General features: G+C 40.8%; 1 protein-coding gene across 1 annotated transcript; it reads right to left on the bottom strand.

The window, feature by feature from the left end:
- Positions 1 to 23,919: 23,919 nt before the first annotated feature.
- Positions 23,920 to 31,435, bottom strand: LOC120041419 (zinc finger protein 239-like). Its single transcript, XM_038986369.1, has 2 exons — positions 31,222 to 31,435; positions 23,920 to 25,544 (listed from the first exon to the last, which is right to left on the bottom strand). Exons 1-2 carry the CDS (start codon positions 31,433 to 31,435, stop codon positions 24,733 to 24,735), a joined length of 1,026 nt encoding a protein of 341 aa, XP_038842297.1. The 3' UTR covers positions 23,920 to 24,732.
- Positions 31,436 to 72,089: the final 40,654 nt, after the last annotated feature.

Genomic DNA, 72,089 nt, shown 5'->3' with positions numbered 1-72,089 from the left:
ATTTACCACCTTCACAAGTGCAGTCTCAGTGCTATGATGGGGTCTAAAACCAGACTGAAGCATTTCGTATACATTGTTTGTCTTCAGAAAGGCAGTGAGTTGCTGCGCAACAGCTTTTTCAAAATTTTTTGAGAGGAATGGAAGATTTGATATAGGCCGATAGTTTTTTATATTTTCCGGGTCAAGGTTTGGCTTTTTCAAGAGAGGCTTTATCACTGCCACTTTTAGTGAGTTTGGTACACATCCGGTGGATAGAGAGCTGTTTATTATGTTCAACATAGGAGGGCCAAGCACAGGAAGCAGCTCTTTCAGCAGTTTAGTAGGAATAGGATCCAGTATGCAGCTTGAAGGTTTAGAGGCCATGATCATTTTCATCATTGTGTCAAGAGATATAGTACTAAAACACTTAAGTGTCTCTCCCGATCCCAGGCCCTGGCAGAGCTGTGCAGATCCAGGACAGCTAAGCCCTGGAGGAATACGCAGATTCAAAGAGGAGTCCGTAATTTGCTTTCTAATGGTCATGATCTTTTCCTCAAAGAAGTTCATGAATTTATTACTGCTGAAGTGAAAGCCATCCTCTCTTGGGGAATGCTGCTTTTTAGTTAGCTTTGCAACAGTATCAAAAATAAATTTTGGATTGTTCTTATTTTCCTCGAATAAGTTGGAAAAGTAGGATGATCGAGCAGCAGTGAGGGCTCTTCGGTACTGCACGGTACTGTCTTTCCAAGCTAGTCGGAAGACTTCCAGTTTGGTGTGGCGCCATTTCCGTTCCAATTTCCTGGAAGCTTGCTTCAAAGCTCGGGTATTTTCTGTATACCAGGGAGCTAGTTTCTTATGACAAATGTTTTTCGTTTTTAGGGTTGCAACTGCATCTAGGGTATTGCGCAAGGTTAAATTGAGTTCCTCAGTTAAGTGGTTAACTGATTTTTGTCCTCTGACGTCCTTGGGTAGGCAGAAGGAGTCTGGAAGGGCATCAAGGAATTTTTGTGTTGTCTGAGAATTTATAGCACGACTTTTGATGCTCCTTGGTTGGGGTCTGAGCAGATTATTTGTTGCGATTGCAAACGTAATAAAATGGTGGTCCGATAGTCCAGGATTATGTGGAAAAACATTAAGATCTACAACATTTATTCCATGGGACAAAACTAGGTCCAGAGTATGACTGTGGCAGTGAGTAGGTCCAGAGACATGTTGGACAAAACCCACTGAGTCGATGATGGCTCCGAAATACTTTTGGAGTGGGTCTGTGGACTTCTCCATATGAATATTAAAATCACCAAAAATTAGAATATGATCTGCTATGACTACAAGGTCTGATAGGAATTCAGGGAACTCAGAGAGGAACGCTGTATATGGCCCAGGAGGCCTGTAAACAGTAGCTATAAAAAGTGATTGAGTAGGCTGCATAGATTTCATGACTAAAAGCTCAAAAGACGAAAACGCCATTTTTTTTTTTTTTTTTTTTTTTCTTTAAAAAAAAAAAAAATTTTAAATTGAAATTTGCTATCGTAAATGTTAGCAACACCTCCGCCTTTGCGGATAACATGTGTATGTTATAGTATGTTATAGTAAACCCTGTTATAGTAAACCCTGTTATGATAAACCCTGTTATGGTAAACCCTGTTATAGTAAACCCTGTTATAATAAACCCTGTTATAGTAAACCCTGTTATAGTAAACCCTGTTATGGTAAACCCTGTTATAATAAACCCTGTTATGGTAAACCCTGTTATGGTAAACCCTGTTATAGTAAACCCTGTTATGGTAAACCCTGTTATGGTAAACCCTGTTATAGTAAACCCTGTTATGGTAAACCCTGTTATAGTAAACCCTGTTATGGTAAACCCTGTTATGGTAAACCCTGTTGTGATAAACCCTGTTATGGTAAACCCTGTTATAGTAAACCCTGTTATAGTAAACCCTGTTATGGTAAACCCTGTTATAGTAAACCCTGTTATGGTAAACCCTGTTATAATAAACCCTGTTATAGTAAACCCTGTTATGGTAAACCCTGTTGTGATAAACCCTGTTATAGTAAACCCTGTTGTCATAAACCCTGTTATAGTAAACCCTGTTATGGTAAACCCTGTTATGATAAACCCTGTTATAGTAAACCCTGTTGTGATAAACCCTGTTATGGTAAACCCTGTTATAATAAACCCTGTTATAGTAAACCCTGTTATGGTAAACCCTGTTGTGATAAACCCTGTTATAGTAAACCCTGTTATAATAAACCCTGTTATTGTAAACCCTGTTGTGAAAAACCCTGTTATGGTAAACCCTGTTATAATAAACCCTGTTATAGTAAACCCTGTTATGGTAAACCCTGTTGTGATAAATCCTGTTATAGTAAACCCTGTTATAATAAACCCTGTTATAGTAAACCCTGTTGTCATAAACCCTGTTATAGTAAACCCTGTTATAGTAAACCCTGTTATGGTAAACCCTGTTGTGATAAACCCTGTTATAATAAACCCTGTTATAGTAAACCCTGTTATAGTAAACCCTGTTATAGTAAACCCTGTTATAGTAAACCCTGTTATAGTAAACCCTGTTGACATAAACCCTGTTATAGTAAACCCTGTTATAGTAAACCCTGTTATAGTAAACCCTGTTATAATAAACCCTGTTGTCATAAACCCTGTTATAGTAAACCCTGTTATAGTAAACCCTGTTATAATAAACCCTGTTATAGTAAACCCTGTTATAGTAAACCCTGTTACGGTAAACCCTGTTGTGATAAACCCTGTTATAGTAAACCCTGTTATAGTAAACCCTGTTATAGTAAACCCTGTTATGGTAAACCCTGTTGTGATAAACCCTGTTATAGTAAACCCTGTTGTGATAAACCCTGTCGTGATAAACTCTGTTATAGTAAACCCTGTTATAGTAAACCCTGTTATAGTAAACCCTGTTATAGTAAACCCTGTTATAATAAACCCTGTTATAATAAACCCTGTTGTGATAAACTCTGTTATAGTAAACCCTGTTACAGTAAACCCTGTTGTGATAAACCCTGTTATAGTAAACTCTGTTATAGTAAACCCTGTTATAGTAAACCCTGTTATAAAAAACCCTGTTATAGTAAACCCTGTTATAGTAAACCCTGTTGTGATAAACCCTGTTATAGTAAACCCTGTTATAGTAAACCCTGTTGTGATAAACCCTGTTATAGTAAACCCTGTTATAGTGAACCCTGTTATAGTAAACCCTGTTATAATAAACCCTGTTATAGTAAACCCTGTTATAGTAAACCCTGTTACGGTAAACCCTGTTGTGATAAACCCTGTTATAGTAAACCCTGTTATAGTAAACCCTGTTATAGTAAACCCTGTTATAGTAAACCCTGTTACGGATCAACCCTGTTATAGTAAACCCTGTTATAGTAAACCCTGTTACGGATCAACCCTGTTATGGTAAACCCTGTTATAGTAAACCCTGTTACGGATCAACCCTGTTATAGTAAACCCTGTTATAGTAAACCCTGTTATAGTAAACCCTGTTATAGTAAACCCTGTTATAGTAAACCCTGTTGTGATAAACCCTGTTATAGTAAACCCTGTTATGATAAACCCTGTTGTGATAAACCCTGTTATGGTAAACCCTGTTATAATAAACCCTGGTATGGTAAACCCTGTTATGGTAAACCCTGTTATAGTAAACCCTGTTATGGTAAACCCTGTTATAGTAAACCCTGTTATAGTAAATCCTGTTATAATAAACCCTGTTATAGTAAACCCTGTTATAGTAAACCCTGTTGTCATAAACCCTGTTGTCATAAACCCTGTTATAGTAAACCCTGTTATAGTAAACCCTGTTATAGTAAACCCTGTTATAATAAACCCTGTTATAGTAAACCCTGTTATAGTAAACCCTGTTATAATAAACCCTGTTATAGTAAACCCTGTTGTCATAAACCCTGTTATAGTAAACCCTGTTATAGTAAACCCTGTTATAGTAAACCCTGTTATAATAAACCCTGTTATAGTAAACCCTGTTATAGTAAACCCTGTTATAATAAACCCTGTTATAGTAAACCCTGTTATAGTAAACCCTGTTATAATAAACCCTGTAATAGTAAACCCTGTTATAGTAAACCCTGTTATAGTAAACCCTGTTATAGTAAACCCTGTTATAATAAACCCTGTTATAGTAAACCCTGTTATAGTAAACCCTGTTATAATAAACCCTGTTATAGTAAACCCTGTTATGATAAACCCTGTTATAGTAAACCCTGTTATAATAAACCCTGTTGTGATAAACACTGTTATAGTAAACCCTGTTATAGTAAACCCTGTTATAGTAAACCCTGTTATAGTAAACCCTGTTATAGTAAACCCTGTTATAGTAAACCCTGTTGTCATAAACCCTGTTATAGTAAACCCTGTTATAGTAAACCCTGTTATAGTAAACCCTGTTAAAATAAACCCTGTTATAGTAAACCCTGTTATAGTAAACCCTGTTATAATAAACCCTGTTATAGTAAACCCTGTTATAGTAAACCCTGTTATAATAAACCCTGTTATAGTAAACCCTGTTATAGTAAACCCTGTTATAGTAAACCCTGTTATAGTAAACCCTGTTATAATAAACCCTGTTGTCATAAACCCTGTTATAGTAAACCCTGTTATAGTAAACCCTGTTATAGTAAACCCTGTTATAGTAAATCCTGTTATAATAAACCCTGTTGTCATAAACCCTGTTATAGTAAACCCTGTTATAGTAAACCCTGTTATTATAAAACCTGTTATAGTAAACCCTGTTATAGTAAACCCTGTTATAGTAAACCCTGTTATAGTAAACCCTGTTATAATAAACCCTGTTATAGTAAACCCTGTTATAGTAAACCCTGTTATAGTAAACCCTTTTATATAAACCCTGTTATAGTAAACCCTGTTATAGTAAACCCTGTTGTGATAAACCCTGTTATAGTAAACCCTGTTATAGTAAACCCTGTTGTGATAAACCCTGTTATAGTAAACCCTGTTATAGTGAACCCTGTTATAGTAAACCCTGTTATAATAAACCCTGTTATAGTAAACCCTGTTATAGTAAACCCTGTTACGGTAAACCCTGTTGTGATAAACCCTGTTATAGTAAACCCTGTTATAGTAAACCCTGTTATAGTAAACCCTGTTATAGTAAACCCTGTTACGGATCAACCCTGTTATAGTAAACCCTGTTATAGTAAACCCTGTTACGGATCAACCCTGTTATGGTAAACCCTGTTATAGTAAACCCTGTTACGGATCAACCCTGTTATAGTAAACCATGTTTTAGTAAACCCTGTTATAGTAAACCCTGTTATAGTAAACCCTGTTATAGTAAACCCTGTTGTGATAAACCCTGTTATAGTAAACCCTGTTATGATAAACCCTGTTGTGATAAACCCTGTTATGGTAAACCCTGTTATAATAAACCCTGTTATGGTAAACCCTGTTATGGTAAACCCTGTTATAGTAAACCCTGTTATAGTAAACCCTGTTATAGTAAACCCTGTTGTCATAAACCCTGTTGTCATAAACCCTGTTATAATAAACCCTGTTATAGTAAACCCTGTTATAGTAAACCCTGTTATAATAAACCCTGTTATAGTAAACCCTGTTGTCATAAACCCTGTTATAGTAAACCCTGTTATAGTAAACCCTGTTATAGTAAACCCTGTTATAATAAACCCTGTTATAGTAAACCCTGTTATAGTAAACCCTGTTATAGTAAACCCTGTTATAATAAACCCTGTTATAGTAAACCCTGTTATAGTAAACCCTGTTATAATAAACCCTGTAATAGTAAACCCTGTTATAGTAAACCCTGTTATAGTAAACCCTGTTACAGTAAACCCTGTTATAGTAAACCCTGTTATAATAAACCCTGTTATAGTAAACCCTGTTATAGTAAACCCTGTTATAGTAAACCCTGTTATAGTAAACCCTGTTATAATAAACCCTGTTATAGTAAACCCTGTTATAGTAAACCCTGTTATAGTAAACCCTGTTACGGATCAACCCTGTTATAGTAAACCCTGTTATAGTAAACCCTGTTACGGATCAACCCTGTTATGGTAAACCCTGTTATAGTAAACCCTGTTATAGTAAACCCTGTTATAGTAAACCCTGTTATAGTAAACCCTGTTATAGTAAACCCTGTTGTGATAAACCCTGTTATAGTAAACCCTGTTATGATAAACCCTGTTGTGATAAACCCTGTTATGGTAAACCCTGTTATAATAAACCCTGTTATGGTAAACCCTGTTATGGTAAACCCTGTTATAGTAAACCCTGTTATGGTAAACCCTGTTATAGTAAACCCTGTTATAGTAAATCCTGTTATAATAAACCCTGTTATAGTAAACCCTGTTATAGTAAACCCTGTTGTCATAAACCCTGTTGTCATAAACCCTGTTATAGTAAACCCTGTTATAGTAAACCCTGTTATAGTAAACCCTGTTATAATAAACCCTGTTATAGTAAACCCTGTTATAGTAAACCCTGTTATAATAAACACTGTTATAGTAAACCCTGTTGTCATAAACCCTGTTATAGTAAACCCTGTTATAGTAAACCCTGTTATAGTAAACCCTGTTATAATAAACCCTGTTATAGTAAACCCTGTTATAGTAAACCCTGTTATAGTAAACCCTGTTATAATAAACCCTGTTATAGTAAACCCTGTTATAGTAAACCCTGTTATAATAAACCCTGTAATAGTAAACCCTGTTATAGTAAACCCTGTTATAGTAAACCCTGTTATAGTAAACCCTGTTATAGTCAACCCTGTTATAATAAACCCTGTTATAGTAAACCCTGTTATAGTAAACCCTGTTATAGTAAACCCTGTTATAATAAACCCTGTTATAGTAAACCCTGTTATAGTAAACCCTGTTATAATAAACCCTGTTATAGTAAACCCTGTTATGATAAACCCTGTTATAGTAAACCCTGTTATAATAAACCCTGTTGTGATAAACACTGTTATAGTAAACCCTGTTATAGTAAACCCTGTTATAGTAAACCCTGTTATAGTAAACCCTGTTATAGTAAACCCTGTTATAGTAAACCCTGTTGTCATAAACCCTGTTATAGTAAACCCTGTTATAGTAAACCCTGTTATAGTAAACCCTGTTAAAATAAACCCTGTTATAATAAACCCTGTTATAGTAAACCCTGTTATAATAAACCCTGTTATAGAAAACCCTGTTATAGTAAACCCTGTTATAATAAACCCTGCTATAGTAAACCCTGTTATAATAAACCCTGTTATAGTAAACCCTGTTATAGTAAACCCTGTTATAATAAACCCTGTTATAGTAAACCCTGTTATAGTAAACCCTGTTATAATAAACCCTGTTGTCATAAACCCTGTTATAGTAAACCCTGTTATAGTAAACCCTGTTATAATAAACCCTGTTATAGTAAACCCTGTTATAGTAAACCCTGTTACGGTAAACCCTGTTGTGATAAACCCTGTTATAGTAAACCCTGTTATAGTAAACCCTGTTATAGTAAACCCTGTTATGGTAAACCCTGTTGTGATAAACCCTGTTATAGTAAACCCTGTTGTGATAAACCCTGTCGTGATAAACTCTGTTATAGTAAACCCTGTTATAGTAAACCCTGTTATAGTAAACCCTGTTATAGTAAACCCTGTTATAATAAACCCTGTTATAATAAACCCTGTTGTGATAAACTCTGTTATAGTAAACCCTGTTACAGTAAACCCTGTTGTGATAAACCCTGTTATAGTAAACTCTGTTATAGTAAACCCTGTTATAGTAAACCCTGTTATAAAAAACCCTGTTATAGTAAACCCTGTTATAGTAAACCCTGTTGTGATAAACCCTGTTATAGTAAACCCTGTTATAGTAAACCCTGTTGTGATAAACCTTTTATAGTAAACCCTGTTATAGTGAACCCTGTTATAGTAAACCCTGTTATAGTAAATCCTGTTATAATAAACCCTGTTGTCATAAACCCTGTTATAGTAAACCCTGTTATAGTAAACCCTGTTATTATAAACCCTGTTATAGTAAACCCTGTTATAGTAAACCCTGTTATAGTAAACCCTGTTATAGTAAACCCTGTTATAATAAACCCTGTTATAGTAAACCCTGTTATAGTAAACCCTGTTATAGTAAACCCTTTTATATAAACCCTGTTATAGTAAACCCTGTTATAGTAAACCCTGTTGTGATAAACCCTGTTATAGTAAACCCTGTTATAGTAAACCCTGTTGTGATAAACCCTGTTATAGTAAACCCTGTTATAGTGAACCCTGTTATAGTAAACCCTGTTATAATAAACCCTGTTATAGTAAACCCTGTTATAGTAAACCCTGTTACGGTAAACCCTGTTGTGATAAACCCTGTTATAGTAAACCCTGTTATAGTAAACCCTGTTATAGTAAACCCTGTTATAGTAAACCCTGTTACGGATCAACCCTGTTATAGTAAACCCTGTTATAGTAAACCCTGTTACGGATCAACCCTGTTATGGTAAACCCTGTTATAGTAAACCCTGTTACGGATCAACCCTGTTATAGTAAACCCTGTTATAGTAAACCCTGTTATAGTAAACCCTGTTATAGTAAACCCTGTTGTGATAAACCCTGTTATAGTAAACCCTGTTATGATAAACCCTGTTGTGATAAACCCTGTTATGGTAAACCCTGTTATAATAAACCCTGTTATGGTAAACCCTGTTATGGTAAACCCTGTTATAGTAAACCCTGTTATGGTAAACCCTGTTATAGTAAACCCTGTTATAGTAAATCCTGTTATAATAAACCCTGTTATAGTAAACCCTGTTATAGTAAACCCTGTTGTCATAAACCCTGTTGTCATAAACCCTGTTATAGTAAACCCTGTTATAGTAAACCCTGTTATAGTAAACCCTGTTATAATAAACCCTGTTATAGTAAACCCTGTTATAGTAAACCCTGTTATAATAAACCCTGTTATAGTAAACCCTGTTGTCATAAACCCTGTTATAGTAAACCCTGTTATAGTAAACCCTGTTATAGTAAACCCTGTTATAGTAAACCCTGTTATAGTAAACCCTGTTATAATAAACCCTGTTATAGTAAACCCTGTTATAGTAAACCCTGTTATAATAAACCCTGTAATAGTAAACCCTGTTATAGTAAACCCTGTTATAGTAAACCCTGTTATAGTAAACCCTGTTATAGTAAACCCTGTTATAATAAACCCTGTTATAGTAAACCCTGTTATAGTAAACCCTGTTATAGTAAACCCTGTTATAGTAAACCCTGTTATAATAAACCCTGTTATAGTAAACCCTGTTATAGTAAACCCTGTTATAATAAACCCTGTTATAGTAAACCCTGTTATGATAAACCCTGTTATAGTAAACCCTGTTATAATAAACCCTGTTGTGATAAACACTGTTATAGTAAACCCTGTTATAGTAAACCCTGTTATAGTAAACCCTGTTATAGTAAACCCTGTTATAGTAAACCCTGTTGTCATAAACCCTGTTATAGTAAACCCTGTTATAGTAAACCCTGTTATAGTAAACCCTGTTATAATAAACCCTGTAATAGTAAACCCTGTTATAGTAAACCCTGTTATAGTAAACCCTGTTATAGTAAACCCTGTTATAGTAAACCCTGTTATAATAAACCCTGTTATAGTAAACCCTGTTATAGTAAACCCTGTTATAGTAAACCTTGTTATAGTAAACCCTGTTATAATAAACCCTGTTATAGTAAACCCTGTTATAGTAAACCCTGTTATAATAAACCCTGTTATAGTAAACCCTGTTATGATAAACCCTGTTATAGTAAACCCTGTTATAATAAACCCTGTTGTGATGAACACTGTTATAGTAAACCCTGTTATAGTAAACCCTGTTATAGTAAACCCTGTTATAGTAAACCCTGTTGTCATAAACCCTGTTATAGTAAACCCTGTTATAGTAAACCCTGTTATAGTAAACCCTGTTAAAATAAACCCTGTTATAATAAACCCTGTTATAGTAAACCCTGTTATAGTAAACCCTGTTATAGTAAACCCTGTTATAATAAACCCTGTTATAGAAAACCCTGTTATAGTAAACCCTGTTATAATAAACCCTGCTATAGTAAACCCTGTTATAATAAACCCTGTTATAGTAAACCCTGTTATAGTAAACCCTGTTATAATAAACCCTGTTATAGTAAACCCTGTTATAGTAAACCCTGTTATAATAAACCCTGTTGTCATAAACCCTGTTATAGTAAACCCTGTTATAGTAAACCCTGTTATAATAAACCCTGTTATAGTAAACCCTGTTATAGTAAACCCTGTTACGGTAAACCCTGTTGTGATAAACCCTGTTATAGTAAACCCTGTTATAGTAAACCCTGTTATAGTAAACCCTGTTATGGTAAACCCTGTTGTGATAAACCCTGTTATAGTAAACCCTGTTGTGATAAACCCTGTCGTGATAAACTCTGTTATAGTAAACCCTGTTATAGTAAACCCTGTTATAGTAAACCCTGTTATAGTAAACCCTGTTATAATAAACCCTGTTATAATAAACCCTGTTGTGATAAACTCTGTTATAGTAAACCCTGTTACAGTAAACCCTGTTGTGATAAACCCTGTTATAGTAAACTCTGTTATAGTAAACCCTGTTATAGTAAACCCTGTTATAAAAAACCCTGTTATAGTAAACCCTGTTATAGTAAACCCTGTTGTGATAAACCCTGTTATAGTAAACCCTGTTATAGTAAACCCTGTTGTGATAAACCCTGTTATAGTAAACCCTGTTATAGTGAACCCTGTTATAGTAAACCCTGTTATAATAAACCCTGTTATAGTAAACCCTGTTATAGTAAACCCTGTTACGGTAAACCCTGTTGTGATAAACCCAGTTATAGTAAACCCTGTTATAGTAAACCCTGTTATAGTAAACCCTGTTATAGTAAACCCTGTTACGGATCAACCCTGTTATGGTAAACCCTGTTATAGTAAACCCTGTTACGGATCAACCCTGTTATAGTAAACCCTGTTATAGTAAACCCTGTTATAGTAAACCCTGTTATAGTAAACCCTGTTATAGTAAACCCTGTTGTGATAAACCCTGTTATAGTAAACCCTGTTATGATAAACCCTGTTGTGATAAACCCTGTTATGGTAAACCCTGTTATAATAAACCCTGTTATGGTAAACCCTGTTATGGTAAACCCTGTTATAGTAAACCCTGTTATGGTAAACCCTGTTATAGTAAACCCTGTTATAGTAAATCCTGTTATAATAAACCCTGTTATAGTAAACCCTGTTATAGTAAACCCTGTTGTCATAAACCCTGTTGTCATAAACCCTGTTATAGTAAACCCTGTTATAGTAAACCCTGTTATAGTAAACCCTGTTATAATAAACCCTGTTATAGTAAACCCTGTTATAGTAAACCCTGTTATAATAAACCCTGTTATAGTAAACCCTGTTGTCATAAACCCTGTTATAGTAAATCCTGTTATAGTAAACCCTGTTATAGTAAACCCTGTTATAATAAACCCTGTTATAGTAAACCCTGTTATAGTAAACCCTGTTATAATAAACCCTGTTATAGTAAACCCTGTTATAGTAAACCCTGTTATAATAAACCCTGTAATAGTAAACCCTGTTATAGTAAACCCTGTTATAGTAAACCCTGTTATAGTAAACCCTGTTATAATAAACCCTGTTATAGTAAACCCTGTTATAGTAAACCCTGTTATAATAAACCCTGTTATAGTAAACCCTGTTATGATAAACCCTGTTATAGTAAACCCTGTTATAATAAACCCTGTTGTGATAAACACTGTTATAGTAAACCCTGTTATAGTAAACCCTGTTATAGTAAACCCTGTTATAGTAAACCCTGTTATAGTAAACCCTGTTATAGTAAACCCTGTTGTCATAAACCCTGTTATAGTAAACCCTGTTATAGTAAACCCTGTTATAGTAAACCCTGTTAAAATAAACCCTGTTATAGTAAACCCTGTTATAGTAAACCCTGTTATAATAAACCCTGTTATAGTAAACCCTGTTATAGTAAACCCTGTTATAATAAACCCTGTTATAGTAAACCCTGTTATAGTAAACCCTGTTATAGTAAACCCTGTTATAGTAAACCCTGTTATAATAAACCCTGTTGTCATAAACCCTGTTATAGTAAACCCTGTTATAGTAAACCCTGTTATAGTAAACCCTGTTATAGTAAATCCTGTTATAATAAACCCTGTTGTCATAAACCCTGTTATAGTAAACCCTGTTATAGTAAACCCTGTTATTATAAACCCTGTTATAGTAAACCCTGTTATAGTAAACCCTGTTATAGTAAACCCTGTTATAGTAAACCCTGTTATAATAAACCCTGTTATAGTAAACCCTGTTATAGTAAACCCTGTTATAGTAAACCCTTTTATATAAACCCTGTTATAGTAAACCCTGTTATAGTAAACCCTGTTGTGATAAACCCTGTTATAGTAAACCCTGTTATAGTAAACCCTGTTGTGATAAACCCTGTTATAGTAAACCCTGTTATAGTGAACCCTGTTATAGTAAACCCTGTTATAATAAACCCTGTTATAGTAAACCCTGTTATAGTAAACCCTGTTACGGTAAACCCTGTTGTGATAAACCCTGTTATAGTAAACCCTGTTATAGTAAACCCTGTTATAGTAAACCCTGTTATAGTAAACCCTGTTACGGATCAACCCTGTTATAGTAAACCCTGTTATAGTAAACCCTGTTACGGATCAACCCTGTTATGGTAAACCCTGTTATAGTAAACCCTGTTACGGATCAACCCTGTTATAGTAAACCCTGTTATAGTAAACCCTGTTATAGTAAACCCTGTTATAGTAAACCCTGTTATAGTAAACCCTGTTGTGATAAACCCTGTTATAGTAAACCCTGTTATGATAAACCCTGTTGTGATAAACCCTGTTATGGTAAACCCTGTTATAATAAACCCTGTTATGGTAAACCCTGTTATGGTAAACCCTGTTATAGTAAACCCTGTTATGGTAAACCCTGTTATAGTAAACCCTGTTATAGTAAACCCTGTTATAGTAAACCCTGTTATAGTAAACCCTGTTGTGATAAACCCTGTTATAGTAAACCCTGTTATGATAAACCCTGTTGTGATAAACCCTGTTATGGTAAACCCTGTTATAATAAACCCTGTTATGGTAAACCCTGTTATGGTAAACCCTGTTATAGTAAACCCTGTTATGGTAAACCCTGTTATAATAAACCCTGTTATAGTAAACCCTGTTATAGTAAACCCTGTTATAATAAACCCTGTTATAGTAAACCCTGTTATAGTAAACCCTGTTATAATAAACCCTGTTATAGTAAACCCTGTTGTCATAAACCCTGTTATAGTAAACCCTGTTATAGTAAACCCTGTTATAGTAAACCCTGTTATAATAAACCCTGTTATAGTAAACCCTGTTATAGTAAACCCTGTTATAGTAAACCCTGTTATAATAAACCCTGTTATAGTAAACCCTGTTATAGTAAACCCTGTTATAATAAACCCTGTAATAGTAAACCCTGTTATAGTAAACCCTGTTATAGTAAACCCTGTTATAGTAAACCCTGTTATAGTAAACCCTGTTATAATAAACCCTGTTATAGTAAACCCTGTTATAGTAAACCCTGTTATAGTAAACCCTGTTATAGTAAACCCTGTTATAATAAACCCTGTTATAGTAAACCCTGTTATAGTAAACCCTGTTATAGTAAACCCTGTTATAGTAAACCCTGTTATAATAAACCCTGTTGTCATAAACCCTGTTATAGTAAACCCTGTTATAGTAAACCCTGTTATAGTAAACCCTGTTATAGTAAATCCTGTTATAATAAACCCTGTTGTCATAAACCCTGTTATAGTAAACCCTGTTATAGTAAACCCTGTTATTATAAACCCTGTTATAAACCCTGTTATAAACCCTGTTATAAACCCTGTTATAAACCCTGTTATAAACCCTGTTATAAACCCTGTTATAAACCCTGTTATAAACCCTGATATAAACCCTGTTATAAACCCTGTTATAAACCCTGTTATAAACCAATCAATCAATCAAGTTTATTTTACATAGCCCTTCGTACATCAGCTAATATCTCGAAGTGCTGTACAGAAACCCAGCCTAAAACCCCAAACAGCTAGTAATGCAGGTGTAGAAGCACGGTGGCTAGGAAAAACTCCCTAGAAAGGCCAAAACCTAGGAAGAAACCTAGAGAGGAACCAGGCTATGAGGGGTGGCCAGTCCTCTTCTGGCTGTGCCGGGTGGAGATTATAACAGAACTATGCCAAGATGTTCAAAAATGTTCATATATTATTTGACAAGCATGGTCAAATAATAATCAGGAATAATTTTCAGTTGGCTTTTCATAGCCGATCATTAAGAGTTGAAAAACAACAGGTCTGGGACAGGTGGCGGTTCCATAACCGCAGGCAGAACAGTTGAAACTGGAATAGCAGCAAGGCCAGGCGGACTGGGGACAGCAAGGAGTCACCACGCCCGGTAGTCCCGACGTATGGTCCTAGGGCTCAGGTCCTCCGAGAGAAAGAAAGAGAGAAGGAGAAAATTAGAGAGAGCCAAGATTTTCAAAATGTTCATAAATGACAAGCATGGTCAAATAATAATCAGGAATAAATCTCAGTTGGCTTTTCATAGCCGATCATTAAGAGTTGAAAACAGCAGGTCTGGGACAGGTAGGGGTTCCGTAAACGCAGGCAGAACAGTTGAAACTGGAATAGCAGCAAGGCCAGGTGGACTGGGGACAGCAAGGAGTCATCATGCCCGGTAGTCCTGACGTATGGTCCTAGGGCTCAGGTTCTCAGAGAGAGAGAAAGAAAGAGAGAACGAGAGAATTAGAGAGAGCATACTTAAATTCACACAGGACACTGGATAAGACAGGAGAAGTACTCCAGGTATAACCAACTGACCCTAGCCCCCCGACACATAAACTACTGCAGCATAAATACTGGAGGCTGAGACAGGAGCGGTCAGGAGACACTGTGGCCCCATCCGAAGAAACCCCCGGACAGGGCCAAATAGGAAGGATATAACCCCACCCACTTTGCCAAAGCACAGCCCCCGCACCACTAGAGGGACATCTTCAACCACCAACTTACAATCCTGAGACAAGGCCGAGTATAGCCAACAAAGATCTCCACCACAGCACAAACCAAGGGGGGGCGCCAACCCAGACAGGAAGATCACGTCAGTAACTCAACCCACTCAAGTGACGCACCCCTCCTAGGGACGGCATGAAAGAGCACCAGTAAGCCAGTGACTCAGCCCCTGTAATAGGGTTAGAGGCAGAGAATCCCAGTGGAGAGAGGGGAACCGGCCAGGCAGAGACAGCAAGGGCGGTTCGTTGCTCCAGAGCCTTTCCGTTCACCTTCACACTCCTGGGCCAGACTACACTCAATCATATGACCTACTGAAGAGATAAGTCTTCAGTAAAGACTTAAAGGTTGAGACCGAGTCTGCGTCTCTCACATGGGTAGGCAGACTGTTCCATAAAAATGGAGATCTATAGGAGAAAGCCCTGCCTCCCGCTGTTTGCTTAGAAATTCTAGGGACAATTAGGAGGCCTGCGTCTTGTGACCGTAGCGTACGTATAGGTATGTACGGCAGGACCAACTCGGAAAGATAGGTAGGAGCAAGCCCATGTAACGCTTTATAGGTTAACAGTAAAACCTTGAAATCAGCCCTTGCCTTAACAGGAAGCCAGTGTAGGGAAGCTAGCACTGGAGTAATATGATCAAATTTCTTGGTTCTAGTCAGGATTCTAGCAGCCGTATTTAGCACTAACTGAAGTTTATTTAGTGCTTTATCCGGGTAGCCGGAAAATAGAGCATTGCAGTAGTCTAACCTAGAAGTAACAAATGCATGGATTAATTTTTCTGCATCATTTTTGGACAGAAAATTTCTGATTTTTGCAATGTTACGTAGATGGAAAAAAGCTGTCCTTGAAACAGTCTTGATATGTTCGTCAAAAGAGAGATCAGGGTCAAGAGTAACGCCGAGGTCCTTCACAGTTTTATTTGAGACGACTTTACAACCATCAAGATGAATTGTCAGATTTAACAGAAGATCTCTTTGTTTCTTGGGACCTAGAACAAGCATCTCTGTTTTGTCCGAGTTTAAAAGTAGAACATTTTCAGCCATCCACTTCCTTATGTCTGAAACACAGGCTTCTAGCGAGGGCAATTTTGGGGCTTCACCATGTTTCATTGAAATGTACAGCTGTGTGTCATCCGCATAGCAGTGAAAGTTAACATTATGTTTTCGAATAACATCCCCAAGAGGTAAAATATATAGTGAAAACAATAGTGGTCCTAAAACGGAACCTTGAGGAACACCGAAATGCACAGTTGATTTGTCAGAGGACAAACCATTCACAGAGACAAACTGATATCTTTCCGACAGGTAAGATCTAAACCAGGCCAGAACTGGTCCGTGTAGACCAATTTGGGTTTCCAGTCTCTCCAAAAGAATGTGGTGATCGATGGTGTCAAAGGCAGCACTAAGGTCTAGTAGCACGAGGACAGATGCAGAGCCTCGGTCTGACGCCATTAAAAGGTCATTTACCACCTTCACAAGTGCAGTCTCAGTGCTATGATGGGGTCTAAAACCAGACTGAAGCATTTCGTATACATTGTTTGTCTTCAGAAAGGCAGTGAGTTGCTGCGCAACAGCTTTTTCAAATTTTTTTGAGAGGAATGGAAGATTTGATATAGGCCGATAGTTTTTTATATTTTCCGGGTCAAGGTTTGGCTTTTTCAAGAGAGGCTTTATCACTGCCACTTTTAGTGAGTTTGGTACACATCCGGTGGATAGAGAGCTGTTTATTATGTTCAACATAGGAGGGCCAAGCACAGGAAGCAGCTCTTTCAGCAGTTTAGTAGGAATAGGATCCAGTATGCAGCTTGAAGGTTTAGAGGCCATGATCATTTTCATCATTGTGTCAAGAGATATAGTACTAAAACACTTAAGTGTCTCTCCCGATCCCAGGCCCTGGCAGAGCTGTGCAGATCCAGGACAGCTAAGCCCTGGAGGAATACGCAGATTCAAAGAGGAGTCCGTAATTTGCTTTCTAATGGTCATGATCTTTTCCTCAAAGAAGTTCATGAATTTATTACTGCTGAAGTGAAAGCCATCCTCTCTTGGGGAATGCTGCTTTTTAGTTAGCTTTGCAACAGTATCAAAAATAAATTTTGGATTGTTCTTATTTTCCTCGAATAAGTTGGAAAAGTAGGATGATCGAGCAGCAGTGAGGGCTCTTCGGTACTGCACGGTACTGTCTTTCCAAGCTAGTCGGAAGACTTCCAGTTTGGTGTGGCGCCATTTCCGTTCCAATTTCCTGGAAGCTTGCTTCAAAGCTCGGGTATTTTCTGTATACCAGGGAGCTAGTTTCTTATGACAAATGTTTTTCGTTTTTAGGGTTGCAACTGCATCTAGGGTATTGCGCAAGGTTAAATTGAGTTCCTCAGTTAAGTGGTTAACTGATTTTTGTCCTCTGACGTCCTTGGGTAGGCAGAAGGAGTCTGGAAGGGCATCAAGGAATTTTTGTGTTGTCTGAGAATTTATAGCACGACTTTTGATGCTCCTTGGTTGGGGTCTGAGCAGATTATTTGTTGCGATTGCAAACGTAATAAAATGGTGGTCCGATAGTCCAGGATTATGTGGAAAAACATTAAGATCTACAACATTTATTCCATGGGACAAAACTAGGTCCAGAGTATGACTGTGGCAGTGAGTAGGTCCAGAGACATGTTGGACAAAACCCACTGAGTCGATGATGGCTCCGAAATACTTTTGGAGTGGGTCTGTGGACTTCTCCATATGAATATTAAAATCACCAAAAATTAGAATATGATCTGCTATGACTACAAGGTCTGATAGGAATTCAGGGAACTCAGAGAGGAACGCTGTATATGGCCCAGGAGGCCTGTAAACAGTAGCTATAAAAAGTGATTGAGTAGGCTGCATAGATTTCATGACTAAAAGCTCAAAAGACGAAAACGCCATTTTTTTATTTTATTTTATTTTTTATTTATTTTTTATTCTTAAAAAAAAAAAAATTGTAAATTGAAATTTGCTATCGTAAATGTTAGCAACACCTCCGCCTTTGCGGATAACATGTGTATGTTATAGTATGTTATAGTAAACCCTGTTATAGTAAACCCTGTTATGATAAACCCTGTTATGGTAAACCCTGTTATAGTAAACCCTGTTATAATAAACCCTGTTATAGTAAATCCTGTTATAGTAAACCCTGTTATGGTAAACCCTGTTATAATAAACCCTGTTATGGTAAACCCTGTTATGGTAAACCCTGTTATAGTAAACCCTGTTATGGTAAACCCTGTTATGGTAAACCCTGTTATGGTAAACCCTGTTATGGTAAACCCTGTTATGGTAAACCCTGTTATAGTAAACCCTGTTATAGTAAACCCTGTTATGGTAAACCCTGTTATAGTAAACCCTGTTATAATAAACCCTGTTATAGTAAACCCTGTTGTCATAAACCCTGTTATAGTAAACCCTGTTATAGTAAACCCTGTTATGGTAAACCCTGTTGTGATAAACCCTGTTATGATAAACCCTGTTATAGTAAACCCTGTTATAGTAAACCCTGTTATAGTAAACCCTGTTATAGTAAACCCTGTAATAGTAAACCCTGTTATAATAAACTGTGTTGTCATAAACCCTGTTATAGTAAACCCTGTTATAGTAAACCCTGTTATAGTAAACCCTGTTATAGTAAACCCTGTTATAGTAAACCCCGTTATAGTAAACCCTGTTATAATAAACCCTGTTATAGTAAACCCTGTTATAGTAAACCCTGTTATGGTAAACCCTGTTGTGATAAACCCTGTTATAGTAAACCCTGTTGTGATAAACCCTGTTATAGTAAACCCTGTTATAGTAAACCCTGTTATAGTAAACCCTGTTATGGTAAACCCTGTTGTGATAAACCCTGTTATAGTAAACCCTGTTATAATAAACCCTGTTATAGTAAACCCTGTTGTGATAAACCCTGTTATGGTAAACCCTGTTATAATAAACCCTGTTATAGTAAACCCTGTTATGGTAAACCCTGTTGTGATAAACCCTGTTATAGTAAACCCTGTTATAATAAACCCTGTTATAGTAAACCCTGTTGTCATAAACCCTGTTATAGTAAACCCTGTTATAGTAAACCCTGTTATGGTAAACCCTGTTGTGATAAACCCTGTTATAATAAACCCTGTTATAGTAAACCCTGTTATAGTAAACCCTGTTATAGTAAACCCTGTTATAGTAAACCCTGTTATAATAAACTGTGTTGTCATAAACCCTGTTATAGTAAACCCTGTTATAGTAAACCCTGTTATAGTAAACCCTGTTATAATAAACCCTGTTATAGTAAACCCTGTTATAGTAAACCCTGTTATAATAAACCCTGTTATAGTAAACCCTGTTATAGTAAACCCTGTTATAATAAACCCTGTTGTCATAAACCCTGTTATAGTAAACCCTGTTATAGTAAACCCTGTTATAGTAAACCCTGTTATAATAAACCCTGTTATAGTAAAACCTGTTATAGTAAACCCTGTTATAGTAAACCCTGTTATAGTAAACCCTGTTATAATAAACCCTGTTATAGTAAACCCTGTTATAGTAAACCCTGTTATAGTAAACCCTGTTATAGTAAACCCTGTTATAATAAACCCTGTTATAGTAAACCCTGTTATAGTAAACCCTGTTATAATAAACCCTGTTATAGTAAACCCTGTTATGATAAACCCTGTTATAGTAAACCCTGTTATAATAAACCCTGTTGTGATAAACCCTGTTGTAGTAAACCCTGTTATAGTAAACCCTGTTATAGTAAACCCTGTTATAGTAAACCCTGTTATAGTAAACCCTGTTGTCATAAACCCTGTTATAGTAAACCCTGTTATAGTAAACCCTGTTATAGTAAACCATGTTATAATAAACCCTGTTATAGTAAACCCTGTTATAGTAAACCCTGTTATAATAAACCCTATTATAGTAAACCCTGTTATAGTAAACCCTGTTATAATAAACCCTGTTGTCATAAACCCTGTTATAGTAAACCCTGTTATAGTAAACCCTGTTATAATAAACCCTGTTATAGTAAACCCTGTTATAGTAAACCCTGTTATAGTAAACCCTGTTATAATAAACCCTGTTATAGTAAACCCTGTTATAGTAAACCCTGTTATAGTAAACCCTGTTATAGTAAACCCTGTTATAGAAAACCCTGTTATAGTAAACCCTGTTATAGTAAACCCTGTTAAAGTAAACCCTGTTATAGTAAACCCTGTTATAGTAAACCCTGTTGTGATAAACCCTGTTGTGATAAACCATGTTATAGTAAACCCTGTTATAGTAAACCCTGTTATAGTAAACCCTGTTATAGTAAACCCTGTTATAATAAACCCTGTTATAGTAAACCCTGTTATAGTAAACCCTGTTATAGTAAACCCTGTTATAGTAAACCCTGTTGTGATAAACCCTGTTATGGTAAACCCTGTTATAGTAAACCCTGTTATAGTAAACCCTGTTATAGTAAACCCTGTTGTGATAAACCCTGTTATAGTAAACCCTGTTATAGTAAACCCTGTTATAGTAAACCCTGTTATAGTAAACCCTGTTATAATAAACCCTGTTATAGTAAACCCTGTTATAATAAACCCTGTTATAATAAACCCTGTTATAGTAAACCCTGTTATAGTAAACCCTGTTATGGTAAACCCTGTTATAATAAACCCTGTTATAGTAAACCCTGTTATAATAAACCCTGTTATAATAAACCCTGTTATAATAAACCCTGTTACAGTAAACCCTGTTATAGTAAACCCTGTTATAATAAACCCTGTTATAATAAACCCTGTTACAGTAAACCCTGTTATAGTAAACCCTGTTATAGTAAACCCTGTTATAAAAGGTAATGTGTTAAAACATTCTGTTTTTTGTTCTTTTTTTCACCTCCTGAGTTTTTCTCTAGATGAGAGCAAACTATTACTTTACAGGGTCAATCTGCAGTTCAAACAATAACAAGGCGTACCCCGCCCCTGTTTTGGTAAAAAAGCTGTGGAGTTAATTAAACAGGCTGTTTATGGGGTACGACAGTTGAACTAAGCTCATTAGGCATAACGAGTCAAAGGGTAATATATCATTAATTTAAAAGTTTGACATTTGTATGTAGTAAATGTCCCCTTTAAAGTCACACTGTTAGATGTGAACATACTATTGCCTTAACGTCACTCTGTAAGATACAAATACAAATCAAAGCAGTGAGCCACCAATGCAAAATAGCAGATAGCACTTGATTATCTGTAGTGCTTGAGGAATGACACACACACACACACACACACACACACACACACACACACACACACACACACACACACACACACACACACACACACACACACACACACACACACACACACACACACACACACACACACACCATACAAAGCCAGAGTTGGAAAATAATAATTTCTTTACAAAGAGTATGGATCACAGCCTTTTAAGTGTCTATGCTTGCGCCGCAATTGCTTTTTGAGTGGAGCGACCGGTTAGAGACGCTGGAGGGAGGACGGTCACGTGTGTTTGAGAAGCGGGTCCCAAGTTTCCAGCCAGGTATGAGCCGGGGTACTCACTAAAGCTACAAGCTTCACGTGCCAAGATCTAAGCGCATGTGCTTGGTTGGAGTTGGATTTTTTGGCGCGACAGATCAACAAACTTTTGGTAAATATGATACTGTAACACACCGGTTAACACATTTCTAGACTCACTAGAGGGCGACAGCAGAGATTTCCATGTTGGGATTCCCAATCCCAGCCGGTTGTGATACAGCCTGGAATCGAATCATGGTCTGTAGTGACGCCTCTAGCACTGAGATGCAGTGCCTTAGACCGCTGTGATACAGCCTGGAATGGAACCAGGGTCTGTAGTGACGCCTCTAGCACTGAGATGCAGTGCCTTAGACCGCTGTGATACAGCCTGGAATCGAACCAGGGTCTGTAGTGACGCCTCTAGCACTGAGATGCAGTGCCGTAGACCGCTGTGATACAGCCTGGAATCGAACCAGGGTGTCTGTAGTGACGCCTCTAGCACTGAGATGCAGTGCCTTAGACCGCTGTGATACAGCCTGGAATCGAACCAGGGTCTGTAGTGACGCCTCTAGCACTGAGATGCTGTGATACAGCCTGGAATGGAACCAGGGTCTGTAGTGACGCCTCTAGCACTGAGATACTGTGCCTTAGACCGCTGTGATACAGCCTGGAATCGAACCAGGGTCTGTAGTGTCTTAGACCACTGTGATACAGCCTGGAATCGAACCAGGGTCTGTAGTGTCTTAGACCGCTGTGATACAGCCTGGAATGGAACCAGGGACTGTAGTGAAGCCTCTAGCACTGAGACGCAGTGCCTTATTCCACTGCGCCACTAGGAAGCCCATCATTCACCACTGGAAGCTAATTTGAAAGAAAACCAACTGCATATTTAAATAATAGTTCAATGTAATGAATGGTTTGTTTAGTTCTTACCTTGTTTTGTGCCAGTAGGCTGTGAGTTATTCTGACAGCAAGCAAGCTAGTCTTTTAGCTTCCCAAATCTCCCCCATGTGAAATAATAAGTTGTATACATAATTAGCCCCGGTAAAATATTCTTCTACTCCCCAGTGTAACCTAAAAACATGATGTCAAGTTGATATGCTGTGTTCAATGTATTCGCACCACATATCAACTTAAAGATGCACTATGCAGAAATCACTCCACCATTTTACTGGCCTCCTAAATTCTAGTAGTTCACCTCATTTTAGTTTAGGTGACAAAACAAGCAGTCACTGTGTAGAGAATCATTGTACCATCTAAACCACTGTGAAATATATTTTACACAACCAAATATTGTTCAGCTGTTTTGAAGCTGGTGGACTACAGACATCCTGGTTCGATTCCCAAAAGATACAAACATTAAACTTAAGAACAGGGAAGCATAGAAATTGCGCACATGGAACACATCTGCAGCTTCTTGGACTTTCTTTCAAGGAGACTGACAGATCTATAACTCATATTTCTGTGTGAACGTGTGTCAGGTTTGCCCCAAAAAAGTTACATATTGTAGCTTTAAAATAGAATGTCATTATATCACGAGAAAAGGCAAGGAATTAACAATGTGGCAAAGTGACACGTCTCAATTTTCAGGTAGTACAAAAAGGTACGTAGAATACCGGAACATATTACAAGGAGTGGCCTCTTTTGTGACGAAAAACGACATTGCAACACTGCGCTACGGTCCGAATCTTTAGTTTCCGTGGCGCTTGCGGCAAACCTGAAGTCAGCAACGTGACGTCCTTCATAGTGGTGCCTCGTGACTCGGATGTACAGTTGTGCTCAGCTCAACGCTGTGGTCGCCGTTGTAAGTTTTGAGGGCTGAAGGAAGCACAGCGAAGACGTGTGAAACTTACTCCTCAGTCATAAGCGCCCTGCTCAATTACTAGCTTTTGAGTGGCGCGAACAGTAGAGTATATATAATTTCATATATATATATATAATTTTTGAGAGAGAGGACGGTCACGTGTGTTTGTAAAGGTGTGTTTGCAGAGGTCCTGTGGTGGCATATTTCTGCTTTACCAAATGAGGAGAGTTACAAACTTCACACACCAGTCAGAGTTTTACTTAAATTACATCTTTAATAATAATGGCCTTTTTTGACTTTCAATGATGCGCTATCTCTAATGAACCATTGAAAAGTACCAACAGAAAAGAAAAGTACAAAGATCTTTTATAGCCAAGACACACCCCTCTCAACCTACATGACGAACCACAGATCTTAGGAACAGTTCACAAAGGTTAAGATTTGTATGAAAGATATCTATAAAACATAGCAGACAGTTACTGCTGTGTCAACAGTTCTCATTGTAAAGACCAGTGTCTGGCCCCCTCCTACTCCAAACGAGAACCCGTCTCACCCTGGTACGGTATAGCACAAAAACATGACCTCATGTTATCTGGAATGCTCTTTAGGCTTTATCACCCTTAGACATCGTAAATCTCCTCTGTCAGTGCTATATCTCATAGAGGCCCATCCTCAGTGGAACACACACACAATACTTTATTCTGTCGAATAAAGCAACCATTATACTGCAATACAAGCATTATAACATAATCTTGCAATTTTCCACGACAGTCCTGAGTTCGAGCCAGGTATGTGAATGTTAATGTCTGGTACCATATTCCTCTCAGTCACTGACCACATCAATTCATTTATATGTGTCTAATCAGGGGAAAGTGGTAATCGCTAAGCAAGCAGCGTGACGTTCTTTACTCGGATACATTCACTCTGACATAGCCTGCTTCATATTCAGTTATTGTTTTGAAATTAAAAAAACATAATGTATTTTTTGGTCCTTTTTATACAACTTGATTTCATGTGGCATAAACAAAAGCACAACATTTTGTTTTACAATTTATGAGACAAGTGTTGGAGCATTATTTGTGTTTTCTCATGAACTTAAAAGTATATTTGATGTGATATATTAATTTCTACACTGGAACAGTGGCAAGGCATTTTCACTGTATGTATTAACTCATGGTATTTCAGGTGCCCTAACTGGTTAAAACTAACTGGTTAAAACTGACTGGTTAAAACTGACTGGTTAAAACTAACTGGTTAAAAAATATATAATTTCACACTAGGAGCATTGCTAACGTTTCTCTATGGTGTGGATTCTTTCATGTTCTTTCAATTGCCTTAATGAGGTAAAACTCTTTACGCACAGGGAGCATTGGTAGGGCTTCTCTCCTGTGTGTATTCTCTCATGCATTTTCAGGTTCCCTAACTCGGTAAAAGTCTTTCCGCACTGAGAACAGTGATGAGGCTTCTCACCTGTGTGTATTCTCTTATGCATTTTTAGACTCCCTAACTCTGTAAAACTCTTTCCACACAGGGAGCAGTGGAAAGGCTTATCTCCTGTGTGTGTCCGCTCATGTTTTTTCAGGTTGCTTAACTCTGTAAAACTCTTTCCACAAAGGGAACAGCGGAAAGGCTTCTCCCCGGTGTGTATTCTCGTATGTATTTTCAGGCTCCCTAACTCGGTAAAAGTCTTTCCACATTGAGAGCAGTGATGAGGCTTCTCGCCTGTGTGTGTCCGCTCATGCCTTTTCATGTTGCCTAACTCCGTAAAACTCTTTCCGCACAGTGAGCAGTGGAAAGGCTTCTCTCCTGTGTGTGTTCTCTCATGTGATTTCAGGTACCCTAACTTGGTAAAACACATTCCACATTGAGAGCATTCGTAAGGCTTCTCTCCTGTGTGTATTCTCTCATGTATTTTTAGGTTCCCTAACTGAGTAAAACTCTTCCCACACTGGGAGCAGTGATGAGGCTTTGCTCCAGTGTGCGTTCTCTCATGTCTTTTCAGGTTCCCTAACTTGGTAAAACTCTTCCCGCAGTGGGAGCAGTCGTGTCGTTTTGCTGGTTTGGACGTCTCTGGTTCCTCTGAGTCTGATTTTTCTCCTGCTAAAGACAAACAGAGGGTTTATTTAAACAGATAGACCTGAATAAACACTAATTGAAAACACTATTGAACTTCACTGTTGTTATGCAAATAATTTGTGGCATAAGCAAACATTTCTGGTCAAACAGTCTTATAAAACATCTGAATTAGTCTGAAAGGCGATTAGAAATAGGCCTGCATCAAAACACTTATAAAATATCTACCAGAATTAGTCTGAAAAGGGGATTGGAAACAGTCTGAAAAGGGGATTGGAAACAGTCTGAAAAGGGGATTGGAAACAGGCTGAAAAGGGGATTGGAAACAGGCTGAAAAGGGGATTGGAAACAGGCTGAAAAGGGGATTGGAAACAGGCTGAAAAGGGGATTGGAAACAGTCTGAAAAGGGGATTGGAAACAGCCTGAAAAGGGATTGGAAACAGTCTGAAAGGGGGATTGGAAACAGCCTGAAAAGGGGATTGGAAACAGCCTGAAAAGGGGATTGGAAACAGCCTGAAAAGGGGATTGGAAACAGCCTGAAAAGGGATTGGAAACAGTCTGAAAAGGGGATTGGAAACAGTCTGAAAAGGGGATTGGAAACAGTCTGAAAAGGGATTGGAAACAGTCTGAAAAGGGATTGGAAACAGCCTGAAAAGGGATTGGAAACAGTCTGAAAAGGGGATTGGAAACAGCCTGAAAAGGGATTGGAAACAGCTTGAAAAGGGATTGGAAACAGCTTGAAAAGGGGATTGGAAACAGCTTGAAAAGGGGATTGGAAACAGCTTGAAAAGGGATTGGAAACAGCTTGAAAAGGGATTGGAAACAGCTTGAAAAGGGGATTGGAAACAGCTTGAAAAGGGATCGGAAACAGCCTGAAAAGGGATCGGAAACAGTCTAAAAAAGGGATCGGAAACAGCTTGAAAAGGGATCGGAAACAGCTTGAAAAGGGATCGGAAACAGCCTGAAAAAGGGGATTAGAAACAGCCTGAAAAAGGGGATTAGAAACAGCCTGAAAAGGGGATTGGAAACAGCTTGAAAAGGGATTGGAAACAGCCTGAAAAGGGGATTGGAAACAGTCTGAAAAGGGATTAGAAACAGCCTGAAAAGGGATTAGAAACAGCCTGAAAAGGGGATTGGAAACAGTCTGAAAAGGGATTGGAAACAGCCTGAAAAGGGGATTGGAAACAGCCTGAAAAGGGGATTGGAAACAGCCTGAAAAGGGGATTGGAAACAGCCTGAAAAGGGGATTGGAAACAGTTTGAAAAGGGGATTGGAAACAGCTTGAAAAGGGATTGGAAACAGCTTGAAAAGGGATTGGAAACAGCTTGAAAAGGGGATTGGAAACAGCTTGAAAAGGGATCGGAAACAGTCTAAAAAAGGGATCGGAAACAGTCTAAAAAAGGGATCGGAAACAGCTTGAAAAGGGATCGGAAACAGCTTGAAAAGGGATCGGAAACAGCTTGAAAAGGGATCGGAAACAGCCTGAAAAAGGGGATTAGAAACAGCCTGAAAAAGGGGATTAGAAACAGCCTGAAAAAGGGGATTGGAAACAGCCTGAAAAGGGATTGGAAACAGTCTGAAAAGGGATTAGAAACAGCCTGAAAAGGGATTGGAAACAGCTTGAAAAGGGTATTGGAAACAGTCTGAAAAGGGGATTGGAAACAGTCTGAAAAGGGGATTGGAAACAGTCTGAAAAGGGGATTGGAAACAGTCTGAAAAGGGGATTGGAAACAGCCTGAAAAGGGATTGGAAACAGTCTGAAAAGGGATTGGAAACAGACTGAAAAGGGATTGGAAACTGCCTGAAAAGGGATTGGAAACAGTCTGAAAAGGGATTGGAAACAGCCTGAAAAGGGATTGGAAACAGCTTGAAAAGGGATCGGAAACAGCCTAAAAAGGGATCGGAAACAGCCTGAAAAGGGATCGGAAACAGCCTGAAAAGGGATCGGAAACAGTCTAAAAAATGGATCGGAAACAGCTTGAAAAGGGATCGGAAACAGCTTGAAAAGGGATCGGAAACAGCTTGAAAAGGGATCGGAAACAGCCTGAAAAAGGATCGGAAACAGCCTGAAAAAGGGGATTAGAAACAGCCTGAAAAAGGGGATTAGAAACAGCCTGAAAAGGGATTGGAAACAGCCTGAAAAAGGGGATTAGAAACAGCCTGAAAAGGGATTGGAAACAGCCTGAAAAGGGTATTGGAAACATCCTGAAAAGGGTATTGGAAACAGTCTGAAAAGGGGATTGGAAACAGTCTGAAAAGGGATTGGAAACAGCCTGAAAAGGGATTGGAAACAGCCTGAAAAGGGGATTGGAAACAGCCTGAAAAGGGGATTGGAAACAGCCTGAAAAGGGGATTGGAAACAGTCTGAAAAGGGGATTGGAAACAGCCTGAAAATGGGATTGGAAACAGCCTGAAAAGGGGATTGGAAACAGCCTGAAAAGGGGATTGGAAACAGTCTGAAAGGGGATCGGAAACAGACTGCATCAAAACAATCATGTTGAAGTAAATTCCCCTGACAACTATTATACTATTATACACTAAAAACAAACATATCATATCATAAACATATCACTAACAAACATATCATTAACATATAATTTCATTAACATATCATTAACATATCATATCATTAACATATTTTGAGGAGAGAGGATAATATAAGTTGACATAAGTAACAAGTAAAAGTAGACCAAACAATAACATATAGTGTTTCAACTGATATTCAAATTGTGTTTATGAATTATTTAGTGATTAAAAGTTATCATTCTGTTACCAAAAAAAAATCAAGCCTTTTATTTCCATTTACTGTAACCAGCCCTCTCACCCACTGAGCACCGACGGACACCAGGCATTCATGGACGTTGAAATACAGTATAGCAGGCAGAGCACACTAGAGTACCTGTTTAATTTACTGTATTTTACTTTACTGTACTTTACTGTACTGAACTCTACTGAACTCTACTGAGCTCTACTCTACTGAGCTCTACTCTACTGAGCTCTACTCTACTGAACTCTATGGAGCTCTACTCTACTGGACTCTATGGAGCTCTACTCTACTGGACTCTATGGAGCTCTACTCTACTGAACTCTACTGAACTCTACTGAGCTCTACTGAGCTCTACTCTACTGAACTCTACTGAGCTCTACTCTACTGAACTCTACTCTACTGAACTCTACTGAACTCTACTCTACTGAGCTCTACTCTACTGAACTCTACTGAGCTCTACTCTACTGAACTCTATGGAGCTCTACTCTACTGAACTCTATGGAGCTCTACTCTACTGAACTCTACTCTACTGAACTCTACTGAGCTCTACTCTACTGAACTCTACTGAACTCTACTGAACTCTACTCTACTGAACTCTACTGAGCTCTACTCTACTGAACTCTACTGAGCTCTACTCTACTGAACTCTATGGAGCTCTACTCTACTGAACTCTACTGAACTCTACTGAGCTCTACTCTACTGAACTCAACTCTACTGAGCTCTACTCTACTGAGCTCTACTCTACTGAACTCTACTGAGCTCTACTCTACTCTACTGAACTCTACTCTACTGAACTCTATGGAGCTCTACTCTACTGAACTCTACTGAACTCTACTGAGCTCTACTCTACTGAACTCTACTGAACTCTACTCTACTCTACTGAGCTCTACTCTACTCTACTGAGCTCTACTCTACTGAACTCTATGGAGCTCTACTCTACTGAACTCTACTGAACTCTACTGAGCTCTACTCTACTGAACTCTACTGAACTCTACTGAGCTCTACTCTACTGAGCTCTACTGAACTCTACGGAGCTCTACTCTACTGAACTCAACTCTACTGAGCTCTACTGAGCTCTACTCTACTGAACTCTACTGAGCTCTACTCTACTCTACTGAACTCTACTGAGCTCTACTCTACTGAACTCTACTGAGCTCTACTCTACTCTACTGAGCTCTACTCTACTGAGCTCTACTCTACTGAACTCTACTGAGCTCTACTCTACTCTACTGAGCTCTACTCTACTCTACTGAACTCTACTGAGCTCTACTCTACTGAACTCTACTCTAATGAGCTCTACTGAACTCTACTCTACTGAGCTCTACTCTCCTGAGCTCTACTCTCCTGAGCTCTACTCTACTGAGCTCTACTCTACTGAGCTCTACTCTACTCTACTGAACTCTACTCTACTGAGCTCTACTCTACTGAACTCTACTGAGCTCTACTCTACTGAGCTCTACTCTACTGAACTCTACTGAACTCTACTGAACTCTACTGAACTCTACTCTACTGAACTCTACTGAGCTCTACTCTACTGAACTCTACTGAGCTCTACTCTACTGAACTCTACTGAGCTCTACTCTACTGAACTCTATGGAGCTCTACTCTACTGAACTCTACTGAACTCTACTGAGCTCTACTCTACTGAACTCTACTGAGCTCTACTCTACTGAACTCTACGGAGCTCTACTCTACTGAGCTCTACTGAACTCTACTGAACTCTACGGAGCTCTACTCTACTGAACTCTACTGAACTCTACTGAGCTCTACTCTACTGAACTCTACTGAGCTCTACTCTACTGAGCTCTACTGAACTCTACTCTACTGAGCTCTACTGAACTCTACTCTACTGAACTCTACTGAGCTCTACTCTACTGAACTCTACTGAGCTCTACTCTACTCTACTGAACTCTACTCTACTGAACTCTACTCTACTGAACTCTACACTACTGAACTCTACTGAGCTCTACTCTACTCTACTCTACTGAGCTCTACTCTACTCTACTGAACTCTACTGAGCTCTACTCTACTGAACTCTACTCTAATGAGCTCTACTGAACTCTACTCTACTGAGCTCTACTCTCCTGAGCTCTACTCTCCTGAGCTCTACTCTACTGAGCTCTACTCTACTGAGCTCTACTCTACTCTACTGAACTCTACTCTACTGAGCTCTACTCTACTGAACTCTACTCTACTGAGCTCTACTCTACTGAACTCTACTGAGCTCTACTCTACTGAGCTCTACTCTACTGAACTCTACTCTACTCTACTGTACTCTACTCTACTGAACTCTACTCTACTGAACTCTACTGAACGCTATTGTACTGAACTCTACTGAACTCTACTGAACTGAGCTCTACTCTACTGAACTCTACTGAACTGGACTCTACTGAACTCTACTGTACTCTACTCTACTGAACTCTACTGAACTCTACTGAACTCTACTCTACTGAAGAGTAGAATATTTGGTTGTTTAGCTATCTGTAAGAGGCTCCAAGAGAATCTGGAAACGCAGCCACAACATATTCAAGTGTAGGATTTCAGTTGAATAACTCTTCAAAATGACACATTAGTTCAACAACTGCAGTGTTTGTGCCCCTGTTTTAAAGACAGTTCTCACTGTAGCTGCTTTTAGCAATGCTGGTGTATTTACACTAGCGCTGCTCGCAATTGCGTTGCACAAAAAACTGAACAGTCAGAAGCCAGAGGTGATATAAAATTACATTTTAATTTACTGAGTTGGTGAGCTGGACTATTGGTCTTTCAAACGGGAAGAATTTGAGACAAAATAGCTAAAGGAACGTATTATTAAAACAGACTTTCCAAACGTTCCAGACCCACTTTCTCTCTGCTTTCAAAATAAAAGTTATTACTTTTTTTTGTGCACATATGGCGCAAGTGCAGGACTTTTATTTTGATAAAAGCCGATATACTCACTGGTGATCGTCAGATCTTGTTCAGTCTCCTCCTCCTCTCTTTCCTCATCCTCTTTCACTCTAGAAGGCTCTTCCTCTTTTTTCAAGACAATATCCTCCTCCTCTTCTTCCTTTTTGATCCCGAAAGCTTCTTCCTCCTCTTCTTCTTTCACTCCAAACGGTTCTTTCAATGTGATATCCTCCTCTTCCTCCTTTTTAATTCTGAAAGCTTCCATCTCCTCCTCCTCTTCCACAATAACAGTCTCTATCCACTCTTCCTCTTTCACTCCAAACGTTTCTTTCTCCTCTTTCACTGTAACATCATCCTCCTCTTCTTCCTCTTTTACCATTTTGAAAGCCCCTTCCTCTCCTTTCACTGTAATATCCCCCTCTTCCTCTTTTACGATAATGTTCAGCCTCAGAGTTTCTTTCTCCGTCCAACAGACCTCCTCTTCTTTAGCAGAGGAGTAGCTCACTGAGCTCATGGTCGGGGATGTTAGCTAGCTAGCTAGTTAGTTAGCATTAGCGACTAGCTTATTGCTAGTTTGACTATCAATTTCAACAAATTGTCAATTACGTTTAAGTTAACTAACGTTACTAGATACGTAAACAGAATTGTGTTTAAAACACAGAGTAATATATCCAAAATGGGCTTAAGAGCTTCAGTGTTTCGCTTTTCTGTTGGCTAGCAAAATACCGAAGTGGTTAATTAAATAAGCAGCTTTGTTGTTGAAGTGTGCCGTCCCGTCCACTAGATTATGCGTCACGCAAGAAGCATTCACCTGAAACTCACAACGCCATCTGCTGACTGGAGTTGAGTTGAGTTGAGTTTATTTTTACAGGGACAGTGCACATTAATCAACGTTTCAGTAAAAGTGCCGGTTTTAGCCAGCCGGCTAATTTTCAACCGCAGTCCCTGGGCAGGTTATTAAAAACAATTACAATATAGACAATAGCAACATAGAACAAGACATAGCAACATAGGACAAGCAAGACGTAGCATACAGACAGAGCAACATAGAACAAAAAGCAGCAAGACAAAATTCATAAAAGCGACAAAGTGTTTCCACACCTCACCATACAGACAACAGACATGGAAAGCGGCAACACACAGCTAGGGACCATGTTCACAAATCTGATTGATCTTTAGCCATGTCTTCAAGCATTTTGTGAAAGTGTGATATGTTGTGCAGTTATGTGTGTCTGATGGCAGTGTATTCCAGACATGGGAAGCTCTCACAGAAAAAGCGGATTTACTAAAGGTGCTTTTCCTTAGGGGAACTACACAGTCACCTCTCATGGCAAACCTTGTGGATCTGCTGCCATATGTTTGGGTTTTCTGTTTAACAAAAATACTGAGTGGAGGGGGAGCCAAGCCATTTAGGATCTTGAATACAAGACATGCATCGGTATATTGCACAAGATTTTCCCAACTCAGGAGCTCATGCTTTCTGAGGATGTGACAGTGATGATGGCTATTGGGCTTCCTATCAAGCACTTTGAGAGCCTGTTTGTAGACAGACTGAATAGGTCTTACTGTTGTACAGCAAGCTTGGGCCCAACTAGTCAAGCAGTATGTTAAGTGGGGGAGTATCATAGATTTGAAGTACAGTTTTGCTACCTCTGTAGTCAAACAATTTCGTATAAATCGGAAATTAGCTAGGTTGAATTTGGTTATTTGAATTACCTTTTTCACATGCTTTTTAAAAGAGAGGTTGGAATCAAGTATGATGCCAAGGTACTTAAAATCAGATACCACCTGGAGCTTCTCCCCTGACACATAGACATCTGGCTCAGTAGCATCTGTTGCCCTCTTTGTGAAGAACATGCAAACAGTTTTTTTCACATTGAGATGCAAACACGAGTCACTGAGCCACTTTGTAACCTGGACCATTACAGTAGTGAGTTCTTGTGCAGCTTGTTGTTTGCTCTTTGCATGCACATATATCACTGTATCATCTGCATACTCTTGAACTTCAGACCCAGTACAGACAGAAGGCAGATCATTAATGTACAGGCTGAACAGGAGGGGCCCCAGTATTGACCCTTGGGGCACGCCCACATCATAGCTAAGAGTGGGCGACAGCTCATTGCTCACTCTGACACACTGAGTTCTGCCTTCAAGGTATGATTTCATCCATCTCAAGGCATCGGGGGAAAAGTTGAACTTGGACAATTTTGTGATGAGAATCTCATGGTTAACAGTATCAAAAGCCTTCCTTAGGTCCAGAAACACAGCCCCAACAACGCCCCCTTTGTCCATCTTGGACTTCACATTTTCCAGAAGAAAGCAGTTGGCCGTTTCTGTGGAGTGTTTCGCTCTGAAGCCAAACTGCATGGAATGTAATGTGAAGGGGCTGTTGTTGAGGTGGGCAATCAGTTTGTCTGCTACACACTTTTCAACAACCTTTGACACCACAGGTAGTATACTAATGGGCCTGTAGTTACTCACGTCAGCAGGGTCGCCTGATTTAAAGATGGCCGTTATTATGGCCGACTTCCATACCCTTGGAAACACCCCGAGACCAATAGATGTGTTGGTGACCTTAGTAATGGGGCCAATGAGTGACTCTTTGTAGTTTTTAAGAAAGGTAGAGTCCATCCCAAACACATCTTTGGCTTTAGAGTTCTTTAGTGAGCTAATCACCTTTTCCACCTTTGACTCAGAAACCTCCCTTATGATGAAGACAGGTTGAGCATCATTTACTAGCACTGAGCCCAAGAAACCAGTGGAGGGGTTCTGTGTCAGTACCCTGACAGAGTCAATAAAGTAGGAATTGAAGGCTATTGCTATTTCGACTGCATCCTGTGTTAGATTGTTATTCACCATGATTTCTAGTCTTTTTGCAGTGTTACTATGGTCTTTCCCTGTTAACTTTTTTAGATTCTCCCAGATCAGTTTAGAATTTCCCTTTGCTTCACCAATTATGTTAATAAAAAAGTTTGCCTTGGCCAGTCTGATTTCTTTCATCACCTTATTTCTCAACATGGTAAACCTACGTCTGTCATGCTCTAATTTGGATCTTAGGGCTATTTTTAGATAATAATCTCGTTCTTTCATCAATTTCCAGATTTCTCCATTTAGCCAAGGAAGAGTGCTGTTTTGGCCAGGTTTGGATTTGATTTTCTTTAGGAAACCATTTAATGTAGTCTGGATTGTGGATAGAAAAACTTGACTATCAGCTTCCACGTCTGCATAGGACAAGAGATCATTCCAGTTAATTCCCTTAATTGCGTTTTCAAAATAGCTTAATTCACTCTTAGGTATTCTTAGTTGATCAGGCTTTCTAACAATAGAGAGGTTAAACCTGCTCTTAGACAGCTTTCTGGCTATAAGTGTCAGATTATGATCAGATAGCCCAGTAACCATATTGAATGATTTAGTCACTCTCTCTGGTTTATTACTGAACACCAAATCAATCTGTGTTTTAGAGCAGCAAGTCACCCTGGTTGGCCCTTTAACTAGCTGTGTAAGGTCAAAGGTATTAGTGATCCGTTTGAGGGTTTTCCTACAACACTTGTCTTCATAATTAATGTTAAAATCTCCCATTAAGATGACCTCTTTCCCAAAATCACATTCCCTAAGCATGTTATTAAACTGATCAAAAAACACACTTTTGGTGGAAGGTGGCCTATACATTCCAATGAGGGTAAAAGACATTTGGGGAGACAGTGTAATGTTCAGGCCAATACATTCTAGTTCATTATCACATGACCACTCAATTTGTTTACATCGGATATGTTCTTTAATGTAAATCATCACACCCCCTCCTCTTCCTTCAGTCCTGTCTCTCCTGAAAACATTGTAGCCAGGCACAATCAAAGCAGCAGATGGAGAGTTTTTATGGAGCCATGTCTCTGAGAGGCAGAGAAAGTCAAGGTTGGAGTCTGTGAGTAGATGTTGAATTTGATCACTTTTTGGAATGACACTACGAATGTTCAAGTGCCCCCCTAGTAGTCCCTTGGGCTTAGCTCGTGGGTCCCAGATGACTCGAGAGTGATTGACACATTGAAAAAAGTTAAATTTTCTGTGTTTTCTGACGGCTGGGTTTAGGCCGTTTTGTTTCGTTTTGATTAGGGGCAGTTCGGTAGCGCAATTAACAATCCCTCCCGCCTGCACTGGATGCGGGGAACTAATTAAAACAGCTTGCGTACCAGAAGCAGAGTCAGGGATCGCATATAGCGACTTTGGTATGTTTGAAGAGTCAAAATCTATCCTGGAGCCGGGTGAGTCGAGAGAAACCATAGGACCATAGCACTCACCCACTTCCACAGCGGCGACGATCAGTGGACGAGGCCATCCACCGCTTTCCACTCCGGTGCGTATCGCTGGCTCGGTGATGTTGGGCCCAGGATTGAGTTGCACATCCCCGGAGAGCAGGAGGGTAGTGAACAGGTAGTTTAACAGTTTCCGATAAATGTTGGACTTGTGTTTGTTGCGCCTAAGCGGTTCAGTAGAATAAGGAGCGAGGTAGACTTGGCCATTATTCAGAACATTATGGTATGCTGTGTAGCGGGTAGCGTGGGTAGCGCAGTTTAGAAAAATATTCACTACATTGTTTATTCTGGCCAACAATGTCATAAAAAAACATTTTCTCCTTTGCCAAGATAATCCATCCACCTGACAGGTCAAATACAGTGAAAACAGAGAAATCAAGCACAGAGAGACAGATTTCTCTGTTTTCACATTATTTGATTATGCTTTCTGTCTTATTTTTTCTCTATAAAGTGTGTTGTGACTGTTAAATGCACTTGAAATAAATTGTGATTTGATCTAGATGGGGAAAAGAACAAACATATATTTTTTAAACAATTACTATTCTAGCATTAATTCATAATGTACATCCTCATATTCAGGTCTCAGTCTGCACAGAGGAAAGTATTGGCTCTAAGAAGTCAGACAAAACATTGTGCTAATTTTGAAAATATTTTTTATGACATTGTTGGTCAGAATAAACAATTTAGTTTATGTTTTATTATCCTTTTTTTACAATCAGCACCTGTGTTTCCTCTGACATGTTGGATTAATACTGATGGTAACAATCATGAGGTAGTGAATGTTTTTCATGTCAACAAAATGTTCTCGGAACACGGAACCTCAACACATTTTCATACACCTTTATCTTGACGACTAGAAACACAAATTAACTAAATTAAATAAAATAATTAAATTCAAGAGGTTAAAATAAAATTCACATTATTATTATTTTTTTCTATTTCGTGATATCCAATTGCGATCTTGTCTCATCGCCATGATTTATAAAGCCTTTATTAAGTGGTGCTTATGCCGACATTTACAAAGCACTGGTTTAAGTTATATTTCACATAGTGGGTTATATCACATTTGACATGGGTAGTTATGTCACACAGTTATGCCACATTTATGAACCCTTTATAAAGCATGACATAAGGTTCTAGATGATGTGTGACACATTCACGTAGTGTTTATGAAGGCTTTATAAAAACCTTTATAAGCTGTAGGTCATTTAAAGCGGGACCCATTTATCTTTGTTTCATAGTTCAGTTTCTTCTTCTTTAGTTTAGTTTTAGTCACATGACGTCTCAATTTACAGGCTGTTTGCCAATTGGCTGTGCAGCCAGACTTAATTGCCATTCCTTTTGCATCATCCCTCTCAACCGTACCATTTTTCTATTCCTCATCAATCCACATGGATTTAACAGTTTTTACAGCCGTTTTCTTAATGGGTGCATGCTTATTAATAACTTGGATATGAAACCTCATAAATGTGTCAAGGGCAGCGTCTGGCTGCTCGTCATTACACACCACAGACCAGCAAATATTCTTTACATCAACAACATAGGAATCACTACAAAACCTCTTGTATTACCTCTTATACACTATGTTTGGCCCAGCCTCTAGTTTTCCTACATATGGCTACTATATTGTGATCACTACATCCGATGGATCTGGATACTGCTTTAAAGCAGATTTCTGCAGCGTTAGTAAAGATGTGATCAAAACATGTGGATGATTTCATTCCTGTACTGTTTGTAAATACCCTGGTAGGTTGACTGATAACCTGACCCAGGATGCAGGCACTGGTTACAGTTGGAAGCGTTTTTTTGAGTGAACAGCTTGATGAAAACCAGTTAAATATTTAGTCACTCAGAAATATATACCTCTGTTGATATCGCATCCATTACCAAGCATTTCATACACGTTACCCAGATACTGACTGTTAGCACTTGGTGGCCTATAGCAGCCACTTGGTGGCCTTCAACAGCATTTGACCTCTGAGTTTAACAGGAATATGACTGAGTATAAACAGAGACACCACCCCCATTGGCATTTCTGTCTCTTCTATAGACATCGTAACCATGTATTGCTACCATTGGTTCATCAAAAGGTATTCTCCAAGTGAGTTTCAGAGATAGTATGTGAATGTTATCCGTGACTAGCGACTTACTGATATCATGAACCTTGTTGCTAAGGTTACACGTGGACTATTTTGTAGCACTTTTCTCAGATTCGAATTGTTACAAAGCATTTCGCTACACCCGCAATAACATCTGCTAAACACGTGTATGTGACCAATAACATTTGATTTGGGAAGTAGACATGCTCATGTTATTAATGTTAGTGCAGGGTGATATGCACACAGTGGAGACTTCTTACGAGGGCAAACCGTCTCAGTGTTAACAGGATAATTCTGGTTCATAGGCACATGATTACTGCATATACTAGCTGTTGAATTGACAGAGGCACTTGACAGAGGGGAGTTGGAGGAACATAAATTGCATAAGGGAATAGAGACTGATTTATTATAAACAATATGATTTAATGTGGCATAACCAAAAACACAAATTCTCAGTCAAAAACATAAGTCAGAACACAGCCTCTCTATTCTCTCATGTGACTTCTGGTCCTCTGACTGGGAAAATATCTTTCCACAATGAGAGCAGTGGTATGTCTTTCCTCCAGAGTGTCTTCTCTTATGCATTTTCAGGCTCCCTAACAGAGTAAAACTATTTCCACAATGGGATCAGTGGTAGGGCTTTTCTCATTTGTGTGTCCTCTTATGTCTTTTCAGGCTCCGTAACTGAGTAAAACTCTTTCCACAGTGGGAGCAGTGGAAAGACTTTTCCTCTGTGTGTGTCATCTCATGTGATTTTAGGTACTGTGATCGCATAAATCTCTTTCCACACTTGGAGCATTGGTAGGGCTTTTCTCCTGTGTGTATTCCTTCATGCCTATTCAGGTTTCCTATCTGGGTAAAACTCTGATCACACTGGGAACATTGGAAAGGCTTCTCTCCTGTGTGTATTGTCTTGTGTGTTTTCAGGCTCCCTAACTGAGTAAATCTCTTTCCACACTGAGAGCAGTGGTAGGTCTTCCTCCCTTCCTTATGTATTCCTTCATGCCTTTTCAGGCTCCCTATCTGGGTAAAACTCTTATCACACTGGGAACATTGGAAAGGCTTCTCTCCTGTGTGTGCCATCTCATGACGTTTTAGATTCCCTAACGTAGAAAAACTGTTTCCACATTGAGAGCAGTGGTGTGGTCCTGCTGGTTTGGGCGTCTCTGGGTCTGGTTCCCCTAAAGGACTCTTCTCGTTGTCAGAGTGAGAGTCTGGTCTCTCTCCTGCTAAAGACAGAGTATTTGGTTAAACAGAAAGACCTGAATGAAACCTCCATTAAATAAAACTGTCTTCCTATTAGATTTAAATCTGGACTACATCCCTCAATAACCTCAAGCCAGTCTTTGCAACATTTCATAACATTCAGTCCTGTTATAGGCTGCATTTTGATCCCTTGCTGTTGTTTTGCTGGTGGCCCACTTTACAGTGCCTTATAGAACATCTACACCCCTTTGAATTTCTTTATTCACAAATTGTCTTGCGCTACAAAGTGGGATTGAAATAGATGTCATTGCAATTTTTGTTTTGTCATTGATCTACACAGATACTCCATAATGTCCAAGTGAAAAGAACATTCTAGAAATAGTTGTTGCATAAGTATTCAGTCCCTTTGTTTATAAGTACAATGTGGCTTAACAAATCACATAATAATGTTACATGGACTCTGTGTGAAATAATAGGGGTTGACATGATTGTTGAATGACTAACCCTTTCCTCTGTCCCCCATATAACATCTGTACGGTCCCTCAGTCAACTATTACATTTCAAGCACAGATTCAACTACAAAGACCAGGGAGCTTTTCAAAAGCCTCAAAGAAGCACAGTGATTGGTAGATGGGTAACAATAACCAATCAGACGTTGGATATATATTTAAGCACAGTGATTGGTAGATGGGTAACAATAACCAATCAGACGTTGGATATATATATTTAAGCGCAGTGATTGGTAGATGGGTAACAATAACCAATCAGACGTTGGATATATATATTTAAGCACAGTGATTGGTAGATGGGTAACAATAACCAATCAGACGTTGGATATATATATTTAAGCACAGTGATTGGTAGATGGGTAACAATAACCAATCAGACGTTGGATATATATATTTAAGCACAGTGATTGGTAGATGGGTAACAATAACCAATCAGACGTTGGATATATATATTTAAGCACAGTGATTGGTAGATGGGTAACAATAACCAATCAGACGTTGGATATATATATTTAAGCACAGTGATTGGTAGATGGGTAACAATAACCAATCAGACGTTGGATATATATATTTAAGCACAGTGATTGGTAGATGGGTAACAATAACCAATCAGACGTTGGATATATATATTTAAGCACAGTGATTGGTAGATGGGTAACAATAACCAATCAGACGTTGGATATATATATTTAAGCACAGTGATTGGTAGATGGGTAACAATAACCAATCAGACGTTGGATATATATATATTTAAGCACGGTGATTGGTAGATGGGTAACAATAACCAATCAGACGTTGGATATATATATTTAAGCACAGTGATTGGTAGATGGGTAACAATAACCAATCAGACGTTGGATATATATATTTAAGCACAGTGATTGGTAGATGGGTAACAATAACCAATCAGACGTTGGATATATATATTTAAGCACAGTGATTGGTAGATGGGTAACAATAACCAATCAGACGTTGGATATATACTTAAGCACAGTGATTGGTAGATGGGTAACAATAACCAATCAGACGTTGGATATATATTTAAGCACAGTGATTGGTAGATGGGTAACAATAACCAATCAGACGTTGGATATATATTTAAGCACAGTGATTGGTAGATGGGTAACAATAACCAATCAGACGTTGGATATATATTTAAGCACGGTCAAGTTAATAAGGATGCTGTGGATGATGAATTAACCCCCCCAGACATATCAAAGATGCAGTCGGCCTTATGAACTGAGCTGCAGGACAGGATGGAAACTGCTTAGGGACCATGAGGCCACTGGTCAGGTGAGCATGTGGTCTCAATTAAATAGAGTAGACTATATGCACGGGTGGAGAAGCACGTGGCAGATATTTTTACAAGGAAATTAGCATCTATAGGGATGTCACCATGAGGCCACTGGTGATTTTTAAAACAGCTCTGGAGTTCAATGGCTGTGATGGGAGAAGACTGAGGATGGATCAACAACATTGTAGTGATTTAAATGACAGAGTGAAAAGAAGAATACAAATATACAGAATGCAAATATTCCAGAATATCCATCATGTATGCAACAAGGCACTGAACTAATACTGGGGGAAAAACAGCAAAGGAATACACTTTTTGGCCTAAAGCCTTATGTTTGGGTAAAATCAAACACAACACATCAATGAGTAACTGCCTCATTATTTTCAAGTGTGGTGGTGATGGCTGCATAATGCTATGTGTATGTCTGACACCTGGCAAAGACTAGGGAGTTTTTCTGGATTTTTCAGGATGAAAATAAGTGGGGATGGAGCTAAGCACAGACAAAATCCTAGAGGAAAACCTGCTTCAGTCTGCTTTACACCAGAGACAGGGAGAGGAATTCACCTTCCAGCAGGACAATAAGCCCAAATCTTCACAGGAGTTGCTAAACAAAGAAGACAGTGAATGTTCCATGCTTACAGTTTTGACTTAAATCTGCTAGAAAATCTCAACAGTATAACAGAGCTACATCCTCTTGAACCTTTTTAACATGTTGCTGATTGAAGATTAAATAAATAAAAACATTCTAATGTGCCCTAATTATTCTCCACCCCCCTGAGTTAATACTTGGTAGATGCACCTTTGGCAGCCATTACAGCTGTGAATCATTTGGAGTAAGATTCTACCAACTTCTCACAACTCTTAGGGCAACAACCAACAACAACAAGTGTACAAAACATTAAGAACACTAATATTGAGTTGCACCACCTTTCCCCCTCAGAACAGCTTCAAATAGTCGGGGCACGGGACTCTACAAGGTGTCAAAAAGCGTTCCACAGGGATGCTGGCCCATGTTGACTCCAATGCTTCCCACAGTTGTGTCAAGTTGGCTGGATGTCCTTTGGGTGGTGGACCATTCTTGATAAACACTGGAAACTGGCACTTGGCATTTTTTCCTATTTTGTTGCCTTACAACCTGGAATTGAAATGGATTTTGTGGGGGTTTGTATCATTTGATTTACACAACATGCCTACCACCATGAAGATGCAACACTTTTTTTTTGTCGAACATAACGAACAAACAACCGTTCATGATTCCACTCATTGGCTAAGAGGCAGACGCGATTAGAACTCAGATCAAGAATATAAACGTTCTGAGCTCTGATCAACTCCGGGAACGCAATAAGTGGGTAAACGCCAGTTATTAACAAAATAAAAAAGGTAAGTAAAACACAATTTCTCAAATATAAAGTTGTTGAAACAGTGTTTAAGGTCCGCTACATCCCTGGTTTTAATGTCTGAATTCCATGGTTCCATCTGCGGATTTTTATAAAAAACACACATTATTTGAACAAGTGTTGAGTTTTTGCCCCCTGTTTTAAAACCAGTACTCACTGATGTTAATCAGATCTTCTGTCTCCTCTTCCTCCACCCCCAATACGTCTTCCTCCTCCTCTTTTATTGAGATAGCCTCCTCTTCCTCTTTCACTGCAAAATGTTCTTTCTCTTCTTTCACTGTAACATCCTCCTCTTCTTTTAATATGATATCATCCTCTTCCTCCTGTTTTATTCTGAAAGCTTTCTCCTCTTCTTTCACTGTAATATTCTCCTCTTCTTTTACGATGATGTTCAGTCCCAGAGCTTCTTTCTCCGACCAGCAGACCTCCTCTTCTTTAGCAGGAGGGGAGTAGCTTAGTGAGCTCATGGTCGGGGACGTTAGCTAGTTAGCATTAGCGACAAGCCTAGTGCTAGGCTCAGTATCAAACTTAACACGTTTTTTGCAAAGTTAACAAGCAAATTACTTTCAAGTGAACCAGTAGATACGTAAACATAATTGTGTTTAAAACTCCGAGATTAATATACGAATAATTTGCCAAAGAAACTATTTCGGTTTTATGTTGGCTAGCGAGGTGGTTGAATCAATAGCCTTGTCGCTGTTAAAGAAGCGTCCCGTCCACTAGATTATACGTCACACAAGAGGCATCAACTGAAAGACTTAAGTCGCCATCTGCTGACAGGAGTGAGTAACGAAGTTTGGACAAACATTCACTACGTTGTTTATTCTGTCATAAGTCATTGCAAAAACAACCAGATCTCATGTTTTCTCTTACCAGCACTTTTCTCTATGCAATGACATATTTTTTTAGTTGATTTGTAATGTAATATTATCTGATGTTGTTGTTGTTGTTGTCTGTAACAGTTGTGTAAACTGTCATGTATTTATTTGTTTTATGTGTATCCCAGGATGAGTTGCTGCTGCAATAGCTAATGGGGATCCTAATAAAGTAAACACACTTATACCTGAGGCATACAGAAGAAAGCAGGGTCAATGAGTTAGCCAGCTTACTTGACTAAATATTCTGAGGGGGAAAAAAATTCAAATACAAGCTTGAAATTGACCCAACAACCAAAAAACGTTTAGTAATGAACCAGAAAATCAGTAGATATTTTTGGGTTCTTTATCAAAGTTAGCCGTCTTATTGATACCCCTTTGAAAAAGCCACATTATGTAAGATAACATATGCAAATGTAAACAACAGAGCAAATGCAAATAGCACTTGATTAACACACACACACACACACACACACACACACACACACACACACACACACACACACACACACACACACACACACACACACACACACACACACACACACACACACAGAAAATGCACACCGCCAGAGTTTGATACATTCACCTCCATGTGTATTTAGACAGGGAAGTTAAATGACAGAATGGCACCTTTTATTTAAAGAATGTTTTAATCTGTTCTACCGTTTAAAACAAAACAAGGGCATTCTATGGATCTAGTACATGTGAAGTCATGAGGACAAATTCATTTATGATGTAATAATGTCTGGTACCATATTCCTCTCAGTCACTGAACACATCAAGGTTTCGAGTAAAAAAAAAAACGTGTTGGTTGTATTTGCAGTTTGTTTTGGTTGTGTTTTGGATTATATTTTTCCCGATAGGCCTTAAATGGCGAATGACATATTGGAGTCACTTTTATTGTAATTTCATTGTGAGAATAGAAGATGTTTCTGAACACTTTTATACCGGACAAAAATAAACGAAACATGCAACAATTTCAACGATTTTACTGAGTTATAGCTCATATAAGGAAATCAGTCAATGCAAATAAATTCATTGGGACCTAATCTATGAATTTCACATAACTGGGCAGGGGTGCAGCCATGGGTGGGCCTGGGAGGGCATAGGAGCCAGGCCCAGACAATCAGAATGAGTTTTTCCCCACAAAAGGGATTCATTACGGACAGAAATACTCCTCAGTTTCATCAGTTGAAGATACCGGATGTGTAGGTCCTGGGCTGGCGTGGTTACACGTGGTCTGCGGTTATGAGGCCGATTGGACGTACTGCCAAATTATTTAAAACGAGAAATGGTAGAGAAATTAACATTCAATTCTCTGGCAACAGCTCCAGTGGACATTCCTGCAGTCAGCATGCCAATTGCACACTCCCTCAACTTGAGACACCTGTGGCATTGTGTTGTGTGACAAAACTGCACCTTTTAGAGTGGCCTTTAATTGTCCCCAGCACAAGCTGCTGATCATCCTTGAGATGTTTCTACAACTTGGTTGGAGTACACCTGTGGTCAATTCAATGGATTGGACATTATTTGGAAAGGCACACACCTGTCTATATAAGGTCCAACAGTTGACAGTGCATGTCGGAGCAAAAACCAAGCCATGAAGTCGAGGGAATTGTCCGTAGAGCCCAGAGACAGGATTATGTCGAGGCACAGATCTGGGGAAAATTACAAAAACCTTTCTGCAGCATTGAAGGTCCCCAAGAACACAGTGGCATCCATCCCTCTTAAATGGAAGAAGTTTGGAACCACCAAGTCTTCCTAGAGCTGGCTGCACAGCCAAACTGAGCAGTCGGGGGAGATGGGCCTTGGTCAAGGAGGTGGCCAAGAACCCAATGGTCACTCTGACAGAGCTCCAGAGTTCCTCTGTGGAGATGGGAGAACCTTCCAGAAGGACAACCATCTCTGCAGCACTCCAATAATCAGGCCTTTATGGTAGAGTGGCCAGACGGAAGCCATTCCTCAGTAAAAGGCACATGACAGCCCGCTTGGAGTTTGCCAAAAGGCTCCTTAAGGACTCTCAGAACATGAGAATCCTTGAAATCCTTGATGAACAGAGAGCAAAGTACAGAGAGATCCTTGATGAAAACCTGCTCCAGAGCTCTCAGGACCTCAGACTGGGGCGAAGGTTCACCATCCAACAGGACAACGACCCTAAGCACACATCCAAGACAATGCAGGAGTGGCTTCGGGAGGAGTCTGAATATCCTTGAGTGGCCCAGGCTTGAACCCGATCAAACATCTCTGGAGAGACCTGAAAATAGATGTGCTGCGACGCTCCCCATCCAACCTGACAGAGCTTGAGAGGATCTGCAGAGAACAATGGGAGAAACTCCCCAAATACAGGTGTGCCAAGCTTGTAGCGTCATACCCAAGAAAACTCGAGGCTGTAATCGCTGCCAAAGGGGCTTCAACAAAGTGCTGAGTAAAGGGTCTGAATACTTATGTAAATGTCATATTTAAGTTTTTTTGTGTACACATTTGCAACAATTTCTAAAAACCTGTTTTTGCTTTGTCATTATGGGTTATTGTGTGTAGATTGATGAAGGGGGAAAAACTATTTAATCCATTTTAGAGTAAGGCTGTGGGCCTCCTGAGTGTCGCAGCGGTCTATGGCACTGCATCACAGTGCTTGAGGCGTCACTACAGACCCTGGCCGTGACAGGGAGTAACATAGGGCGGCACACAATTGGCTCATCGTCGTCCGGGTTAGGGGAGGGTTTGGTTGGGGGTGCTTTACTTGGCTCATCCCACTCTAGCGACTCCTTGTGGCAGGCCGGGAGCCTGCAGGCTGACTTCGGCCGTCAGTTAAACAGTGTTTCCTCCGACACATTGGTGCAGCTGGCTTCAGGGTTAAGCGGGCGGGTGTTAAGGAGCGCAGTTTGGTGGGTCATGTTCCGGAGGACGCATGACTCGACCTTCGCCTCTCTCGAGCCCGTTGGGGAGTTGCAACGATGAAACAAGATAGTAATTGGATATCACAAAATTGGGGAGAAAAAGTGGGTAAAATAAACAATTAAAAAAATTAATAAGGCTGTAACAAATGTGGGAAAAGTGAAGGAGTCTGAATACTTTCTGAATGCAGACGCAGGTAAAGCAACAGAAGAATACGGGGTGGAGAGAGACATCAGACAAGCCACAGAGACAGAAGAATAGGGGGTGTAGAGAGGCACCAGACAAGACACAGAGACAGAAGAATACGGGGTGGAGAGAGACACCAGGCAAGACACAGAGACAGCAACAGAAGAATTAGATATTACGGAGAGAGACACCAGAAGAACAGAACAGGTCATAACAGAAGGAGACAGTAACACACGAGAGCCTGAGACAGCAACAGACAAGACAGAGAAAGTGACAGAAGAGGGCAGATGGAGAGAGAAAAGAGGTGGGTTGATAAGCGACAGCAACAGAAAAGGGTAGATGGAGAGAGACAGAAACAGAAAAGACAGAGACAGCAACAGAAGAGGGTAGATGGAGAGAGACAGAAACAGACAAGAGAGACAGCAACAGAAGAGGGTAGATGGATAGAGACAGACAAGACAGAGACAGCAACAGAAGAGGGTAGATGGATAGAGACAGAAACAGACAAGACAGCAACAGAAGAGGGTAGACTAGAGAGACAGAAACAGACGATCCAACCATGTTGAGGGAACAAATAGAGACGTTAAGCTTAGAATCAAGAAATGATACTATTCATCCATTTAATCATTGACATTTAGTAATATTCAAATTAGGTAGCCAAATTCAATTAGCAATATCCAAATCATGTAGTCAAATTCAATTAGCAATATTCAAATCATGTAGTCAAATTCAATTAGCAATATTCAAATCATGTAGTCAAATTCAATTAGCAATATTCAAATCATGTAGTCACATTCAATTAGCAATATTCAAATCACATAATCACATTCAATTAGCAATATTCAAATCACATAATCAAATTCAATTAGCAATGTGCTAATTTGGTATCCAATCAAATGTAATCAAATTCATTTCCCAATATCCAAATAATTTACAAAATACAATTCAATCAATATATCATTCACATTTATTTATAAAGCCCTTTTTACATCAGCCGATGTCACAAAGTGTTATACAGAATCCCAGCCTAAAACCCCAAACAGCAATGCAGATGTAGAAGCACGGTGGCTAGGAAAAACTCCCTAGAAAGAGGTTTTAAGGTAAGACTCAACAAAGGCTAAATTTGATTAATCTATATAATAAGTTCATAGACTAGCATCCTGTCCAGGAAGTACTTGTACATCCAGCTGCCTCACAGTACAGAAACAGGAGATTGGCTCCTGTTACTATGAGCTGTTCTGGATCAGACAAGCCAAGGCTCCTGTTACTATACTGTGGTACTGTATAGACTAGAGTCCTGTCCAGGGGAAGTACTTGTACATCAAGCTGCCTCACACTACAGAAACAGGAGATTGGCTCATAGGAGCAGAAGCCTTTCTGGATCAGACAAGCCAGGGCATTACTGAGGATAATAGCAGACGATTTTGCCACTCCTATTTGCCTTATCTTCCATTTAAGCCTACTAGAAAGTGTGTTCCGGGCTCCGGGCAGCCGAGCGGAAATGGAGGAAAACTCGCCTCCCTGCGGACCTGGCATCCTTTCACTCCCTCCTCTCTACATTTTCCTCTTCTGTCTCTGCTGCTAAAGCCACTTTCTACCACTCTAAATTCCAAGCATCTGCCTCTAACCCTAGGAAGCTCTTTGCCACCTTCTCCTCCCTCCTGAATCCTCCTCCTCCTCCCACCCCTCCTCCCTCTCTGCGGATGACTTCGTCAACCATTTTGAAAAGAAGGTCGACGACATCCGATCCTCGTTTGCTAAGTCAAACGACACCGCTGGTTCTGCTCACACTGCCCTACCCTGTGCTTTGACCTCTTTCTCCCCTCTCTCTCCAGATGAAATCTCGCGTCTTGTGACGGCCGGCCGCCCAACAACCTGCCCGCTTGACCCTATCCCCTCCTCTCTTCTTCAGACCATTTCCGGAGACCTCCTCCCTTACCTCACCTCGCTCATCAACTCATCCTTGACCGCTGGCTACGTCCCTTCCGTCTTCAAGAGAGCGAGAGTTGCACCCCTTCTGAAAAAACCTACACTCGATCCCTCCGATGTCAACAACTACAGACCAGTATCCCTTCTTTCTTTTCTCTCCAAAACTCTTGAACGTGCCGTCCTTGGCCAGCTCTCCTGCTATCTCTCTCAGAATGACTTTCTTGATCCAAATCAGTCAGGTTTCAAGACTAGTCATTCAACTGAGACTGCTCTTCTCTGTGTCACGGAGGCGCTCCGCACTGCTAAAGCTAACTCTCTCTCCTCTGCTCTCATCCTTCTAGACCTATCGGCTGCCTTTGATACTGTGAACCATCAGATCCTCCTCTCCACCCTCTCCGAGTTGGGCATCTCCGGCGCAGCCCACGCTTGGATTGCGTCCTACCTGACAGGTCGCTCCTACCAGGTGGCGTGGCGAGAATCTGTCTCCGCACCACGTGCTCTCACCACTGGTGTCCCCCAGGGCTCTGTTCTAGGCCCTCTCCTATTCTCGCTATACACCAAGTCACTTGGCTCTGTCATATCCTCACATGGTCTCTCCTATCATTGCTATGCAGACGACACACAATTAATCTTCTCCTTTCCCCCTTCTGATAACCAGGTGGCGAATCGCATCTCTGCATGTCTGGCAGACATATCAGTGTGGATGACGGATCACCACCTCAAGCTGAACCTCGGCAAGACGGAGCTGCTCTTCCTCCCGGGGAAGGACTGCCCGTTCCATGATCTCGCCATCACGGTTGACAACTCCATTGTGTCCTCCTCCCAGAGTGCTAAGAACCTTGGCGTGATCCTGGACAACACCCTGTCGTTCTCAACTAACATCAAGGCGGTGACCCGTTCCTGTAGGTTCATGCTCTACAACATTCGCAGAGTACGACCCTGCCTCACACAGGAAGCGGCGCAGGTCCTAATCCAGGCACTTGTCATCTCCCGTCTGGATTACTGCAACTCGCTGTTGGCTGGGCTCCCTGCCTGTGCCATTAAACCCCTACAACTCATCCAGAACGCCGCAGCCCGTCTGGTGTTCAACCTTCCCAAGTTCTCTCACGTCACCCCGCTCCTCCGCTCTCTCCACTGGATTCCAGTTGAAGCTCGCATCCGCTACAAGACCATGGTGCTTGCCTACGGAGCTGTGAGGGGAACGGCACCTCCGTACCTTCAGGCTCTGATCAGGCCCTACACCCAAACAAGGGCACTGCATTCATCCACCTCTGGCCTGCTCGCCTCCCTACCTCTGAGGAAGTACAGTTCCCGCTCAGCCCAGTCAAAACTGTTCGCTGCTCTGGCACCCCAATGGTGGAACAAACTCCCTCACGACGCCAGGTCAGCGGAGTCAATCACCACCTTCCGGAGACACCTGAAACCCCACCTCTTTAAGGAATACCTAGGATAGGATAAAGTAATCCTTTTAACCCCCCCCCCCCCCTTAAAAAATTTAGATGCACTCTTGTAAAGTGGTTGTTCCACTGGATATCATAAGGTGAATGCACCAATTTGTAAGTCGCTCTGGATAAGAGCGTCTGCTAAATGACTTAAATGTAAATGTAAATGTTCCCTTAGGCCTGGAGGGAAGCAAACGTTATTACCGTACCTAAGAATAGTAAAGCCCACTTAACTGGCTGGAATAGCCGACCAATCAGCCTGTTACCAACCCTTAGTAAAGTTTTGGAAAAAATAGTGTTTGACCAGATACAATGCTATTTTACAGTAAACAAATAGACAACAGACTTTCTGCACATTTATAGGGAAGGACATGCAACAAGCACAGCACTTACACAAATGACTGATGATTGGCTGAGAGAAATTGATGATGAAAAGATTGGGGGGGGGCTGTTTTGTTAGACTTCAGTACAGATTTTGACATTATCGATCATAGTCTGTTGCTGGAAAAACATATGTGTTATGGCTTTGAGTAAAGCCAGTGTGTCTATGTATGCGGATGACTCAACACTGTACACGTCAGCTACTACAGCGACTGAAATGACTGCAACACTTAACAAAGAGCTGCAGTTAGTTTCAGAATGGGTGGCAAGGAATAGTTAGTTAGTCCTACATATTTCTAAAACTAAAAGCATTTTATTTGGGACAAATCATTCACTAAACCCTAAACCTCAACTAAACCTTGTAATGAATAATGTGGAAATTGAGCAAGTTGAGGTGACTAAACTGCTTGGAGTTACCCTGGACTGTAAACTGTCATGGTCAAAACATATTGATACAACAGTAACTAGATGGGGAGAAGTCTGTCCATAATAATGCTCTGCCTTCTTAACAACACTATCAACAAGGCAGGTCCTACAGGCCCTGGTTTCTACCTTCTTAACAACACTTTCAACAAGGCAGGTCCTACAGGCCCTAGTTTCTACCTTCTTAACAGCACTATCAACAAGGCAGGTCCTACAGGCCCTAGTTTCTACCTTCTTAACAACACTATCAACAAGGCAGGTCCTACAGGCCCTGGTTTCTACCTTCTTAACAACACTTTCAACAAGGCAGGTCCTACAGGCCCTAGTTTCTACCTTCTTAACAGCACTGTCAACAAGGCAGGTCCTACAGGCCCTAGTTTCTACCTTCTTAACAGCACTGTCAACAAGGCAGGTCCTACAGGCCCTAGTTTCTACCTTCTTAACAACACTGTCAACAAGGCAGGTCCTACAGGCCCTAGTTTCTACCTTCTTAACAGCACTGTCAACCAGGCAGGTCCTACAGGCCCTAGTTTCTACCTTCTTAACAGCACTGTCAACAAGGCAGGTCCTACAAGCCCTAGTCTCTACCTTCTTAACAACACTATCAACAAGGCAGGTCCTACAGGCCCTAGTTTCTACCTTCTTAACAACACTATCAACAAGGCAGGTCCTACAGGCCCTAGTTTCTACCTTCTTAACAGCACTGTCAACAAAGCAGGTCCTACAGGCATGAGTTTCTACCTTCTTAACAACACTGTCAACAAGGCAGGTCCTACAGGCCCTAGTTTCTACCTTCTTAACAACACTGTCAACAAGGCAGGTCCTACAGGCCCTAGTTTCTACCTTCTTAACAGCACTGTCAACAAGGCAGGTCCTACAGGCCCTAGTTTCTACCTTCTTAACAGCACTGTCAACAAGGCAGGTCCTACAGGCCCTAGTTTCTACCTTCTAAACAGCACTGTCAACAAAGCAGGTCCTACAGACCCTAGTTTCTACCTTCTTAACAACACTGTCAACAAGGCAGGTCCTACAGGCCCTAGTTTCTACCTTCTTAACAGCACTGTCAACAAGGCAGGTCCTACAGGCCCTAGTCTCTACCTTCTTAACAACACTATCAACAAGGCAGGTCCTACAGGCCCTAGTTTCTACCTTCTTAACAACACTATCAACAAGGCAGGTCCTACAGGCCCTAGTTTCTACCTTCTTAACAGCACTGTCAACAAAGCAGGTCCTACAGGCATGAGTTTCTACCTTCTTAACAACACTGTCAACAAGGCAGGTCCTACAGGCCCTAGTTTCTACCTTCTTAACCACACTGTCAACAAGGCAGGTCCTACAGGCCCTAGTTTCTACCTTTTTAACAGCACTGTCAACAAGGCAGGTCCTACAGGCCCTAGTTTCTACCTTCTTAACAGCACTGTCAACAAGGCAGGTCCTACAGGCCCTAGTTTCTACCTTCTAAACAGCACTGTCAACAAAGCAGGTCCTACAGACCCTAGTTTCTACCTTCTAAACAGCACTGTCAACAAAGCAGGTCCTACAGGCCCTAGTTTCTACCTTCTTAACAGCACCGTCAACAAGGCAGGTCCTACAGGCCCTAGTTTCTACCTTCTTAACAACACTGTCAACAAGGCAGGTCCTACAGGCCCTAGTTTCTACCTTCTTAACAACACTGTCAACAAGGCAGGTCCTACAGGCACTAGTTTCTACCTTCTTAACAACACTGTCAACAAGGCAGGTCCTACAGGCCCTAGTTTCTACCTTCTTAACAACACTGTCAACAAGGCAGGTCCTACAGGCCCTAGTTTCTACCTTCTTAACAACACTGTCAACAAGGCAGGTCCTACAGGCCCTAGTTTCTACCTTCTTAACAGCACTGTCAACAAGGCAGGTCCTACAGGCCCTAGTTTCTACCTTCTTAACAGCACTGTCAACAAGGCAGGTCCTACAGGCCCTAGTTTCTACCTTCTAAACAGCACTGTCAACAAAGCAGGTCCTACAGACCCTAGTTTCTACCTTCTTAACAACACTGTCAACAAGGCAGGTCCTACAGGCCCTAGTTTCTACCTTCTTAACAGCACTGTCAACAAGGCAGGTCCTACAGGCCCTAGTCTCTACCTTCTTAACAACACTATCAACAAGGCAGGTCCTACAGGCCCTAGTTTCTACCTTCTTAACAACACTATCAACAAGGCAGGTCCTACAGGCCGTAGTTTCTACCTTCTTAACAGCACTGTCAACAAAGCAGGTCCTACAGGCATGAGTTTCTACCTTCTTAACAACACTGTCAACAAGGCAGGTCCTACAGGCCCTAGTTTCTACCTTCTTAACAACACTGTCAACAAGGCAGGTCCTACAGGCCCTAGTTTCTACCTTTTTAACAGCACTGTCAACAAGGCAGGTCCTACAGGCCCTAGTTTCTACCTTCTTAACAGCACTGTCAACAAGGCAGGTCCTACAGGCCCTAGTTTCTACCTTCTAAACAGCACTGTCAACAAAGCAGGTCCTACAGACCCTAGTTTCTACCTTCTAAACAGCACTGTCAACAAGGCAGGTCCTACAGGCCCTAGTTTCTACCTTCTTAACAACACTGTCAACAAGGCAGGTCCTACAGGCCCTAGTTTCTACCTTCTTAACAACACTGTCAACAAGGCAGGTCCTACAGGCACTAGTTTCTACCTTCTTAACAACACTGTCAACAAGGCAGGTCCTACAGGCCCTAGTTTCTACCTTCTTAACAACACTGTCAACAAGGCAGGTCCTACAGGCCCTAGTTTCTACCTTCTTAACAACACTGTCAACAAGGCAGGTCCTACAGGCCCTAGTTTCTACCTTCTTAACAGCACTGTCAACAAGGCAGGTCCTACAGGCCCTAGTTTCTACCTTCTTAACAGCACTGTCAACAAGGCAGGTCCTACAGGCCCTAGTTTCTACCTTCTAAACAGCACTGTCAACAAAGCAGGTCCTACAGACCCTAGTTTCTACCTTCTTAACAACACTGTCAACAAGGCAGGTCCTACAGGCCCTAGTTTCTACCTTCTTAACAGCACTGTCAACAAGGCAGGTCCTACAGGCCCTAGTCTCTACCTTCTTAACAACACTATCAACAAGGCAGGTCCTACAGGCCCTAGTTTCTACCTTCTTAACAACACTATCAACAAGGCAGGTCCTACAGGCCCTAGTTTCTACCTTCTTAACAACACTATCAACAAGGCAGGTCCTACAGGCATGAGTTTCTACCTTCTTAACAACACTGTCAACAAGGCAGGTCCTACAGGCCCTAGTTTCTACCTTCTTAACAACACTGTCAACAAGGCAGGTCCTACAGGCCCTAGTTTCTACCTTTTTAACAGCACTGTCAACAAGGCAGGTCCTACAGGCCCTAGTTTCTACCTTCTTAACAGCACTGTCAACAAGGCAGGTCCTACAGGCCCTAGTTTCTACCTTCTAAACAGCACTGTCAACAAAGCAGGTCCTACAGACCCTAGTTTCTACCTTCTAAACAGCACTGTCAACAAAGCAGGTCCTACAGGCCCTAGTTTCTACCTTCTTAACAGCACCGTCAACAAGGCAGGTCCTACAGGCCCTAGTTTCTACCTTCTTAACAGCACCGTCAACAAGGCAGGTCCTACAGGCCCTAGTTTCTACCTTCTTAACAACACTGTCAACAAGGCAGGTCCTACAGGCCCTAGTTTCTACCTTCTTAACAACACTGTCAACAAGGCAGGTCCTACAGGCCCTAGTTTCTACCTTCTTAACAACACTGTCAACAAGGCAGGTCCTACAGGCCCTAGTTTCTACCTTCTTAACAACACTGTCAACAAGGCAGGTCCTACAGGCACTAGTTTCTACCTTCTTAACAACACTGTCAACAAGGCAGGTCCTACAGGCCCTAGTTTCTACCTTCTTAACAACACTGTCAACAAGGCAGGTCCTACAGGCCCTAGTTTCTACCTTCTTAACAACACTGTCAACAAAGCAGGTCCTACAGGCCCTAGTTTCTACCTTCTTAACAGCACTGTCAACAAGGCAGGTCCTACAGGCCCTAGTTTCTACCTTCTTAACAGCACTGTCAACAAGGCAGGTCCTACAGGCCCTAGTTTCTACCTTCTTAACAGCACTGTCAACAAGGCAGGTCCTACAGGCCCTAGTTTCTACCTTCTTAACAGCACTGTCAACAAGGCAGGTCCTACAGGCCCTAGTTTCTACCTTCTTAACAGCACTGTCAACAAGGCAGGTCCTACAGGCCCTAGTCTCTACCTTCTTAACAACACTATCAACAAGGCAGGTCCTACAGGCCCTAGTTTCTACCTTCTTAACAACACTATCAACAAGGCAGGTCCTACAGGCCCTAGTTTCTACCTTCTAAACAGCACTGTCAACAAAGCAGGTCCTACAGGCCCTAGTTTCTACCTTCTTAACAGCACCGTCAACAAGGCAGGTCCTACAGGCCCTAGTGTCTACCTTCTTAACAGCACTGTCAACAAGGCAGGTCCTACAGGCCCTAGTTTCTACCTTCTTAACAGCACTGTCAACAAGGCAGGTCCTACAGGCCCTAGTTTCTACCTTCTTAACAGCACTGTCAACAAGGCAGGTCCTACAGGCCCTAGTTTCTACCTTCTTAACAGCACTGTCAACAAGGCAGGTCCTACAGGCCCTAGTTTCTACCTTCTTAACAGCACCATCAACAAGGCAGGTCCTACAGGCCCTAGTTTTGTCACACCTGGACGACTGTTCAGTCGTGTGGTCAGGTGCCAGAAAGAAAGACTTAGGAAATTACAGTTGGCTCAGAACAGGGCAACACGGCTGGCACTTGGCTGTACAAAGAGAGCTCACATTAATAATATGCATGTCAATCTCTCCTGGCTCAAAGTGGAGGAGAGATTGACTTCATCACTACTTGTATTTATGAAAGGTATTGACTTGAATGCACCGAGCTTTCTGTCTAAACTACTGGCACACAGCTCGGACACCAATGCACAAGACATGCCACCAGAAGTCCCTTCACAGTCCCCAAGTCCAGAACAGACTATGGGAGGCGCACAGTACTACATAGAGCCATGACTAGATGGAACTCTTTTCCACATCATGTTCTGTTCCTCTCTCTCTCCATCGCTGTAGCTTCCGGGTATGCTGGGATAAGGACCCGAGCTAAGGCAATCGGGCTGACTTTGTAGTGCCTGTCCCGAATCGCTCGTTTATGTAAATGGTAATATTGAAAGACACCATGTCAGTAGGGATGTGATTTTGTAAATGTTATATTGGGATATTGTTTCATAAAAAAATGTGTTGCAATGTATCTACTTTAGTGTGTTTGGTTGAATGGAAAATGTAGGTTTGAATAGGTAATTGCTTAATTAATTAGTGTTAATTGTTCTGATGGGGGGGGGGAGTAGCCTCTCTTTCAGTTCATGGAGGAAGGCATTTTGGATTGAGCTGTGGATGGGGCAGCATTGTTTAAAGCTGTGGATGAGGCAGCATTGTTTTTAAGCTGTGGATGAGGCAGCATTGTTTTTAAGCTGTGGATGGGGCAGCATTGTTTTAAGCTGTGGATGGGGCAGCATTGTTTTAAGCTGTGGATGTGGCAGCATTGTTTTTAAGCTGTGGATGGGGCAGCATTGTTTTAAGCTGTGGATGGGACAGCATTGTTTTTAAGCTGTGGATGGGGCAGCATTGTTTTTAAGCTGTTGATGGGGCAGCATTGTTTTAAGCTGTGGATGTGGCAGCATTGTTTTAAGCTGTGGATGGGGCAGCATTGTTTTTAAGCTGTGGATGGGGCAGCATTGTTTTTAAGCTGTGGATGGGGCAGCATTGTTTTAAGCTGTGGATGGGGCAGCATTGTTTTAAGCTGTGGATGGGGCAGCATTGTTTTAAGCTGTGGATGGGGCAGCATTGTTTTTAAGCTGTGGATGGGGCAGCATTGTTTTAAGCTGTTGATGGGGCAGCATTGTTTTTAAGCTGTGGATGGGGCAGCATTGTTTTTAAGCTGTGGATGGGGCAGCATTGTTTTTAAGCTGTGGATGGGGCAGCATTGTTTTTAAGCTGTTGATGGGGCAGCATTGTTTTTAAGCTGTTGATGGGGCAGCATTGTTTTAAGCTGTGGATGGGGCAGCATTGTTTTAAGCTGTGGATGGGGCAGCATTGTTTTTAAGCTGTGGATGGGGTAGCATTGTTTTTAAGCTGTTGTTGGGGCAGCATTGTTTTAAGCTGTGGATGGGGCAGCATTGTTTTTAAGATGTTGATGGGGCAGCATTGTTTTTAAGCTGTGGATGGGGCAGCATTGTTTTAAGCTGTGGATGGGGCAGCATTGTTTTAAGCTGTGGATGGGGCAGCATTGTTTTAAGCTGTTGATGGGGCAGCATTGTTTTAAGCTGTTGATGGGGCAGCATTGTTTTAAGCTGTTGATGGGGCAGCATTGTTTTAAGCTGTTGATGGGGCAGCATTGTTTTTAAGCTTTTGATGGGGCAGCATTGTTTTTAAGCTGTGGATGGGGCAGCATTGTTTTAAGCTGTGGATGGGGCAGCATTGTTTTTAAGCTGTTGATGGGGAAGCATTGTTTTTAAGCTGTGGATGGGGCAGCATTGTTTTTAAGCTGTGGATGGGGCAGCATTGTTTTTAAGCTGTGGATGGGGCAGCATTGTTTTTAAGCTGTGGATGGGGCAGCATTGTTTTTAAGCTGTGGATGTGGCAGCATTGTTTATAAGCTGTGGATGTGGCAGCATTGTTTTTAAGCTGTGGATGGGGCAGCATTGTTTTTAAGCTGTTGATGGGGCAGCATTGTTTTAAGCTGTTGATGGGGCAGCATTGTTTTTAAGCTGTGGATGGGGCAGCATTGTTTTGTCCCCATCAGGTACTTTTGATGGCAGTACTGTTGTTTTTCTTCCGGAATCACTATGTAAATAAACACCCAGAAGCACAGAATAACTTTTGTGGCTCCGCCATCTTTTTTATTTTGATAAAGGTTAGGTTTTCCAGTTTAGCCTTCTGGCCTACTCTACGTGACAGCTACTTACTTACTTATATATTTATGTACATTTTGCAATATGAAAAGCATATGATGAACAATCAAAACCAAATAGACATTTTAAAATATTTCATCTGATATTAGACATGATCATGTCTCGAAATTAAAAAACAACAAAAGCAAAATGAGTTTGATTTCATATATACAATTTCATTTCATGAGGATTAAACAAAAACACAAATTATCAGTCAAAAACTCAAGTCAGAACACAGCCTCTCTATTCTCTCATGTGATTTCAGGTCCTCTAACTGGGAAAATGCCTTTCCACAATGAGAGCAGTGGTATGTCTTCTCCTCCTGTGTATGTATTCTTTCATGCTTATTCAGCTGCCTTAACCAGTTAAATCTCTTTCCACACTGGGAGCAGTGGTAGGGCTTATCCTCTCGTGTGTGTGTCCTGTCATGCCTATTCAAGGCTTCTAACTGGGTAAAACTCATTCCACACAATGAACATTGGTAGAGCTTTTCCTTTTTTTGTGTGTGTATTCGCTCATGTGTTTTCAGGGTCCCTAACCACCTAAAACTCTTTCCACACTGGGAACAGGGGTAAGACTTCTCTCGTGTGTGTGCTTTCTCATGCAGTTTCAGAATCCCTAACAACCTAAAACTCTTTCCACAGTGGGAACAGTGGTAAGGCCTCTCTCCTGTGTGTGTCCTCTCGTGCATTTTCAGGCCCACTAACCATGTAAATTTCTTTCCACATTTGGAGCAGTGGTAAGGCTTCTCTCCAGAGTGTATTCGCTTATGACTTTTCAGGCTCCCTAACTGACTAAAACTCTTTCCACACTGGGAACAGTGGTAAGGCTTTTCTCCTGTGTGTGTTCTCTTATGACCTTTCAGGCTCCCTAACTGACTAAAACTCTTTCCACACTGGGAACAGTGGTAAGGCTTTTCTCCTGTGTGTGTTCTCTCATGTAATTTCAGGTGTTGTGATCGGTTGAAACTTTTTCCACACTGGGAGCAGTGGTGTCGTCTCGCTGGTTTGGACGTCTCTGGGTCTGGTTCCCCTGAATGACTCTCCCCGCTGTCAGAGTGAGAGTCTGGTCGCTCTCCTGCTAAAGACAAAGTATTTAGTTAAATACTAAACAGAGGCCTGAATGAAACCTTCCTATGTGGTTTAATGGGCGGTAGGTAGCCTAGCGGCTAAGATCGAGTTAAAAAACAATTCAATCAATTTTAGAATAAGGCAGTAACATTAAACAACATTTTGAAAAAGTCAAGGGGTCTGAATACTTTATGAATGCACTGTATATCTGGCCTTGTGTATTGGGTTATTGTCCTGCTGAAAGGTGAATTTGTCTCCCAATTTTCCTCCAGGATTTTGCCTGTACTTAACGCTATTCGGTTTATTTTTATCCCTAGTCCTTGCAGGCGACAAGCATACCCATAACATGATGCAGCCACCACCATGCTTGAACATATGAAGAGTGGTACTCAGTGATGTGTTGGATTTGCCCCAAACATAAAGTTAACTTCTTTCTTTACATTAGTTCCTTATTGCAAACAGGATGCATGTTTTGGACTATTTTGATTATGTACAGGCTTCCTTTTCACTCTGTCATTTAGGTTAGTATTGTGGAGTGACTACAATGTTTCTGTTCCCACCCTCGGTTACATGGCTGGGCGAAATCACAACCTTTCTGATTGTGCCTTGTCCGTTCTCATATTGACAAATCTATACGCATATAAACAGAACCAAGCAAGACATTATTTCACTCCAAAAGACCATTTATTTTCATATGGGATAGCAAACGGCTGCTTCATTCACTCCTGAAGTCTTATTCCTATCCAACCCCTGTCTGTCTGTGGGGAGCTTCTGTAAAGCTTACAGGGAGAGGAGCTTCTGTAAACCTTACAGGGAGAGGAGCTTCTGTAAAGCTTACAGGGAGAGGAGCTTCTGTAAAGCTTACAGGGAGGGGAGCTTCTGTAAAGCTTACAGGGAGAGGAGCTTCTGTCTATGTCCCTATCAAACAGCGACTGGACAAACATTATTAGGTTTTACATGTATTTATTTGTATTTCATCATAATTGGTTTTGTTTGTCCATTATCCTCCTTTTCTAGTCCAGTAGAATTTATTTGATATTTAGATTATGGGCCATTAGAATAGAGGGAGCCCTGTGGATGGGCCATTAGAATACAGGGAGCCCTGTGGATGGGCCATTAGAATAGAGGGAGCCCTGTGAATGGGCCATTAGAATACAGGGGCCCTGTGGATGGGCCATTAGAATACAGGGAGCCCTGTGGATTGGCCATAAGAATAGAGGGAGCCCTGTGGATGGGCCATTAGAATACAGGGAGCCCTTATTTGTACATATTCTATGCTGATGTTGACTACATCTATTTACTTTAAAATGGGATTGTACTACATAGTAATACCTACTATTACATGTGTACTATATAGTAATACCTACGTGTACTATATAGTAATACCTACTATTACATGTGTGCTATATAGTAATACCTACTATTACACGTGTACTATATAGTAATACCTACTATTACACGCGTGCTATATAGTAATACCTACTATTACACGTGTACTATATAGTAATACCTACTATTACACGTGTACTATATAGTAATACCTACTATTACACATGTGCTATATAGTAATACCTACTATTACACGTATGCTATATAGTACTACCTACTATTACGTGTACTATATAGTACTACCTACTATTACACATGTACTATATAGTAATACCTACTATTACACGTGTACTATATAGTAATACCTACTATTGCACGTGTACTATATAGTAATACCTACTATTACATGTGTACTATATAGTAATACCTACTATTACACGTGTACTATATAGTACTACCCACTATTACACGTGTACTATATAGTAATACCTACTATTACGCGTGTGCTATATAGTAATACCTACTATTACACGTGTACTATATAGTAATAGCTACTATTACACGTGTTCTATATAGTATTACCTACTATTACACGTGTGCTATATAGTACTACCTACTATTACACGTTAGTGTAATTAGTGGATTCAGCTATTTCAGGCACACCCGTTGCTGGCAGGTGTATAAAATCGAGCACACGGCCATGCAATCTCCATAGACAAACAATGGCAGTAGAATGGCCTTACTGAAGAGCTCAGTGACTTTCAACATCATAGGATGCCACCTTTCCAACAAGTCAGTTCTTCAAATTTCTGCTCTGCTAGAGCTGCTTCAGTCAACTGTAAGTGCTGTTATTGTGAAGTGAAAACGTCTAGGAGCAACAACGGCTCAGCCGCGAAGTGGTAGGCCACACAAGCTCACAGAACGACACCGCCGAGTGCTGAAGCGCGTAGCGTGTAAAAATCATCTGTCCTCAGTTTCAACACTCCCTACTGAGTTACAAACTGCCTCTGGAAGCAACATCAGCACAAGAACTGTTAGTTGGAAGCTTCATGAAATGGGTTTCCATGGCCGAGCAGCTGCACACAAGCCTAAAATCAACATGCGCAATGCCAAGTGTCGGCTGGAGTGGTGTAAAGCTCGCCACCATTGGATTCTGGAGCAGTGGAAATTAGTTCTCTGGAGGGATGAATCATGCTTCACCATCTGTCAGTCCAATGGACAAATCTGAGTTTGGCAGATGCCAGGAGCACGCTACCTGCCCCAAAGCATAGTGCCAACTGTAAGGTTTGATGAAGAAGGCATAATGGTCTGTTTTTCATGGTTCGGGGTCCTTGAAGGGAAATCGTATTTAAAAAAAAAAATTACTCTCTTTTCTCCCGTATTTTGTGATTTCCAATTGGTTGTTACAGTCTTGTCCCATCGCTGCAACTCCCGTACGGACTCAGGAGAGGCGAAGGTCGAGAGCCATGCGTCCTCCGAAACATAACCCTGCCAAGCCGCACTGCTTCTTGACACACTGCTCGCTTAACCAGGAAGCTAGTACCACCCAATGTGTCAGAGGAAACACGGTCCAACTGGCGACGGCATCAGCGTGCATTGCGCCCTGCCCGCCACAAGGAGTCGCTAGAGCGCGATGGGACAAGGACATCCCGGCCGGCAGAACCCTTCCCTAACCCGGACGACGCTGGGCCAATTGTGCGCCGCCTCATGGGTAACCCCGTCGCGGCCTGCTGCGACACAGCCTGGGATCGAACCTGGGTCTGTAGTGACTGCGATGCAGTGCCTTAGACGCTACAGCATACAATAACATTCTTGACGATTCTGTGCTTCCAACTTCGTGGCAAAAGTTTGATGAAGGCTCTTTCCTTGTTTCAGAATGACAAAGCCCCCGGTGAGCAAAGCGAGGTCCAAGCTGAAAGAGACAGCAGCATGGAAGTATTATGCATATATTATAGTACTATAGTATAGTATTATATATTATAGTACTATATTATAGTATCATAGTATAGTATTATAGTATAATAGTATAGTATTATATTACTATAGGTCCAGGCTGAAAGAGACAGCAGCATGGAAGTATTATACATATATTATACAAGTATTGTATAGTATTATATTATATATTATAGTATTATAGTATAGTATAGTATTATAGTATAGTATTATATTATATATTATAGTACTATTCGTCCAGGCTGAAAGAGACAGCAGCATGGAAATATTATACATCCTCCCTTGTGGACATGTAACAATTCAAAACATTTCAAGTTTTCAAGTTGATAGAGAGAAGAGAAGTTATTACAGTTTAATTGAAGACAATTATTTTTATTTTTAACAAAGATGGCATTCTATTTAATCTTTTAAGATATTGTTTATTTGTTGTTTATCTTTACTCAAACGTACGAGAGACAGACATGATTTGAGTTAATGGTTAATGGACTTTGAGTTTGGCGTCGATCAGATGTTTGGTTCTTGAGAAGACATGGCGGAGGTCATAGGTTCATGAGGCAAATACGTTCACTACGATGATAAACACTTGTATTAAGGGACTAGGTTGTACGTCAAACAGGGTGGCGGGCTGAACCTTCTACTTTGAATGCTTCTTACAGTGCCACCTATGGGCCAATCTGTGACGTTTTTGGTGTCTGAGTAGTGTTGACATACAGTACTTCAATATTGTTGAAGTATAATTTGCTGCTTCACTGCCACATATCACCACTAACAGCAGAGCTTCACATCTAATCTTGTTTCATGGAATGTCATGTTTATGGTTACAAGCTGAGCAGGGCTCTATAATAATAGATAATGTCATGGTTACAGGCTGAGCAGAGCTCTATAATAATAGATAATGTCATGTTTACAGGCTGAGGAGAGATCTATAATAATAGATAATGTCATGTTTATAGGCTGAACAGAGCTCTATAATAATAGATAATGTCATGTTTATAGGCTGAACAGAGCTCTATAATAATAGATAATGTCATGTTTATAGGCTGAACAGAGATCTATAATAATAGATAATGTCGTGTTTATAGGCTGAACAGAGCTCTATAATAATGTCATGTTTATAGGCTGAACAGAGCTCTATAATAATATATAATGTCATGGTTACAGGCTGAGCAAAGCTCTATAATACTAGATAATGTCATGTCTTCAGACTGAGCAGAGCTCTATAATAATAGATAATGTCATGGTTACAGGTCTCTTTGCTGATGCTGCGTTTGACTTTGAATGTGAGTTGCGTGAACTCAGGCTGGCTGGGCTGGCCCATCTCGGTAGGGGGGCTGGCCCATCTCGGTAGGGGGGCCGGCCCATCTCGGTAGGGGGGCTGGCCCATCTTGGTAGGGGGGCCGGCCCATCTTGGTAAGGGGCCGGCTGTTGCCCACTGATCAGCTAAAGGCTCATTATAGATTCAGTAACCCAATACATCATCAAACTGTACTGGTCTCTATCAGAGATTCAGTAACCCAATACATCATCAAACTGTACTGGTCTCTATCAGAGTTTCAGTAACCCAATACATCACCAAACTGTACTGGTCTCTATCAGAGATTCAGTAACCCAATACATCATCAGACTGTACTGGTCTCTATCAGAGATTCAGTAACCCAATACATCACCAAACTGTACTGGTCTCTATCAGAGATTCAGTAACCCAATACATCACCAAACTGTACTGGTCTCTATCAGAGATTCAGTAACCCAATACATCACCAGACTGTACTGGTCTCTATCAGAGATTCAGTAACCCAATACATCACCAGACTGTACTGGTCACTATCAGAGATTCAGTAACCCAATACATCACCAAACTGTACTGGTCTCTATCAGAGATTCAGTAACCCAATACATTATCAAACTGTACTGGTCTCTATCAGAGATTCAGTAACCCAATACATCACCAAACTGTACTGATCTCTATCAGAGATTCAGTAACCCAATACATCACCAAACTGTACTGTGCTCTATCAGAGATTCAGTAACCCAATACATCATCAAACTGTACTGGTCTCTATCAGAGATTCAGTAACCCAATACATCATCTCACCAATGCGTCTCTATGTGTTTACCACATCACTAAAGCCCATTCATGTCTCCATGTTGGTAAGGTAATGGGTCTCTAAGTGTTGACCACATCACTAAAGCCCATCATGCCTCCATGTTGGTAAGGTAATGGGTCTCTATGTGTTTACCACATCTCTAAAGCCCATTCATGCCTCCATGTTGGTAAGGTAATGGGTCTCTAAGTGTTTACCACATCACTAAAGCCCATTCATGTCTCCATGTTGGTAAGATAATGGTTCTCTAAGTGTTTACCACATCACTAAAGCCCATTCATGTCTCCATGCTGGTAAGGTAATGGTTCTCTAAGTGTTTACCACATCACTAAAGCCCATTCATGTCGCCATGTTGGTAAGGTAATGGTTCTCTAAGTGTTTACCACATCACTAAAGCCCATTCATGTCTCCATGTTGGTAAGGTAACGGGTCTCTAAGTGTTTACCACATCACTAAAGCCCATTCATGTCTCCATGCTGGTAAGGTAATGGTTCTCTAAGTGTTTACCACATCACTAAAGCCCATTCATGTCTCCATGTTGGTAAGATAATGGTTCTCTAAGTGTTTACCACATCACTAAAGCCCATTCATGTCTCCATGTTGGTAAGGTAATGGTTCTCTAAGTGTTTATCACATCACTAAAGCCCATTCATGTCTCCATGTTGGTAAGGTAATTGGTCTCTAAGTGTTTACCACATCACTAAAGCCCATTCATGTCTACATGTCTCCAGGTCAAGTGTCATAAAGGGGGTGTTTGAGAATAAGACCCTCATTCTGAACACATGTAAGTGAAAAATGTTAAATATTTTGTGCTCATCTAAGGGCTACTCCAATAGATGATGCATCATGGGGGGAATAAAACTTTATACAAACAAATATTTGAGTTTTTACAGCAACTTAAACAAGTGTTACGGTAATGAGAAATATGTCCACAGACACTTATCATGAGAATCACCTCTTTCACCACATGATTTAGAAACCTAATTCCAACGGTCCATTATTCCTGTCATGAGAATCACCTCTTTCACCACATGATTTAGAAACCTAATTCCAACGGTCCATTATTCCTGTCATGAGAATCACCTCTTTCACCACATGATTTAGAAACCTAATTCCAACCGTCCATTATTCCTGTCATGAGAATCACCTCTTTCACCACATGATTTAGAAACCTAATTTCAACTGTCCATTATTCCTGCCATGAGAATCCCCTCTTTCACCACATGATTTAGAAACCTAATTCCAACGGTCCATTATTCCTGTCATGAGAATCCCCTCTTTCACCACATGATTTAGAAACCTAATTCCAACGGTCCATTATTCCTGTCATGAGAATCACCTTTTTCACCACATGATTTAGAAACCTAATTCCAACGGTCCGTTATTCCTGCCATGAGAATCCCCTCTTTCACCACATGATTTAGAAACCTAATTTCAACTGTCCAGTGTTGCACATTATTTTTATTTATATAAAATGTTTAACAAATCACCTAATTTCAATAGCTCAATGTGACGGAAAAACCTAAAACCAATTTAGGATCGTTCACAGGGTAGGTTTTCCCATAGGATTGTTCAGGTTTTCCAATAAAGCACTTACACGTTTTTAAATAAATATTTGAAACCTTTAAATTTCAATAGCCGGTTTTCAAACATGTGACCTAGCAATATTCAAGGACTGAAGAGTTTGTGCCCCAGTTTTAAGACCGTACTTACTGGTTTTACTCAGATCTCTCGTCTCCTCTTCCTCTCCTTCCTCCTCTTTCAACGTGAAGGTAATCTGTCCCTCCTCTTCCTCTCCTTCCTCTTCTTTCAACGTGAAAGTAATCTGCCCCTCTTCCTCTCCTGCCTCCTCCTCCTCTTCTTTCAACGTGAAAGTAATCTGCCCCTCTTCCTCTCCTTCCTCCTCCTCCTCTTTCAACGTGACAGTAATCTCCCCCTCCTCTCCTTCCTCATCTTTCAACGTGACAGTAATCTCCCTCTCCTCCTTCACTCCGAAAACTCCTCCCCCTTCTTGTTTAACAGTAAAATCCTCCTCCCCTTCTGTCACTGTAACTTCTTTCTCTTCTTCTTTTACTGTAACAGCCTCATCCTCTTCTTCTTTCTCCGTCCAGCAGACCTCTTCTTCAGCAGGAGTGGAGTAGCTTAGTGAACTCATGGTCGGGGATGTTAGCTAGCTAGCTACTTAGCATTAGCGATTAGCCTAGTGCAAAGCTAACTTAGCAAGCCAGCTACCTGACAAACAACGTAAATAGTACATTAAATGGACCAACAAGTAGACACAACAGAAATATGTTTAAAACACAGTGACTAATGTACATCAAAACAGCCTAAAAACATTGAATGTTTTCGGCTACGGAGGTGGCCGACTAACTGTTGTTACAGTTGACGAAGTGTCCCGTCCACTACATTAGACGTCACGCTAGCAGTATCGCCTGAAATATGCACATCGCCATCTGCTGATTGGAGTGGGTAACGCAGTTGATACTTTTTTGGGGGGTGGGGCACACGTTTGTTTAATCTAAGTGTAATATTATATGTAAACGTACAAAGTGAAGCGTGTGTTGATGGATTAGTGCAGCTTTTTAATGAGAAAATGTATTAAATACTGTACTACACAACAGTAGTAGGCCTGACTACCAACAATGACGAGGCATCTACAGCAGGGGATGGCAACCCCAGTCCTCGGGGCCTGATTGATGTCACACCTTTTCTCCATCCCTAGCAAACACAGGTGATTAATCAAATGTCATTCTGAACTGAAGATCATGATTAGGTGATTATTGGAGTCAGGTGTGTTAGCTGGGGCTGGGGCAAAACTGTGACACCAATCAGGTGCCCGAGGACTGGAATTGCCCCCCCCCCCCCGGCCTACAGGGAGGAGGTGAGGGTCCTGGCGGTGTGGTGCCAGGAAAATAATCTCTCCCTCAACGTCAACAAAATGAAAGAGCTGATCGTGGACTTCAGGAGACAGCACGCCCCCTATCCACATCGACGGGACCGCAGTGAAGAAGGTGAAAAGCTTCAAGTTCCTTGGCGTACACATCACTGACAATCTGAAATGGTCCAGACAGTGTGGTGAAGAAGGCACAACCCTCCAGGAGACCTACACCCCCCGATGTCACAGGAAGGCCATAAAGATCATCAAGGACAACAACCACCCGAGCCACGGCCTGTTCACCCCGCTATCACCCAGAAGGCGAGGTCAGTACAGGTGTGTCAAAGCTGGGACAGAGAACTGAAAAACAGCTTCTATCTCAAGGCCATCAGACTGTTAAATAGCGATCACTGACTACCACCCAGTTACTCAACGCTGCACCTTAGAGGCTGCTGCCCTATAGACATAGACATGGAATCACTGGTCACTTAAAAAAAAATGGGAAACTAGTCACTTCAATAATGTTTACATAGTGTTGTACCCACTTCATATGTATATACTGTATTCTACTGTATTTTAGTCAATGCCACTCTGACATTTCTCATCCTAACATTTATATATTTCTTAATTCCACTCGTTCACTTTTAGATGTGTGTGTATTGTTGTGAATCGTTAGATACTACTGCGCTGTTGGAGCTAGGAACACAATCATATCGCTACACCCGCAATATCATCTGCTGTGTGTGGCCAATACAATTAGATGTTATTGTACAGCACATCCGCATGAGCATTTAAGCCCTAGTTCATGCATCGCTCTATCGCCGCACCAAACAAAAAAATACGTCCCTTTCTCTTTGGAAGATTGGCGACAGAGTGGCCTGACGTCTCAAACTGAATTATCCACTGTTCTATCGTTCGCTACATACTTCAGTCTGAGACTGACATCATTGAAGTCGATTGTGGTGACGTCAAAATGAGGGGTGTTGCAGAAAACAAAGTAATCAGCGATTGGCTCATCTCCAACCAATCAGAGTAGCAACTCCAATGACGATTTTTCAAACCTCACATCTGACCCAACCCATCGGTTTCTGGGACCAATCAGAACAGTTAAAAAGTGTTTCTGTTCTAAAAGTCGTCATGGAGGTACTCTGATCCAGACTCATTGCGGAGAACAAACTCATGTTTGTGGGCGTGGCGTAGCGTTTGGCCGGAGCAAGGAGATTGGTTAGCCGTCTGAAACAGTGGAGTGTGCGCCTTGTTGTACTGTTGACGATTGTTCGGCAGCTTCTGCTGCTCTTTCGGCGTGGTGCAGGTGTACTACGACTCTGTTTCATGAAGCGTGCCAGAGCAGCTCTTCCATTGTCGGGAGAAATGATCATGCATATTAATATATGTTCATTGCATCCAAATTAAAAGTTTATTTTCTACCACACCCACAATAATGGCCACGGATTCGCAGGTGGAGGACTTCTGTGAGAGGTCGTCATTATACCTAATTTCGACCCTAGACCCCATAGGAGTCTGCTGCAGTGTTGAGAGCGTTATATGAAACCAATCAGTACATCAAGCAAAGCTCTTAACCGTGCCAAGCTGCTCTTAATTGTTCCATTTGATGAATTGTGGACGTGACTGTGGAACGGTCTTATTCCGTTAGTACTTTAGTATGTTAGTAAGTTCGTACCTTAGTCACGTGCGATATCTCAGACAGCACTGGCCTGATTTTGACTCAACTTGAGTGAATGATGCGTCTGGCCATAGAGATCTGGCATTTACAAAATGACACTGATTAGCCAGATGGTGGCGCTGAAAATGTAAACTTTTGAAAGGTCACGCCCTTTCCACCCGTTTGACCTAAAGTCATCAATCAGTACATAGGTTCCTTTCCTCACAAGGAACCAATTTGCCTCAGGGACCCATGGTCGTCAATAGTTACCACAGCCACAAAGTCAGAAGGACCGCCTACTCGACCAATCAGATGAGTGTGTATGCTGACCGGCTTCATAAGTGCCATGGGATCTTTAGTGACCACAGAGTTAGAAGGCCCGCCTCCTCGACCAATCAGATGACCGGCTTCATAAGTGCCATGGGATCTTTAGTGACCACAGAGTTAGAAGGCCCGCCTCCTCGACCAATCAGATGACCGGCTTCATAAGTGCCATGGGATCTTTAGTGACCACAGAGTCAGAAGGCCCGCCTCGTCGACCAATCAGATGACCGGCTTCATAAGTGCCATGGGATCTTTAGAGACCACAGAGTTGGGACACCCGTTTAAAGTCCCATCTTCTTCCATTTTGTTGAGGAACATTCCATTGTTAGTTAGTAGTTAGTAATTCCATTTAAATAGGAGCCTGTTCCTCTCCCAACTGTTGTTTTCCTGTTAAAGGCATCTGGTGAAGGTCAACAACATGATATATTACTATTAGAATGAAAGGCTTGTATGGAAACTAACAACGTTTCTCTGTCCAATAGAATAACTCCTCTGTGGTTGGAATGGAATCCCTCATGCCAGCTAGCGAGCTCATTTTAGATGAGGGTATTAACAGTTAGCTACTAGGCATCTAAAATAAGAGCATACTACTTACCCTTTTGACAAAGAAATGGTCATTTCTCAATGTTATGAATGTTAGTGACATTGGTCCTTCCTCAATGTTATGAATTTTAGTCACATTGCCAATTCTTGTTCCCGAATGTCATCAATATACACACAATTCCCCATAATGACAAGGCAAAAACTGGTTGTTTGAAATGTTATCAAATTTATAAAATAAAAATATATATGACGTTTACATAAATATTCAGAAGCACCTTGGGCAGCAATTACAGTCTCGAGTCTTCTTGGGTATGACTCTACAAGCTTGGCACACCTGCATTTGTGAAGTTTCAGCCATTCTTCTCTGCAGATACTCTCAAGCTCTGTCAGGTTGGATGGGGAGCATCACTGCACAGCTATTTTCAGGTCTCTCCAGAGATGTTTGATCGGGTTCAAGCCCAGGCTCTGGCTGGGCCACTCAAGGACATTCAGACTTCTCCCGAAGCCACTCCTGCGTTGTCTTGGCTGTGTGGTTAGGGTCGTTGTCCTGATGGAAGGTGAACCTTCGCCCCAGTCTGAGGTCCTGGGTGCTCTGGGGCAGGTTTTCATCAAGAATCTCTCTGTACTTTTCTCCGTTCATCTTTTCCTCGATCCTGACAAGTCTCCCAGTCCCTGCCGCTGAAAAACTTCCCGACAGCATGATGCTGCCACCACCATGCTTCACTGTAGGGATGGTGCCAGGTTTCCTCCAGACGTGACACTTGGCATTCAGGCCAAAGAGTTAAATCTTGGTTTCATCAGACCAGAGAATCTTGTTTTTCATGGTCTGAGTGTCCTTTAGGTGCCTTTTGGCAAACTCCAAGTGGGCTGTCATGTGCCTTTTACTAAGGAGTGGCTTCTGTCTGTTTACTCGATTATAAAAGCCGGATTGGTGGAATGCTGCAGAGATGGTTGTCCTTCTGGAAGGTTCTCCCATCTCCACAGAGGAACTCTGGAGCTCTGTCAGAGTGACCATTGGGTTCTTGGTCACCTCCCCCACCAAGGCCCTTCTCCCTTGATTGCTCAGTTCGGCCGGGTCTAGGAAGAGTCTTGGTGGTTCCAAATGTCTTCAATTTTTAAGAATGGTGGATGCAACTGTGTTCAATGCTGCAGACATGTTTTGGTATCCTTCCCCAGATCTGTGCCTCAACACGATCCTGTCTCGGAGCGCTACGGACAATTCCTACGACCTCATTGCTTGGTTTTTGCTCTGACACGCACTGTCAACTGTACAACCTTATATAGACAGGTGTGTGCCTTTCCAAATCATGTCCAATTAATTGAAACAGGATGCACCTGAGATCAATTTCGAGTCTTATAGCAAAGGGTCTGAATACTTATGTAAATAAGGTATGTCTTTTTTATTTTTAATACATTTGCAAACATTTCTAAAAACCTGTTTTCACTTTGTCATCATGGGGTATTGTGATGTCATTATGGGGTATTGTGATGTCATGATGGGGTATTGTTTGTATATTGAAGATTTGATTTAATCCATTTTAGAACGTAATAAAATGTGGAAAAAGTCAAGGGGTCTGTATACTTTCTGAATGTCATTTAAACAAATGTTTTCCCGTAAATCGGAATACACTCCCTCATCTGATTGGTCAAGTAGGCGGGCCTTCTGACTTTGTGACTGTGGTAACTTTTGAATTTTGTGAAAAACACTTAAAACGCTACTCTTCTGGCACCGAATGAATGTGAGGATCTGTGTTTATTGCGCTATAACCCAATACTACATCACATGATTGAATATTAGCAACTGTTGGCCTGGGCGTCTATGTGTGTGTGCTGAAAGTAACATTTTGCCCCAGATAGTGTGCTGAGAAGCTGTGGTTAACCTTGAGCGAGAACAGTATGCTTTCTATGCAGGTGCAAATAGCTCACACAATGTTACAGAACTGTCTGACCTCAGTCTCTGGGGTGTGGGAGCGTAATCTACACAGCAACAGCGCCGGACACCAAGGAGCGCCAAGAGGCTGGGACCAGCCTGAGCGCCGGCGATAGGCTGAGCAAGTTTAAACCATGCTCAGCCTCTACTGTGATAGGCCAACAGACGGGTTGGAACTACGTCTATCACAGTATAAGAACAGCTGTTTACTTACATCCTGCCAGTTCCCTGTTCTATCCTGCGAGGTGTTACAGTGAACCCGTATATACGAAAATTGCATTTACCATTTATCGCTTGAGTTTAATAAAAATACTTAAAGTATATTCGGTGACTCTGAATCACATTTTGTCCTGATACCAGATTTGAATTGACGCAAATCCCTTATATCGATCTGCACCAAACTTGATATGTGGCATCTATGGCCAAAGGTCTCTAAACACCCATGTGGACTGTCACATAAAGGCATATAAATCAGTCAAGGATATTTCGTATTGCAACAACATTTGCAGACACTGTCAAGACTCAATATATTAAAGAACATTCCTATCAACCACACGGTGGTGCTATAATGGGCACATGTTTATATCTCTTGATCTGTTTGACTCCAAGTGCTGAAATTTGGCACACATGCTCAGGGATATGAGTCTAGCTAACCCCAAAAATATCTCAGACACCACTGGCCTAACCTTGATGAAACTTGGGTGAATGATGCGTCTTTCCATAATTCCGGCATTTGCTAAATTACACTGATTGGCCAAAGTGGGCGCTGCATCATTCGTGGGGGTCAACATGTCAACTAACAGATAATAACTCCTCCTGCATAGTGTAATAATACATATGTATATAATGAATGTCCACTAGTTGCTAACACAGTTATAAGATATGAATATTTTAATCCAGAAAAGTATGTTGAAATTAATCAAATCCGTGTTTTCTCATGGTGGAATAATGGGACTTTTAAGACAACTGGGAAAGTCGGAGCTTTGGACACACACGTACACATGGATTTAGTGTTGTAGATATGTGGTAGTAGAGGCCTGAGGACACACACGTACACATGGATTTAGTGTTCTAGATATGTGGTAGTAGAGGCCTGAGGACATGGATTTAGTGTTGTAGATATGTGGTAGTAGAGGCCTGAGGACACACACATACACATGGATTTAGTGTTCTAGATATGTGG

Source organism: Salvelinus namaycush, unplaced genomic scaffold, assembly GCF_016432855.1.
Source record: "Salvelinus namaycush isolate Seneca unplaced genomic scaffold, SaNama_1.0 Scaffold463, whole genome shotgun sequence".
Taxonomy (NCBI): Eukaryota; Metazoa; Chordata; class Actinopteri; order Salmoniformes; family Salmonidae; genus Salvelinus; species Salvelinus namaycush.
This window is presented reverse-complemented; position numbering and strand designations above follow the sequence as displayed.

Bases quoted from the DNA above. Each gene is read 5' to 3' on its own strand.
- LOC120041419 (XM_038986369.1), bottom strand. From the start codon at position 31,435: ATGGAAGCTTTCAGAATTAAAAAGGAGGAAGAGGAGGATATCACATTG. The intron at 25,545-31,221 runs GTGAGTATATCG...GTTTGTCTTTAG, and splicing joins ACAAGATCTGACGATCACCA to CAGGAGAAAAATCAGACTCA.